Consider the following 72089-nt stretch of genomic DNA (forward strand, 5'->3'; position numbering starts at 1 on the left):
ACACGGCTCGGAAGGACTGAGATACAAGCCTCTCAGACTATACAGCCACCTGTTGCATGAAGTGTCCCTTGAAGATCCAGTTGTGCAGCTGAAGGATCCTAGGGAGAGCGTTTTGTTGTCACCTCTATTAGAATAGAAAGTGACGTGTTGCAGATAGATACGAGGTTTTAAAGGCTTTCTTTTGCAGCTATCGAAAAGTAGATCATCCAGTCAAATGACCATTATATCTTTATTTCTCCTCGGCCAGCAAATGAACAACTTTTTTTTTTTTCTTTTTAACACCGAAATTCGAAACAAACGCACCCTCTACGAGTCTGGTGTGATTTTTTCATCTGCACTCTGAAACATCAAGTATACTCCTTCCCGAGCTTCCTGAGAAGGTCCATCTAAAACAAGACCTGCCGTTTGCTCCGACGGCCCTGATTCCCACGTCCCCTTCCCTTCCCTTTCCACTAATGGCTCAGCCTCAAGGGCCACCGTCAACAGCACTGGGCAGGACATTCTCCTGAGAGCCGAGAAACCTCCTGCAGACTGCTGCCCCACTCCATCCTCCCCGGGGTGGCCCAGCGAAGGGGGGAGACCTGCCACCCCACCGGGACCTGACATTTTCCATGGCTTCTTTGCGGGAACAGCTGGGCCATAATAGAGGGCTACTCCGGGATACCCATCGGTTTGACGGGAGCCCATATTTTAAACAGGGTGGATACTAAATTCATCCAACTCCTGGAATGTTGCTACTCAGGAACCCAAGAGAAGTTTCGGATGCTGATCTATAAATCTCCTGGCCCAAAATACCCTAAATTAGTTTCTGTGCCATGGGAACATAAAAATGATGCGGCTCCCTCTCTGACATGTCCGTTAATGAAGAGTGGGAGGTGGGGCCGGATGCTGCCTGACAGGTTTCCGAAGGATTTACTCCTTAAAAATGGGAAGCACTTTAATTACCTGTTGGGTTTTTTGTTATATGTGTGTGTTATATGTTTTATTTAAAAAAAAAAAACAAAAAAAAAACACAGGACTTCAGGACACTCAGGAAATTATATCATTAATTATGCCTGTCAAAACACTATGTGGCCTAAAGTAAATGGGAATTTCTTAGGGTTTCTTTTTTCATTTGTTTTGTTTTTAGTTTTTAAAATGTTTTTAAAGTATTGTTTTCATAATGTTTCCACAGACCCGACTATAAGTACTTGATTAATGAAGAGAGTGGATTTTTTTTTTTTCCGGCAAAGTAATTGCAAAAGCGACGGATTTGACTCTGGAATTTGTTAATTGATGGCTTGCTTAAGAGAAAATTTACTTTCCCAAAGTATGTTACTTACCCTAATATTACTGCAAATTTGCATTCCTAACATGCAAGACTGGGGGGAGGGGAGGCGATGACCCCAGCACCTCAGTAGCGCAGGGAGGGGGTGCTGGGCTGGGACCGCGGATCCCAGAAGGCACCCCCCACTCAACCTTAGGGGACAGACTCCCTTTCCTGCGTGGAGCGCCATCCCACCACGGGTGTTTGCAGCAGAGAACACTGGTAACACAATCCAGGTCAGGCAGCCAGCGGTCCAGGACTGGTCAGCCTTCCTGGACAATGCAGAGGACATGGCTTTGGGCCGTACCTTTCCTAACCATCCTCCATCCCGGTTCCCATCCGGCCATGTTGGCTTGGGGAGTCAAGGGTATGGTCCTGGTGCCTTTGGGAGATGAACTCTACGACAGGCTTGGAAGAAGATGCCCAGTGCATGTATCCAACTGAGAGCCAGTTTGTAGGGACCCCCTGGGAAGCAGCTGTGCAGATTCTTAGAACAACTCAAAGAAAAAGGGGGATTATTGGACCCTTGATGAGCCGGGGGAGAAGAAAAGTTTAGCCAAGCTGCTCTCCAGCCAACAAGACCCTTTTAAATGCTCTGCAGGGCTGTCACCTTTTCCATGGCACAGGGGTTGGCATCAGTGGTCACTGTCATTCTTACTGAAGGACCCAGCCTGGCAAAGGTTCCATAAATATCCCCATCTGTGAGTCTGTGCATGAATACAGAGGGTGCCCTCAAACACTGTAATGATGCAGAGAATGCAGGAGACCCTCAAATGCAGGTGGGAGAATAAATTAATATAAACTTCCTGGAAACCTACTTGGCATAATGCATCAAAATGTATAAAAATGTTTACACGCTCCAAATCAGCAATATCCTCCCTAAGAATCTACCTTAAGGAAATAATCAGAGATGGGAACACAGATTACATACAGGAATGTTTATCTCTGTATTATCATAACAAAAAAAACTGGAAACAAACTAAGTATCGACACTAAGAGACTGGTCAAATACATTCTGAAACATCTGTACTGTGGAATTTGAAAAGGCTGTTAAAAATAATGGTTTTGAAAAATACTTAATGACATGGAAAAATGTCCATGTTAATGGTGGCTGAGTTATTGGATTATGGTGATTTTTTTCTTCTTCTGTATAGTTGTGTTTTTTCAAATTTTCTACAATTAGCAAGAAATATTTATACTTAGGGAAAAATATATTATGGTAGAACAAAAGGAAAGAATGTTGTAACTAACCTTCAAGCGAACAACGATGTGGGATCCATATTCTTCTCTAGGGTGGATGGAGGACCCTGTTGTAATTTAATGGAAGGTCATCAACCATTCACGTTGGAGAGCTGCCCTGATGCAGACATTAGTGGGGTTTTCTAGTTCCTCTTTCACCAGGCAGTCTCTTCCTGAGGAACCCAAGAAGGTATCTGTACGTGGACGGCCAGTGAACTGCAGATGAACCAAAGTTTACGCAGAGACCCGTGCCTTGGCAGCAAACGCAGAAGGGCTGGTTTTCCTCTCGAGTTCTTTAAGGGCTGCTGAGCAAAGATCACACCAATATTGATGGTGGCCTTGGACTGAGAGGGCAGGACACTAGCTATTAAAGCAGAATCCACTGTCCCACAGCACTTGTCGCCAGTATAATCGGCGTCTTTCTTTCCCATGACCTGATTCCAGGAAAAAATTATTTGGTTGGGTTTGGGGTTTTGTAAACTGCAGTGACCCTTCGGAGGGAGGTCCATATCCTCCCCTCCTTTGCTAAACTCAGCGTGTCTTGGTCAGAATGCAATTCTTCCCCGCTGCCCTCTGACCATACATTAGGGCTACGTCAATCACATCACGGCGGGCATGTGGAAGAAGATAACATTCTCAAACATGAAAACTGTCTTTATCCAAATCCCAGGCACACTTTGCCAAACACTTTCCCCTGAAATTTTCAAGGCCACATGTTTGAACGGGAAATTTAATCCACATGTTTCTGATTCATATGTATACTTAATGCATCAAAACATCATCTCTTTGAAGTCCAAATGGCCTTTTTATAGACTTCTTCCTTAGGAATGGAAAGTTGTGCTTGGCCAAGAACTAGCAAATTCAACTCTCCAAAGTCCAAGTTCCTTTCAGAGTTCCCAACTCAGGAGATTGAACCAGGCTTTGAAATACACCCTCCATCCCCACAGCCACCCCAGGGTGACTGTAAATCTTGGGATCCTTCATTCCACCACGCCTTCTCAATCTTGATCATATACGTTCATGGAGGCTTCCAATGAAAGCCAATTAAGAGCTATCTCTCAGCAAATTACCACAGTAATGCTGGGAGGGAGAGCAGATGGCGGAAGGGCTACACCTCACCCCACTCCAAGAACCTGAGAAGGGAAATCAAGTGATTGGCCAGGAGTGACAGAGCAGTTGGGGGCGAGCCAACACTTCAGTCTTACTGCAGACCGAGGGTGGGATCGCAGGCTTTCCCTGGGAACCCTGATGGTAAAGCATCACAGTTGGAAGGTTTGGATTTAGAGCTTCCACAGTTCTGCTCCCAAATATTCCAGTGCAGACACCGCTCCAAACCTCATGCTGCACAGATGAGAGAGTAAGCCCATGCAGCCTCTTCAAACCTCTGATCTGAAAATGATTTGAAACAGAAGTCGGTGCTATCAGAACTGGAAACTCGGAAGAGCATTGGGAAAGATGAGAGAGAATTATCCATTTCAGGGAATGTTTCCATTAAGCTGAGCCCTCCTTGCCAGTGGGGCGCCAAGTTGCTCATGGGTAGGGGGCCAGACAAGGGTGGTCTCGTCTGAGTTAAACAGAGAAGATCCGCCCTTTGCCTCTGAGCTCCTCTCCTGAAGTAGGTCCCTTGAGAGCAGGTCTCTGTCTAATTAATTCATGATCACATCCACCACACTGCTTGGGATAGAATGGTCAATAAACTGTTCCTGAATAAACTGAGTGTGATCATTTAAAATACAATGTAAGGGACTCTTCTATTGTTTCTTCGAACATCCCTTCTCCCTCCTCACTCACTACTGCTTCCAAAATTTGGCTGGAGAATAACCGTCAGCACCAGTGTACCCGCTATCAAGCATTATTTAGTAAAAATAAATAAGTGTATCTGAAGCAATTTGCCAGTCCTTCCTCATGAATCTTTTCAGATGGGCAGATGAATGGTCCTTTGCAACTAGGCATAAAACACAGAGAATGTGAACTGCAAATTCAGCTAAGCTTGCCTTCTTAAGATAACTGAAAATGTTTATCAACTCAGAGATAACACAGAATCTAAAAATATCCAGTCCTGTCTGCATTAGGGAGTGAGGAAAAACTGGCTTATTATTTCCACCCTTTTTAGGCTTTCTAAGGAACTTCACCAATGAAAACCACAATGGTCTACACTTATGCATGTAAAACGACACCGAGTTTATGTTATTTTACAGAATGGCAGAACCAGCTCCGTCAGCCCTGGGGTTTGACATGAAAGACGTAAGATGTTCCCCATCTTTTACCTTCCCTGGTAGGATCCACATCTGTGAAATTTTTGGAATAAATTAACCAGGCCACCATGTCTTCTTCAAATGGTGTACATTGCCGTAACTAGTATATGTTTTAGAGACACAAATTTTGTGCTACTTCTGTTATCCAGATGGAAAAACCGAAACAGGTAGACTATTCCATATTGTGCCCCCAAACTGAATTTAGAAGGTCAGCATCCTCTGTCCGTGGCATAAATTTCTGAGTAGCAGCATATCCCCAAAGTTCTAAGAGGAAGGAAGGAAAGTTCTCCCTTCCTCTTAGTCTCATGGAACAGTAAGGGACCTTGGGAATGATCTGATTCCATGACTTTTCAAAAAATGCTTAAAAGCCAGTCCTTTCTAACCATTAAAATCTTATGCAAATAACCAACATGTAAAGTCCACACTGTTGAGGGGACTCTGGGTGAAGATCAAGTTGTTGAGTCCTGGGAACCCTCATCTATTTGAGCCTAAAAGGACTTAGAATTGCTCACACTCCTCAAAGCACAGGTTGTAAAACAGTTCATTCGCCAAGGCCCAGAAAGGTAAAATGATTTGCCCAGACTCTCAAAGCTAATGGCAGAGCCAAGCCTGCACCCCACGTGTCTAACTCGCTGTTGAGTGCTTTGCCCACCAGATCGCAGTAACATTATCAACAAATGGTTGGAAACTATGACTCTAAGTGAAACAATGTATCATCAAACCAATTTTACCATAGGCATAAGTCTGGTCATAAAAACGTCACCAAACTTCTAAATAAGGACCCAAAACACTTCTAATATTAAATGCTAAAATAAATGTCAGCTATACATACATTTAAGAAAAGTTAATAGAAACAAAGGTCATTATTTTCCAACCCGCTTATTCCAGTTCACGGTCACAGGTGGCCAAAGCCTACCCGGGCGGCTCAGGGTGCAAGGCGAGAAGCCACCCTGAACAGGACTCCTTTCGATGCAGGTACAGTCACCCCACCGCCACTCACTCAGACTGGGACAGTTAGACACACCAGTTCACCTCATGCCCACATCCCGAGGATGTGCCCGGAGAAAACCCACGAAGACATGGGGGGAGCGTGTGAACCCCACCCAGACAGTGGCCCCAGCCGGGAATCCATTTTTTCTCATCAACATTATAAGAAATTGAGGACACTGAATGACACAACCTTGAAAGAAATGGCCTTGCATGAAGTGACATTATTTGAGGACCTGCTGTATACTGAGATCTCCTAGCAGGGGAAGAGTTCCTTTTCCCAATCAGCAACCCCGTGACTGTTATAACCTAAACCAGCAATTTTGCACCGTTTTCACCTCATGGCACTCATTAACTGATCACTGAAATTCTGTGACATACCAAAAAATATATGTTTGCTGATCTGACAGAAAATATAAATTATATAAATATAATTTTGATTGATTTACAAAAAATAATAATAGTAATTACCTTCCCTTTTGCTCCAAATTGACTTTTTAAAAAATCGGGTGTCTATACGTGTATATAAGGATTTCTGATACCAATAATTAACCAATCAGATGCAACTTTATTATGCAATGTGACCAATAAGATGCAACTCAATATGATCTATGTAATTATGGCTCCAGACAGGGCAGTCACACCAGATGGCTATTATTGTATTGGCTGTTGTCATTTTTTAAATTGACAAGCTAAGGAAAAAGAGGTCAGTGCCCCTGATTAAATAGTCAGGTATTGCATGTTTTAAAAATTTTTGCAGCACACCGGTTGAAAATCGCTGCCCTAAACACCAGAATCAAAAGTAAATTGGTTGCCCTGGCCTGTTTGGCTCAGCAGTTAGAGCATCGGCCCACAGACCAATGAGTCGCAGGTTTGATTCCGGTCAATGGCACATACCTTGGTTGCAGTTCATCCCGGCTCTGGTTGGGGTCGTGTGGGAGGCAACCAGTCCATGTGTTTCTCTCACATAGATGTTTCTCTTTCTCTCCCTCTCTTTCTCTCTCTCCCTCCCACCATATCTGAACAAAAATGGAAAAATATCCTTGGGTGAGGATTCAAAAAAAAAGTAAATTGGTTAATGTATGGAAAAGAGAACCTTCTTGGGTCAAGATAAAACCATAAAAGAAGGTAGCGTGATGGTTTAGATCAGAAATTGGCAAACATTTCCCCATAAAGGGCCTGACAGTAAATAGTTTAAGGTTTTGCCATAAGGTCTCTGTCAAAAGTATTCAACTTTCACTGGAGTCCTAGACAATACATAAACGAATAAGCATAGCTGTGTCCCAATAAAACTTTATTTATGGACTCTGAAGCATAAATTTCATATACTTTACATGTCACAAAGTGCTATACTTCTTTTGATTCCCCCCCTCAACTTTAAAAAATATGATAATCATTACTAGCTCAGAGGCTAGAAAAACAGGCAGAGAGTTGACTTTGGCCAATGGACCAAAGTTTGCTGACCTTGGTTTAAAAGAAATCTTGGCTCCACAAACTGCTGAAGCGAAGTTGAATAGAAAGCACAGGTTCTTTAAGTTCTCAGGACACAGTTGTTGGAAGGGCTCGGACAATGCAGCCACTCTCTGAGCATTAACACCTGGGTTGTCTTTCGGTCAAGGAGGCCTAGCAGAACCCCACTGGGGAAAAGTAATGTCCTCTTGCCTTTGCCTGGGAACCAGTGGGATTAGTGCCCTGTTAAGAGGCAGGGTGGGAGCTGGTGAGCCTAAGGGAAGGTCTGTGTCTCCGCATGAAGGGAGAAAGGTAAGGCCCGGACCCTGGTACCAAGGCCCCAGTATGTGATACTGGGACCACTTGAAGCAGATCAGTGGAAGACGGTGTCTCATTTCACGCTAGATTAGGTGCTTCTAGGAGCCGGAAGTCACTTATTTAGCTCTTATATCAAAAGCATTGGTCCGCTGGCTGGCATGCTGATAACCATCATGGTATTTATTACCTAACATGAGCGACTGAGGAGTCGATGTGCTGTATTCCATCTTTTGGGAACTGGGTGAGTTTTTTTCCCATAGAAACAATTTGAAGAATAATTAGTGGTGTCACCATTACATTAAACAAGCATAACTCATGGGACGTAGCCATAAAACAGCTTATTCCGTGGAAGTGAATTGGTGAATACCTTAGATGACAATGTGGGCCACCTCATGAACGTTCTGCTAACCTTTAAGAAATATGAATATTCTCAATCCATTCTAAAACATCCCATCCCATGTAAACTTCAGTCTTGCTATAAAGTTAAGACTTCTTTTTTAAAAAATTTATTTTCCTTATTGATTTTTAGAGAGAGGAAGGAAGAGGGAGAGAAACATCAATGAGAAAGAACATTGATTGGCCGCCTTCTCATCTCCCCCCGCCCCACGGTGGATCGGGCCCACTGCCTGGGCATGTGCCCTGACCGGGAATCGAAACTACGACCTCTTGATGCAGGGTCGATGCTCAACCACTGGGCCACACTGGCCGGGCTAAAGTGAGGACTTCTTTACACTTCCCTCAATGCAGCCAAGCAAGAGCCTTCTATACCCAGAAGCCTACAGGCAGGAAATGGGATAAAGACTCTCTCTTCCCTCTTCGATGGCCCCAGCCCTCTGCTCTCCCCCCTCAGGTTGCTAAACGTGCTTTCCGACGCCCCTGAATTAGAAGTCATGGGAGAAGGAAAGGAAAGAGGGTGCTGTGTTCTTACTTGACACCAGTGTTTGGGGGATTTTCGCACAGTCACTCTTAGGACCCAGCGGACATCTAAGATGGATCCTCTGTGGGCACTTTTCTGGGTTCTTCCGAGATTATCCAAAACGTTGGATCTGCTACCAGCAGTGTGTACTTCTGTTCCAGCTGGAAGAGCCCCAAGAAACGTCGCCGTGCCTCCCGCTTCTGTGGCTGAGGTCTGAGTGCCCTCCAGGGACCCCTGTCAGAGAGGACTCAGGGTGACCCCGCGCCGGCTCGTTCTTGCAGCAACCCCGTTATCTGCCCCCACCACCCTGACGGGCTGGTCAGTCCCCTGTACAGCAATCTCCCCTTCACTCCGAGCCCACGGTAACCACGCAGTCCATGTCTGGCCTTCTGGACTGCCCAGATGGGGTCGGACAGGAGGCCCTGTCTCCCCTGAGCTCAAAGGGACGCACGACTCCCGCTGGTCTCCTAGAAGACTCTCTATTTGGAGAGAGTGGGGAACGACTCCTTTGGGGAATTCCTTTGGTTGGAACCCAGTGTCCCCCAAAATGCTCCCCACACATCCTCTTCAAAGGCATTCCTCTCTCAACCCTTTTATACCCTCAAGGTGGACAAAGGATTCACGGCTTGACGCCTTCAGCCACCTGCTTTGCAGAAGCCCGCCTTGCACTCCAGTCTGGAGTGTTATTGCTGTCGTCACTGGGCCTCGGCAGAAACGTCCACTGGCACCTCCTGGTCTGGCCCTTATAAGGACAGCTAATCAAAGCACACCTTTGACGTAATGTCACCTGTGAAGGTTCCAGCGGCATCAGGGCCCTGCTTCTCCTGACTCTCGTTCCACTAAGGTAACTGGGTGGCAACCGATCCATCGCCCTGAGCCAACCGCGAGCTTCGTTTCTCACCGTATCTGTTCATGCTGCTCCGCCGCCACCTCAGCACCCGACTCATACGTACCTTACTGGCTTCGCTGAAATGCCACCTCTGCCGTGCAGCGCCCTCAAAGCCCCGTCTGCACTCTCTGCTCCTTCTCCTGCTCCGTGGCCCTGTGCTCATAGCTCTTCGTAGCCCCACCGTCATTTCTTTAAGGATTCTTGCAGCCGGCTGTATGCCCCTGGCTGCCTCCCTCGCCAGGCGGTGGCTCTGCAAATGGCAGAGACTTGGCCTTACTCCTCTTCGTATATCCCGTGTGCCAGGGGCAAGGTTCTGCTTATCGAGCAGAAAGAGGAGGGAGGGAGGAAAGCATTCCAGGTGCCCTCAAGAATGACAGGCCTGGCAGCCCCGGGCCCACGAGGGGCAGTGAGGGCCTGTCCTGAGCAGGCAGCCAGGCAGCCCCCCGTCACATGGGCCATGCCACAGTGCACTAGATAAACGGGGACGCTCCCCACACTGCACGGGGCCCTGCCTATGCTCTGGCCTGAACCCTCGGCCCTGGCCTGTGGGCTCTGCGTGCCCTGCCCTCCCCAGGTTCCTGGCGATGTAGTGGCTAACACGCTGCACCCCACGCCACATGTGCAGATCCTGGCCCTTAGCCAGCGGTCGGCGGGTGAGGGGGGATGGAAGCCCCGTCCCTTACTTCAAGTCAAGACAAACAGAAGGTGTGGCCACGTCTGCAGAGGTCTCTGTGAGATGGGCTGAGTGACTTACTGGGGCTCACGCGTCTAGTACGTGGCCGAGACAGGGTTCAAACTTAGGCTCTCTACCTCTACCAGGCAGGGCTCATGGTTTTCAGTGTCACAACTACCGGGTTAGGTTCTACAGATGTAGGGGGTCACTCATAGCATTTTTTTTTTTTAAAGAAAGAATAGTTTTCTGCATTAAACTATTATATGAGAAATGGGCAGTTAATCCATCTCTAAATTATTTGTTCTGCACAGATATTATTTTCCTAGTGAAAAATGAAAAATTAAGAGCTTTGAATCTGGAAAGAATGGCTTTGACTCCCAAGCCCGTGACAAGTCAGATATGGGGCCTGGGAAAGCTATTTCACTTCTCCTACCCCCAGATTCTTCATAAATAAAATGGATTTAATAACACCTAACTTGCACTGTTACAAAAAGAGTAATAATAAAGACAAAACCTCTACAGCGTGTCTAACACAGGGTCAGTATTTGATAAAAGGGCATTGGAGTGGTATTAGTGGTGACGCAGACCTGGCCTCTGTGAGTTATGTGACAGGCAGGTTCACAAGTACGAATACAGAACTCCACCGTGGATAATGATAACACTTGAATATGAGGGAGTGTTACTGGTAAAAGTTAAAACTTCGAAGACTGTGTTTGGCAAAAAGAGGATCAGTTTCCCAAGACCGTGTACACTGGCCAGCATGTCAGGGATGATCTATCTGCAGATAATCAATGTCTCTTGGGAAAGGAGAATATAAACATCACTGTGTGAGAACTAGGGAATGAGTCCTTCCCAAGACAGGTTGCGACTGCACAGTTTCAAGCTGACATTTTATTTCACCTTGAAGAAATAATTGCATTTAATAAAGTAGTTATCACTAGAGGACTGGGGTCTGGAAACCAAGCTTCTATCATCTGATGCATAGCAATTATAAGCAAGATCTGTTTGAGGTTGAGGAAATCATGGCCCCAAAACTACTTTTCAAAAATGTGTTATAACCCTAAGAAAAGAATTTAGGTACTAATACCTTAAACTCCATTGGAGTCAAATAGCAGGTTTATTCTGAGAATGGGTATATGTATTCATTACTTCCAATTTTACTCTTTTTTTTTTTATGGTTATAGATCAGGTTTGTTTTGTTTTGTTACAGAAAACAGCTCTGGATAGCCCTGACCTCTCTAGAGTAACAGAACAGTACGTAATAGATTTGGTTCATGAAGACAACCAAATATAGCCAAAACATTTACTCTACTCTATAGAATCCTTTGGCTGTCTATGAAGAAGCAAATCAGGCAAATAAAAGCTAAATTACCATTTACTTTGGGCCCAGAGACCACTGGTTCTATCTCTGGTCCCAGCTAAACTGATAGACACACTCCTCCCCCAACAGAAGACTGAAGAACTATTCCAAGTTTCTAAACAAATCTAGAAACACAGCCCTACAGAGGGCCCAGAGCCAACCAACGTTTGTTTTCCAGCCTCTCAACCCAAGCCACAGGCTCATGAGCCTCTCTGAGCCAGCCAGGTTGATGCAAAAGGCTGACTTATGGAGGAGGGTGGAGTGGGAGACACTTTAAGAATCTGCCTTCTTTTACTCCTCGGCCTTGGATTTGAATTTAATTACATTTAAGGCGGAGAAGGATATTGTCCCATCTCCGCCTTCCTTGTATTTGTTCACGTCCAGCAACCACATGTCATCACAGCAGGTACAACAGCAATAAGTAAATATTTCTGTTCCTCACTTGCTGAGCACCATGGAAGCCAAAACAATCAATCTTTTGACCAAATTAAACTTGTTTGGAGTGTTGTTATTTTATGGAATTCAGACACTCTGATCTGTGAATACTCCAAATTGTTTGGCCTAGCATAAAAAAATGCAAGTAAGAAAAATCATCTTAGTCCCTGAGTGACAGATAATTTACATAGATAATCCCCAAAAGACAGACACAGAGAAGGGTCCACCACACACAATGGATGGAATTTGAAGACCCTGGATTAGATGCCTGACTTGGCTACTAGATGAATCTTGATTCTGGACATGTTTTTTCATCCTCTTTATCCGATATGTAAACTAAGAGACAGACACACTGGACCAAATCTCAGGTTGCTTCTAGCTGTATGGTCCTGGTTTTTTGGGTGAGGAAACAGCCATGTTACACATGTAGTATAATTACAGATTCCATAAAAAACACAGCCCTGTTTGTATATAGAATTGTTATAAAATGAAAGCTAATATTTTCCCAAATTCACTATTCTCACTGCAAAACAATAAAGTCAGTAAATACAATTTACATTAAATTGATGGTGAGTCTTCGAAAATTCTATTAACTTTTAAACAAAGTTATGCCTTTGTTATTTCTAGTTTTGCTTCGTTTGTTTTTTAATTCATTTAGATCATTCAAGTAAGTAATGGTCTTTTATTAACATTATGACCCATTTGGTTTCCATCAGACAGGACCCATCAGTAATTTTTCAAAGTTTGTGCATGTAAGAAATAAGACGTGTATGTTAAAACTGTCCTATTTGTGGATTCACGTTATCACTCTCCGAGTACGGTGATAGATCCTACCTGAATGCAAACACACACCTTAGAATTTTTTAGGATCTTCATTTGAAAATGATGATTATAATTACATGGCTCTGATTTCAAATATGCAGGCATAAAATAACCTTGCAAAATTCTGAACCATTTCTTTTTCTCTCCAACACATCAAACCAAGCTCAGAATCTCAAAAATGCTGATTGTTTTTATTGTATCCACAGTTGCTGTTGCAGGTTGAATTCCCAGGAAAACACCCGAGATGAGTGTGCAGGAGGTTTACTAGGGAGTGCTCTCAAGATCAGCCCTGAGGAAGAGAAGGCGCTCAGAGCAGGACTGAGGTGGAGGAAAATCCTGGGACGTGACGTAGTCTCGGCAAACACCTCTGCCAACCCTCTGGCCTGAAGCCGGACTGGCCCTTCAGAGTCGTCCCGAGTTGAGGTACAGCCCCCGGAGGCAGAAATCCTTCACTCCCAAGGGGAGATCTGTGTAGCTCATCACAGCATCAACGCAATTCCTAGGGGAGCCCGTTCTAAGTACGCTAACAGTCTGGTTGGTGTGTTATGAACTATATTTGCTGAATGTACATCATGTGCTCACTTCTATGAAGACCATCAAGTTTTATATATATCTTTGCTATCAAGAAACAGTTTCATTGAGGAGAACAGATTGAAATACCAAAAAATAAATAAATAAATAAATCACAATAATATAAAGTGACAAGCAAAAACAATAGCAGAGAAAGGAGGGTAATCAGACAGAAAGCATTGTGAAATTTGAAGGATAGAGAGATGACTTGATTCTGGGAAGCCTGGAACGAAACTTGAGTAATGTCATCACGGTTACTAGGGTTTTAGTGGGTGGAGAGCAGGAGCAGTCATTCTGGGTAGCAAGATAGCAAGAAAAGATCGGAGGGCCAAACGCAAGGCCTCTGGATGCAATCTTCATAAAGAGGGCCACACCCTTGGAAGAAGAGCACACATGGGCTGGAGGGAGGAGGAGAGATGTGCACAGTGAGATGTGGAAGCCACTCAGGTGCGCCCAGCTTTTCCGGTGAGTGCGCAGGTAGAAGCATTTGGCTCTTTCAGGACTTGCAGCCGTGCTAACAGCTTTTGATTTATTAACGTCTGATGGGGCAGAGGCACCTGCGTGAGTCTGACCCCAGCCTCACGGTGGCGGAACTCTCTCCGCAGGCCGGTTCCGCAGCGTGCTTCTTGGAAGCCCAGCCTGGAGGCCATTCTTTCTGCACTCCCAGTGATTCTGCGAGCTAGTAGCACTTACTAAATACCTTTCTGTTTATTTTCTTAAAAAATTTTTTCCTTATTGATTTTAGAGAGAGAGGAAGGGAGAGATAGAAACATCGATGAGAGAAAACATCGATTGGCCGCCTCCTGCATGCCCCCCACTGGGGATCAGGCCCACAACCTGGGCATGTGCCCTGACCAGGAATCGAAACGGCAACCTCTTGGTGCATGGGTCGACACTCAACCACTGAGCCACACCAGTGGGCATACCTTTGTGTTTAAATTAGCAAAAGCAAATTCTATTGTCTGCAACTAAAACTTCTAATGCACACCCATTTTCTTATTTAGCATTCACAACAATGTGCCTGAGTCGATACTGTCATCCTCGTCTGACAGGTAAGAAAACTGGGAGATTGTGAGGTTAAATACATTGTCCAAGGTTTTCCAGTACGTATATGGCAGAGCCCAGATTTGAATCCAGGACTATCTCATTCCCACATCTATGCCATGCCCACAACATCAGAACTATTTCCCAAAGACAGAGACAGGCACGAGCCTCCATATTTTCCATATGAGCGTGGGTATCTGCAAACAGAATAGTTTCCACAGTGGGTCATAAAATATGACACACAGACTTGGACTACATTGTACTAACTGTGAATCATTCTAATGGGAGAGCAGCACCAGAAAGTGGGGAGTTGCCTGCCCTCCACGCCAAGGACAGGAAAGTGTGAGTCGCTGGAGCCAGCGGACCATCCCAGCTCTGCCCGCCTCAGCTGTCTGTGACTGTGCACACATCATCAGTGCAACTCAACAGTCATCGCTATCGCCTCATAAGTCAAGGCCACAGTGTAAAGCAAGTTTTTCATTACTCAACCCAGGTTGTTCCATATATTGAATTTAATGACCTCATGATGGTTAAGTTCTTGCACAGGAATGATAAAGGTGATTTAACCACCTGTCTTAGCCCTTTCAACTTCAAGGTCAATTTTATTAGGCTGACGCAGTCAACAGTGGCCAAGAGGATGCATTTCTAAGACCAGCTATCCATGGTTAAAAGTAGAGTCTACGGCAAGATAAGAAAGTAGATGATACAGTACCTCCTCCTGGGCCCAAGGAAACATGATCAGCATGGGACTCTGGCCTCTAGGCTTCGCTTTGGTAAACTAGCAAGGGGACTCGGGGTCCATGTGTTTCAGTGCAGCCATTTTGGACCCCCCACAACTAGTTTTCTGAAACCCTGCCAGAGACTAACTGAGGCTCCAGGGGAAAGAGAACTTACCCTCTGACCTCCACACTTCAGATGTGACTTCACACTCGTTTGAAACGCTCGGTGGCACCCTTCCATCTATAGCGTGTTCTGGATGTTCCTTTCTGTCCTCAATCCCGTCGTCAGCACAGCTGACAAGTGCTGCGTGGACACTCAGCTGTCTCCCGAGAGGCGCCCCACACTTTTCAAACAGCTTTGCTCTGCAACCCGACCTCCAGGCAGGCTGCGGACCCCAGCGCACTGACAGCTACGTCATGTCTTTCTCCCCGCACACGATGCAGCCGGTAGAGAAAGTGCACGTGAAATGCTCACACTTCAAAACGTAAATAAATGGCTCTCACCAGAGGCCCAGTGCACTTAAGTGTGGAAGACAAAACCTCCCAAAGCAAAAAGTGACCCGAAGGGGACTCTGCAGGAACCCCTGCGGGACCGTTGGCCACGAGGGCTGCACCTGGAGGGCTGAAGGGGCAGCTCCAGCGCCGGCAGGAGACCAGATGTCCCGCACTGGGTGGGACATGTTAACAGCCCTCCTCCCTGCTCCTTCCTGACCTGTTTTCTAAATAGCTTCCTGACGTGTTTGTTTTCTACTGAGCCCTGTTTCTTGTTCTTTCCTTTATCCCTCTCTCCTCTCTCTATTACACTTTGTACTTCTCAGTCCTCCAGCCTTTTCTCATATTTCCTGGTCTGCAGCTCCTGTTTTCCTTCTACTTGGAGCCCTTTTATTTTCTTCCAGTTTCCAAAGAACGTTCACAGCTGGTGCCATCTGTCTCTCCTAAATGCCCCTCCCCCTCCTTAATCACTCATTTCCGCTGAGTCCACCTGCCTTAAACAGGAGGCACCTCACAATCTCCACACCCCGAATCCTACTAACAAATAGGCTGGGGTTGGGGCAGCCGGGGACCTGGAATTCTGTCCCCCTTTAAATACCAGCCACAGATAACAGACTCATTAATGTGTCACCAGCCTTTATCCTTTTCCTACAGTTATCTGTTTTTTCTAAATTCATTTTTTGTTATTAAACTCATTTCAAAACTTTCACAATTTCACAACACAGGCAATACATGTTCATTGTAGAAAAATTAGTCACAACAGATAAAAAGACAAAAATAAATAAGCCAGCCCTGGCTGGTTTGGCTCAGCGGTTGGAGCATCGGCCTGTGGTCCAGAGAGACCCGGGTTCGGTTCCCGCTAAGGGCACGTACCTCGGTTGCAGTTTGTCCCCGGCCCTGGTAGGTCGTGCGGGTGGCAGCCACTCGATGTGTCCCTTCACATCGATGTCTCTCTCTCTCTCTCTCTTCCTCTCTCTCCCTCCCGCTCTATCTGAACAAAAAATGGAAAAATGTCCTCGAGTGAGGATAAAAATAAATAAATAAATAAATAAATAAATAAGCCATCTGCCACTTCCATTCTTCATAGACGACCCCTCTGTTTCATGATTGTCCTGATAAACACGTTTCAAGGATATAAACATAAATGAAGAAGACGTTGTTCTGGCTCTTACAGAGCCTGCATCCAGGAGGGCAGAAAATTTAATGAGCAAATACAATACGGCATATTTAGAAAGTAGCGGAATCAATGGGAGGAAGGGCAAATCATTCCCACTTTTGGAATCCCTCCTGGAGAAAATGTCATCTAAGGTTAGCCCTGAAAGAGAGCAGGAATTAGCCAGGAGCAAAAGAGGAAAAGGGAACCTCGCGTGGTAAGTCCTTAAAGATGCAGAGAGTTTGGCACATTCAAAGACCCAAATAGAGATCAATAGGGCTGGAAGCAAGCAGCCATGTCAGGCAACAGGCCTGGAGAGGTCAGGAGGGGCCAGAGGGCACAGGGCCTTGTGGACCTCGTGAAGAAGTTTCCCTGAAGGCAATGGGAACGTTGAGGGTATCAAGCAAGGAAATGACATGATCAGATTTCCACTTTTATTTATTCATTTTAATTTTTTAAATTAATTTATTTATTTTTGTTACAGATGTTTCTCCTTTTCCCTCCATTGACACCCCCCTCCCTGCTCCTGTCCCCCTGCACCTTCATAGTATTATTATCTATGTCCATTGGTTATGGACATAGCATATAAGTTCTTTGGTTTGTCTCTTCCCACCCACCCTTGTTTTCTTCCTCTGAGGGTTGTCAGCCTGATCCCTACTTCCATGTCTCTGGGTCTATTTTATTCATTGCTCATTTTGTTCATTATATTGCACAAATAAGTGAGATCATGTGATATTTGTGTTTCTCTGACTGGCTTATTTCACTTAGCATAATACTCTCCAGGTCCTTTCATGTCATCTCAAAAGGTAAGAGATCTTTCTTTCTTACAGCTGCATAGTACTCCATTGTGTATATGTACCACAGCTTTTTTTTTTTTTTCATTTTAGCCTCATCTGAGGACATTTTTGCATTTATCTTCAGATAGAGTGGGAGGGAGAGAGGGGGGAAGAGAGAGAGAGAAACATCGATGTGAGAGAGACACATTGACTGGCTGCCACTTACATGACGCCAACCAGGGCCAGGGACAAACAGCAACCAAAGCACATGCCCTCAGCAGGAACCAAATCCAGGACTCTCCAGTCCGCAGCCCGATGCTCTAACCACTGAGCAAAGCCGGCCAGGACTACTGTAGGAGACCATTTGCATGGTATCCATCTTGTTAAAGTCTGCTCTGCTGTCTCCGGCCCCAGGGCGGGGTCTCTCTGCGTGCAGTGCCTGCATTCCTCTAGATAATTGTTTACTCCATTCTTTGCTTATCATTTGTTCCACCTGGGGTACTTACTGGAATTGGCTTCAGGTGGGATACTCATTAACTGTTTCACCTGTTTTCCCCCTATATATAATGTGAACTCCCCCTGAATAAACGAGACTTGATCAGAATCCTGTCTTGTCTCCATTTCTTGTGTCTCTTGTCCCTCCTCATCCTCACTCCCCCTCTAGAGTCCTCGTTGATCGACCTGCGGGCCGGGTCAGACTACCACAGTTGTTTTATCCACTCATCTACTGATGGACACTTGGGCTGTTTCCAGATCCTGGCAATTGTAAACAATGCTGCTATGAACACAGGGGTGCATATATTCTTTCTGATTGGTGTTTCAGGCTTCTTAGGGTATAGTCCTAGAAGTGGGACCACTGGGTCAAATGGCAGTTCAATTTTTAATTTTTTGAGTAATCTCCATATTGTTTTCCATAGTGGCTGCACCAGTCTACTTTCCCACCAGGAGTGTACTAGATTCCCCTTTTCTCCACACTCTTGCCAGCACTTGTTGTTTGATGATTTATTTGTTGATGGCAGCCATTCTGACAGGTGTGAGGTGATACCTCATAGTCATTTTAAAAGCTTCTGCACAGCAAAAGAAACCAGCATCAAAATGGAAAGGGAACCCACTGTATGGGAGAGCGTAATTGCCAATGATGCATCAGATAAGGGGTTAATTTCAAAATTTATACAGTACTCATACAACTCAACAAAAGGAAGACAAAGAACCCAATTAAAAAATGGGCAGAGGACTTAAATAGACACCTCTCCAAACAGGACATACAAATGGCCAAGAGACAAAAAAAAATGCTCAACGTCACTAAGCATCAGAGAGACGCAGATCTGCACATTGAAAAGAACTACAAGCCTAAGGGACAGAACTGCACTGTAACAGGTGTACCCTTACCATCAGAACTTTAGCAGGAACAAAGGGAGGGCGGGAGGGGCAGATGCGGCGCAGAAGGAAGGAAAAGGAAAGGAAGGAAGAAAGAATAGGTAGTAATAGAGCCAGAATGCAATCTCAGGCAGTCAACTCTACCATATTCTCTTATGATGCCTGTTACGTTCCCTGTTGAATGTAACCTAACCATTCCGGGTGACCAATCAGGAAACTCAGGCAAATATATTTTGTATGTGAACTGTACATTTTCCTTATTATGACGGAATTAGCCCTTTGCCTTGGACTTGAGGGTGGGTTGATTTCTGCAGTTGAGAAACTGGGTAAACTGAACTATATGTGGGGAGAGCCTTTTTAAGGGACACCCCACAAGCACTCTCAGTACCCAAGACCAGAAATGATTGTGTGAAATTATCCAGGCTGCCATTTGACTGCCTCAAAATCTCAAATGATTATTTGACCTTATGCTTTCATTCTCTGTGCAGCTCCTATCACATCGTACTTCTAATATTATTATTGCTGGAATTAGGTCCAGCTCCTGAAAGAATTTATGACTTCCCTACTCTCGACAACGCCTTTTCTATTCCTCACTGACATCAAGGCAATGTCTATTGCTCATTAAAGCCATACAGTCAATATCACTGCACTTGTGCCTTAAGATTGGGGAGGTACTTAAACTTTTTATGGAAACAGGAGAAGGGGGGGGCAATCTATTTCATACTAAGATCTAGTTCAAACATAAATATCTATGTAATTGAAATGAAAGTTTGAGGAAACAGTAATTACTACCACAGCATCTGAGGCAAGCTTCTAGCTCCTTTTCCATTCCATTCAACTCTACTTTTTTTCCAAATTATTCTATTATGTTCAATTTGAAATTGGTAGAAACTCTTTGCTAGGATCCGCCAAAAAGGAAGACACCCCATGTTCGATGACTCAACAGTTCCACTCCTAGGTACTCAGGGGAATGAGTGCGCGTCCACCATGAAACTTGTTTAGAATATTCACAGATGTGATATGAACAACAGAAACGTTCATGAAGCCAAATATTGAGAACTACCCGAAGGCTCATCAACAGTACGGTAGATAAATAAGTGCTGGTATATTCACACAATGGAGTACTACAGTTATTTGCAATAATATGGATAAATTTTCTATGCACAATGTCAGATAGAGAAGAGTTCGTACTATATGATTCCAGTTATACAAAGTTCAAAAGTGGCTCAAACTAACCTATGCCATTTTAAGTCAGGACAGCATGTGACCTTTGGAGGGGCCACGACTTGAAGGAATCATACGAGGGGGGATATTGCTACAAGGGACCTGGTGCTTCTGGGTCTAGGGCCTGGTTACATGAGTGTGTTGAATTTGCAAAAATATATCAAACTGTATGTGCACTTTTCTGTATCTAAATCATATTTCAGTAAAACATTAAGGAAAAATATTGGTTGCAAACCGCTAAATTAAATTCTTCCACTCACTAATCACTTACAACCTGAAATTTGAAATAATCTCCACTAGATACCAGGAACACCAAGGGAAGACATACTATGACATATGAAAATATTTAAATTTTATTTATTATAATAAAATAGAAACCTCAAAAGTCCTATTTATGAGCCATTAGACATTACCGAAATAAAAAGAATCCAGAAAAAAATGAAACAGCTAAAAGTAAAAATATACTATCCCTTCTTACTTGACTTTTAATAACTTTACAGCTGCTTTCAATTCAATTTTTTATTAAATCCTTCATATTAATCTGTACTTGCTGCCAATCACTTTGTTAAGAAACTCGGTTTTGAATATGCTTACCCAGCTTTTTCCATAGTGTTCAAGCCACCAGTCTGTTCGTATAGAAACAGCCAAGAGCAGCTCACTGGTAAAGAAACTCTCCCTTGATGTTTCTCTTTATGACTGTGCCTTTCCCGCCGGAATCTGTTTTTCCCCGTACAGCTTCCATGCATGACAACATGTCCCCAGAATCCCCACCCTGCTCCAGCCCACTCTGGAGGTGAGAAGAGATGCCACCCAACCATGGCTGATTGTAATCAGTGTTTACACATTCGTAAGTGACTATGGTGTTTGGTATTTTAAAGAGACCCAGATGTATTTCCATTCATAACCACTATCTTTCTCAAGTAAGGTGTAGGTTGCAAGCTGCACTGCATATGATTTGTGTTTTTCCAACAGCAGATTGTTACACACATATACAGGGCAGATGTCTTCCAGGACATTTCTTGGCTGACATCTTTATTCCGTGATTCCATGAGCATTTTCTTCAAATTCTACAAAGCGGTGAGTCAGATCTCCAAATGAGGGCCGTCCAGCTATCTTGGAAAAGTGGTCTCCATTCAGCTGGCCTGTGTCAATCCATCAGGGGGTACATATGCCATTGCTTGCCATGGGTCCCCCCAATGCCTCACTGTGGAACCAGTAAAGGTCTTCAGGGCTTTACAATCTTCTTCTGAAACCTAGCTTGCATCCGTTTCCAAGGATGTCTGACTTTGCCTGGCTGTCCGTAGTATCTGCCCAAGCCCCCTTCCTCTTCACATCTGTCTACACACACGGGCAGGAGATCCACGGGGCATGACGCGAAACCAAGAGTCAGCGCAGCGCCCTGCAAGCGGTGCCAACGGTGCCAACGGCATGAAACGAGCTTGACCTGCCTTCCGCGAAGCTGAATTTAAGTTTCCTGTCTGCTGAAAACACACGCGAAAAATGAAATATTTCCATATGGCCTTATTTTCTTCTATATAAAAAGGTTAGCCTGAATTCTGCTTTATTTAAAAAAAAAAAAAAAAACAGAGATCTATGTACATAGTGCTGACATCTACACTACAGTCATCTGGAAAAAATACAGGCTACTATAACAAATGCCAAGTGACAAAGTAGCCAGTCTCATTCCACTGAGACAAATAAAGTGAAGGGGAAACGTGTTTAGTCAACAGAGTGAATAGAGGAAATTGATCTCCTATTGTCAAATATACTGTAACCGGATATGATGGTTCGGGAAGTTCTGAAACAGTGTTTTGCACACAAGATAAAAGTAAAGCCTTCAAATGAACCTGTTTCAAAAGCCTCATTAGATATTTCTCTTCAGTTCTCCAGAGAAAGAAAAACCATTCTTTAGCGAAGCAGTGTCTTTTTGCCCCAAATTTTAAATCTCAAATAGAAACAGCATCTTCCATAAAAGGCACATTTAACACCTAATGTTCAAAACACCCTCCCCCCTTTATAAGTGCACAGCTGTATCAGAGCCCAGACATTTAAGATTATGTAGCGAACTCGTAATAGAACGGCATTTCCTTTCAGAATACAATAGAGCTGCAAACAAAAAAAATGTCAGTGACTGGCTGGTGTGGCTCAGTGGATTGAGTGTCCTCCCATGGACTGAGAGTTTCTGGTTCGATTCCCAGGCAGGGCACATGCCAAGGTTGCAGGCTCCATCCCCAGTAGGGGGCGTGCAGGAAGCATCCGATTGATGTTTCTCTCTCACATCGATGTCTCTCTCTCCCTTTGTCTCTCTATAAAAAAATCAATAAAAACATATTTTTTAAATGTCAGATTTCCTCCAATCAATTGCTAAATGACCATATTTTCACACCAATGAGAGAATCTAGTTGAATCCAGACACCACCAGGAAAGGGGCAGGGATAAAATAAGGAATCAAAGCCTTGTCTTCCATTTGCCATTGAAGAAATCCACAAAGAAAGAAAAGGAGAAGCATTTCTGAGACCAAAGGTCATATTTTAAAACATAACGTTTTGTTTCTTTTTTAGTATGTCTCTTTTTTTTTGGCTAAGAAGTAGAACCTTATTTTTGCTATACCATAAGAAAGCATATCACACAGGGCCTGAATTACACATAACTTAAAACACACACATACATCATGGGCTCATTAACATAATCCCCACAGCCTCAGCTCTTTCAAAATATCAGACTAATTCCATTTCCTTCCCTTCTCCTAGAAAAGCCTGCCTCTCTCCATCGCCACCATTTCTCCTACTTTGTTTTGTCTTTCCCTTCAATAAACTCGACACTCTGGTAATTCGATCTCCTGTTCAATGTCATAGTTGAGTCAAACTGCTGTCACTCAAAATATAACCCATGGCTTGAACTAGGGTATGGTTGATTGATCAGGGCAAATATCCCCAAATCTGGAATTTCTGGGTTTTCAGCTACTGAGCTACTAAGTGGCTTTAGATAAGACCTTCCCTCCACTTCATGAAAACAGGTCGAACCCTGTTTGTACTGACCGGGACTCCACAGGGTAGGACCCTGCAGGCGAGGGGAGCTCACCGGCCACCGGGCTGTCTGGGGGCTAGTGGAGACGTGGTTGTCATGGGATTTGAGCAGCAAATTGGTGACAGCAGAACTGACCTCACCAGCTGGACGTGGGAACTAACAAATAATGGAAAAGCATAGCAAAATGTCACTTTCACACCAGGGCAGAAACCAGGAAAGGCCCAAAGAGGGCCCTGTTTAAAGATGTCTTTACTCAGATAGTCTAAATAATCAGGTTTCCCAGAGAAATCTATTTCCATTCCCACCACGAGCTCCCCTTACGCAAGTCTGAAGGCCAATAAAAACAGCGCTGGTTTACAAGGGTTGGGAGAAATGAAGGGAGATGGGGAATCTTCTCTGAGTTCAGAAGTTTAAAGAGAAAAGTCTAAGGGTGGGAAATGACAAATTGTATTGTTACGGACTTTTTTTTAAATTTTATAACTCATGACATGAACCAGGACCAAGCATATTATACAACTGTTATTAGACAAAGAGTAGAGACCAGTCTAAAGACACCTGAGGAAACAGGGCTTGACCATGAATTAGAAATGACAGCCGACCAACCCGCTGGACGTTGGCTGTGGGAGAAGAGTGTTGAAAGGGAAACAGCGGTTGGAGCCAGGTGTTGGAAAACCACCCGACAGGATCCAGAGCTAAGAACCATGCTCAGAGCAGACCTTTGACTAGCAAGCTCACTCCGAAGGAGAAAGGGGCAAGCAGATAGCTCCGAGCCGAGTCCCATCACTAAGTAGGCACTCTATAAATCTTTGTAGAATTGAATTGTTGAAATAAACCATACTCAGCCAGAAGAACTGGGGTTTTTCAAATCAGAACAGCTGCCTTTATGAGCTGTCCTGCCCAGAAGAAGGATGGTTTAGGAAGGGAGAGACACCAGGACTACATGGTCTCTTGCAACGGATGGTGAAATCTGAGGGACAGTGAATAGCAAGAGAACAATCACAATCAAATGCATGTGGACCACTTAGGTAATTGGGTTAAGGGATAGCGAATGCAGTTCAATTTAGGAAAATGTTCAATAAATTGCTTTAAGAAATGACCTAGGGAATACAGGTTAAATGGAACAACCATGTAGGAGATTGATCCGGAAGTCACAATAAAGAAAATCATTGAAAGTAGCCACCAGAGCATTACGAACATTAGTAAAAAGGCCATAGCGACCCTAAGAACAAAAATGCAAATAGACTCACTCGGGCCACAGAGCCGCTGTCCTCATTCACGCACTTCTCTCTGCTCTTCCTGTGCTCGTGAAAAGTTAGCCATTTTCCAAGCAGCTCCACAAACTTAATCTATTTCAAGATTACTGTGGGCTTCCCCTCCTTCCTCTCCAGAGTTCCTTTTTGGCTTGAAAAAATTGGCAGTTACAGTCACAGATCAAATGAACATGTTGCCAATGTTACTGCATTTGTCGGAGGACCACCAGGGTGGGACCAGGAATCCACATGTCACAGTGAGAGAGCTTTGCCCTAAGAAGACTGGATGTGGCACAATGACAGTGCCAACCCTCCAGTGAAACCAAAGATAAACCAAGCCCACACTTGCCCCAAGAACAGAGCGAGATGGAAATGACTTGACTGGCACTTGTCGATTTGAATTTAAATTGGATTCCTTTAGCTACAAACAGGAAACGTAGGGATCCTAGTTAATTTCCGTGGACACCTGCTGAGCCGGGGCCAGGCACCGTGCTGGGGTTCCCCGATGACTAAGGCGCACCCACCTATGGAGGCCACCCTCTGATCACAGCACGGGCACCCCTCCTGCTGCTTGTGAGGTGATCACACACATCCCTTGAAGACCTGGCCCGGACACACATTTGAAGCAAGTTTTCAAGACTCCAGAAATTTGAAAAAATGTAAATATTTTATTGGTATCTTTAAAGCCTAGCTGCAGGAAAGACAGGGTGATGAACGCCAGTCATTCTGCTAAATAGAAATCGTCTGTTCTTGCCGGTGAGACAGCAGCTTGAGCAACAAGATTCCAGCCCACAGCCTTTCTCAGCTCAGATGGGTCCCATTTGGCCCGGCCTTGGAGGAGTTTGCTCCCAGACAGGTGAGACTCACCTGGGTTTCTAAATGCAGCACGACTACCCCAACCAGACTAATCCGGTATCTGGATTTCACTGACTCAAAGGACAACATTTTAATGGAAGGCAGCACTGACTTGAAAGTCTGAGGGAGACTCTGTTCCTCAGCCTCAACCTACTCATCTGTATAATGGGAATAATCATGCTCCATTGTTGACTTGCTCCTTACACTAAACAAGGTAATCTATGTACCGCGGTGCCTAGCACACAACTCCATGAATGTTAAGGCCCTTCCATGCCACTATTCTGTCATATGCTGGGAGAACACACTCTCCCACGGTCGGTTCTTCCACGCAGCAAACTTCTGAAGTGTAGCAGACAATGGACAGGGCCTCGACTGGACATGGAATTTTAAGGAATACCTACGTTTCTATCTTGTGAGTGGAAATATGGTGTGCCTGTGATGGGGAAACCATTCCTCCTTCCAGCAAATACATTCAGGGTCATTCTCAAAACCATCTTCGAGTGATTATTTCGCCCTTGGCTTTGTCAAAGATGAATCATGTTCTAGCCACAATGAAAGAATCAGACATGTGGCAGAATTTTGCCAGAGGGTAAGAAAGAAGAGTGAAAGGGGGAAAAACTAATCCTATGATCATTATAGGTTTCGAATTTTATAGAAGAGAGAGGCTGAGTAACTAGCCGAAGACACACAGCATTTCAGAAGTTTCCAGCACTGTGCTCTATTTGGGCATGAACTAAGTCTGTCTTTTTCATTGCTGTAGCCTCAACACCTATCCCGTTGCAACGCCCACAGCCTGCAACATTTCACCATAGTAGGCACTCAATACATGCTTGTAAACGAGTACTCTTAAGAAAGTAAAATTAAAAGCATGCAGCAGCTCTGAACGTGCGTTTAAACCAAAACCTAATAAAACAGAGAGAGAGAAAAGGAGATATCCTGTTCCAAAGCAGGAAAAAAAATGAGACCTTTTGTTCCAAACTAGCAAATACTGTCAAGTAAGTTCCTGTTTCTACCTAATCATTATCTTGCAATATTTTTCCCTGACTTTTTTTTTTCCCTCCAGGACAATTTGCTATCTATTCTCAAAAGCAACTCTCCAAATAAAATAGATTTCATCATGAGTCAAACTTACAACATTTTTTAATAAAGAAACACCAGAAAAACACTAGGAGAGCTGATACTTCAGTGCCAGACAACCAAACAGATGTGATTCCTACCACTTCCTACCTTTCCAAAAGACGTGATTAATGGGGAATTATAGGAATATTCTAATTCTTGTTGAAAAGCTTGATCGATTTATTGTTGCTTGCAGCCAAGCTATAACCAAGTCCATGTTTCACATCAGTGCAGATGACCCAGAATCTGGGGCTCATCATGATTCTATACTTTGCTACAAGACTGGTGCCAAGAAAATTTCCTCCTAACTCAGTAATCCTTCTTCCTTTCTGGATAAATTCTACATAGCTTTCCCTTTGCGCCTGCCTTGGGTTACGATTTCTTGCAGCAGCCTTGTAAATGACTTCTGTCTTTGGAAGAGTCATTAAAGTTGCACTGTGTCTTTGATTCCCATCCTTGGAACAATTTCCACCTTCCACCCAGGACCTTGCACAGAAGTCGCAGCTCAGCATAGATCACCCCAGAAAACCATTGCTGATCCTGTCCCTAGACTAGGTTAGGTTCTTATGCTCTGTGTTTTCACAGTATTTGTATCTCCCCAAATTTAACATCTGCACATATTGTTTTCTATTTAATTGCCTATCTTTTAAACTGGACTGTATAGCCATGAGGAAAACATCATATCCTTAGGGCATGGCGGTCGTTAAGTATTAAATGAATGCCTCCCAGAATTTCATCAGCCTTTAAGTCCAAATTTCATTCCTTTTCATGAGAGATACTATGACACTTTTACTTAAGCAATGTGTCTCCTGAGATCCATCCTAATCTTTGTTCTTCGGGTAACTGAACCCCAGGATTTTTGGCAGGGAACAAGGACACAGAGCTAGACATGCTTCCAGCTTCCCTTGCAGCTAAGTTCTCTGGCCAGCTTGATGTAAGCTGAAGAGGTCTGTGCAACTTCCCGGTCATGTTATTAAAAAGAAGCAGCTTCTCCTCTATTTGCTCCTTCCCCTTTCTAAAGGCTGAAAGCAAACACAGTGGTGGTAAGACAGCTTCAGCCAGGGAGATGTGGACAATAACCTAAGAGATGGTAGAACCATAAAGCAGAAGAAATGTAGTACTTGGTGACCTTGGAGAGCAGAGCAGCTGGTCTACCCTGGACTGCTCCCCTGTCCCTAGACTGACATCAGAGAGATACAAACTTGTCCCTTATATGCCTCTAAATTTTGGTGTCTCTCTCTCTCTCTCTTTATTTATTTATTTTTGGCATCTTAAATTGAACCTTTAATAATCCACATCAGTTTTAACTTCATATAACATAATTTTGCCTACAGGAGACATTTTTGAAGTTTTCTGTTCATATATCCAAACACCTATTACCATTATCACCACAGATATAGGAAACTCACAATCATCTACTATTCATGTAGCTAATATCCAGGAGCACTACATAATTTAGTAGAGCTTAACTATGTTTACCATCTGCACTTGAATAAATGATTCGTTTACTTAACAGATGGCTGCTGTCTTAATTTGAAATTGTAAAAGAATTTGCGCTAAGTGATATAAACTGGCAAAGTGGCAAATTGTCCTTCTCAACATCATTTTGGAGCATGGACAGTCCTTTTATATAAATAGTGAATTCATTTAGGTCTAAAGCATTGTTCAATATCTGGTACCCATCCATTAGACCTCATGAGGCTACAGCTAGAATAAAATACAACTGATTTTCATAGGGTGCTCATGGAATCAGTCTTGGGTCTTCCAGCCACACCTTTTATACTTGGATGTTTTGAGAAAATCAATATTTTGCTGTTAAAAATAATAAACCCCAAGGGACATTACAACAGACTCAGTCCTTCTTTTTATTTTTGCATAACACTAAAATAAAAAAACCTTAAAGTCAGGGAGAATGTTCATAGTGGCTGGTAAGAACTGTTTCAGCTTTTAAAGCTTTTAAAGATGCATCCGGCCTGTCATGGGCTGTGAGTTGGACTCAGCCTTTCCCGTGACTAATTTCCTGCAAACGGACTCAGTGGTTGGCAGAGTTCTCTAGGTGTCCAAGATGGACCAGGTGGACATAAACCAAATTCCCTTCACAAACAAAAGCTTCTAGCTGCAATTTCCTCAAGGAATAGAGAGTTAACACAGGTAAGCTTTTCTGGCTTTTAACCCGTTGTTTATGCTTCCAGTTAGAGCCAGAACGGACCCCGTGTTTCCGATGGGATCCATCTACATGAAGAACGACATGACTTACTTTGGGTCTTTATGCAAATGTCATCCTGCTACTGAGGACTGCTCTGCCTACTCTGTCTAAAAGTCCAGGACTCTGCTACTCCCTGTTCCTGTAGTGTTAGCTAATTCACACTATGTTTTACTGATTTCTGTTGTTTATTATCTTTCTCCCCTACTAGAATATAAACTCCATGAGGGCAGGGAAGCATGTCTTTTTTTATTTAGTGCTATATTCCCAATGCTTAGAACAACACCTGGAACAGTGGGGAGGAGTGGGTTTCTGGGAACATATGTTGAACCGATGAATAATTGAAAACCCTTTCTGAAAATGTGTATTGAGGTTCTCAGCGGTGCATATTCTAATCCTAATGTTTGCTCACACATTCTGACTGTGCCAGCCACCTTGGCTGACGGACAGCAAGTCCCCCACTTGCTTTGGTAGGTGTTTTTGTTTGTATTATCCACAGAAACCAATCAAGGGATTGGTAAGTAAGCTGCCATTGTAGGCAACAGAAAGTCTCAACCCAAATACTCTTAAACCAAAACAAACATTCTTATGATAATTGAAAAAGTTTTGTTTCTGTTGTGGGTTGAATTGTGTCTCCAAAAAAAATATGTTAAAGTCCTAACCCCCCATTACCTCAAAATGTAACTTTATTTGGAAGCAGGATCTTAACAGACGTATTCAAGTTAAAATGAGGTCAGTAGGATGGGATCTAATTCACTAAACTGATGTCCTTATAACAAGGGGAAATTTGAAGGGGGAGGGGAGCTGGAAGAGATTAACCAAGAAATTTATATGCGTATATGCATAACCAATGGACACAGACAATAGTGTAGTGATGGCATTGTGGGGGCAGGAGCAAAACAGGGGATGGCAAATGTAATGCTTCCAACAATAAAGATACATTTTAAAAGGTGGGGTGGCATGTGGACACAGACCTGCAGAGAAAGAAGATGTGAGAGAAGACGACCACGTGACTAGTGAGAAGGGTCTACAGCCGAGGAACGCCAGAGATTGTCAGCAAACACCAGACGCTAAAGGAGACGAGGAAGGACTCTTCCCTGGAGCAGACAGCTTGGCCCTGCTGGCACAATGAGTTCTGACTTCTGGCTCCCAGAACTGTGGGATTATGAATTACTGTTGTTTTAAGCCACCTACTTTATTACAGCAGCCCTAGGCAATTAACACAGCTTTGTATAAACCTTAATGTTATAAACCTTAATGTAGGGTGCAATTTCTATGATCCAGACCCTGTCTCTCTCTCTCTCCCAACTTGGCTACATGTCCTCAGGCTCAGGCAGGTCTTCTCATTGCTCCTAAGATGACCATCAGCAATTTCCAAGGTTCCTCGCTTCTTGGAGAAGAGAGAGTCAGCTCTTGCAACAGCCAACCAAACTCTGGGTTTGGAGTCACATTCGTGACATAGACTGATTTGAGTCTCATGCTCAAATAGCAACTCAGTGACAGTGTCTACATAGATGAAGTGTGCATATCACTTTGAGCCGATCAAGCCCCCCCTTGAGATGGGAGAGGAGTCAAGTCCTGCAATGGTCACTGTGGTTCCCGTCTCTCCCCTTAGCCTTCAATCTACTCACCCAAATCTGCTCATTGCAAACACTTGCTACTTTCTGCTTGAGGGCTTTTCCCTTCCCAACTGCAGAAGCATGTTTGGCCCATGCACAGAGCAAATTAGAAGCTCCAGAGTTAATGCCCACCAAAGCAGCCCTCAACTAAGGATCAACAGGGAACTGACAGATAGATATCCCAGCATCTTCACTCTTCAGTTGGTAGACCTCTGATACGTGTTCTACAGAGTATCCTAGAGTGACCCAGGGTACTGAGCTCCAGTTGCCCGCAGTGGTTGGTTAACAGCCCTTCATTGACTTTCTCCCTACCTTCCACACTTCCCCAACCTTCGCCAATATTTCTCCCAAATAAACTACTTTTACTTCAATCTTAGTTCAGGTTTGCTTCTGGAAATATCCAAACCAGGAGAAGGGCCAAGACATTACAAAGGAGGAAATGCAGAGTTCTGTTAGAAAAGAGAAAGGGTAAGGATAGAAAGTGCTAGAAGATCACCCAATGAATATCCATTATACTGATTACTGTTTCCTCTTTTGCAATTAATTAATAAGCCAATCATGTTGTGGCCTACAGCTGTGCTAAACAGACAAGACCACAGCATTGCCTGGAGAGCAGGAAGCATGCACACTGGGCTGCATCTTGCTATTCCTACACCTACCTGCCGCGTTTCTATTCACAATTCAATTCCCTTCATCGTGTCTCGTTCCTACTTAATGAAGACTGAAAATGATGATCCTTGTCCATATAGAGCACAATCCCAGAAAAGCAGAGCAAAGTAAATCCATCTTAAACCTCTTCTCAAGTGTGTCTATTGCTAAAAGTGTCAGAAGGGCATATTCAACGTCATTCTCCATCACTGGGTTCAAGGACAGCATTCGACATTAGGCCTAATGAGAGAAAAGATCCAAGTCAGAAAGACCCATTATCTCCGTAGTATCCTCCACCCTCTGAATATCACCTACTTTTATTTTAATAAACTAACTTCGAAATACAATTTATCATTTATACTTTTTTCCAGCTTTATTGAGATATAATTGATATATACTATTGTGTAAGTTTAAAGTGTATAACATGTTGATATGTTACCTTTATATATTCCAAAATGATTACCACCCTATCATTAGCTAACTCCTCCACATCACCAATCCTCAGGGATATGCAAGTAAAACCTACAATGCGACATCATTTCACACCTGTTAGAATAACTATTAAGAAGACGAGCCCTGGCCGGTTTGGCTCTGCGGTTAGAGCATCGGCCTGCGGTCCAGAGAGACCCGGGTTCGGTTCCCGCTAAGGTACCTCGGTTGCAGTTTGTCCCCGGCCCTGGTTGGTCGTGCAGGTGGCAGCCACTCAATGTGTCCCTTTCACGTCGATGTTTCTCTCTTTCTCTCTCTTCCTCTCTCTCCCTTCCATTCTATCTGAACAAAAAATGGAAAAAATGTCCTCGGATGAGGATAAAAAAAAAAAAAAGATGACGGGGCGACTGGTGCTGGCGAGGATTGCAGGAAAGGAGCCTTGTGCACTGCTGGTCGGCGTGTACACTGGTGCGGCCATTGTGGAAAACAGTGGGGAGGTTCCTCAATAAATTACCATATGATCCAGCAATCCCATTTCTAAGTATATATCCAAAGGAACTGAAATTAGGATCTCATAGATATATTTGCATTCCCATGTTCACTGCAGCATTATTTATAATAGCCCAAATATGGAAACAACCTAAGAGTCCATCAACACAACACAACCCAACATGAATGGGTTAAAAAGATTGTACACACACACATACACACACACACACGGAATATTATATATATAAATGGAATAATATATATAATGGAATATTATGCAGCCATGAGAAAGAAGGAATCCTACCATTTGCAACAGCTTGGATGAACCTTAGGCATCATGCAAAGTGAAATAAGTCAGGCACAGAAAGATGAATACTGTATGATCTCACTTATATATGTGGAATCTAAGAACACCTAACTCAGAAACTGACTGTGGAACAGTGATTACCAGGGACTTGGGATGGGAAGGAATATTGGTCAAAGAGTGTAGACTTCCAGTTATATGACCAACAAGTTCTGGGGATCTAATGTACAGTGTGGCAATTACAGCTAATAACACTGTGTTACAAACTTGGATGTAGCTAAAAGAGTAAATTTTACATGTTCTCACCACCAAAAAGAAAGATAATTAAAAATACAATCTCTAATTGTTCTGAAGGAGCTCAGAAATGGTTCCCTTAATGAGGTCAGTTCTGCTGAGCCCCCAGCCTGAGGGGCCCCTCTGTGATTGGTCTACTCCAACCTCTTGCAGAACATGTTGTCATTGCCGCAGAAAACCAGTCCATGGGAGAGCTACCCTGCGTCACCAGCGAGCTCAGACAGTTCTTTGCAAGAGTTGCAGGACACATCCTTCCATTCCGCTTTGTTCTCTGAGTATAAGCAGATGTCAGACTTTCTTCTCATTATCTTGGGATACTGTATAGTATTATTATGGTGTCAGGCTATTAGATGCAGCAAATGTTATACAACAACAGCCTTAATTGAGGCTTAGAGATGAATTATAAGTATGTAACCTTACTTCGGGGTGTTTGTAAATGCTTTCTGGAAACAGTTAAAAAAGATGTTTTCAATTGTTCAAACAGCAACTTGCCCTGCCAAAATCAAGTAAAAGCTTCTTAAGATACGGGCACCATAAACATATTTCTCAAGATTTCAATTTTTTTTTTTTTTTTTTTCAGCCAGAAGCAGGGCAAATCTGTGAGCCAGAAAGCCTCGTGCCTGCCACTTCCTGGACCGTTCCAGGGGAAACTAATGAAATGCTGCAGAAGTTGCACTCAGATCTACCGCGATCTCGCGGCCACAAAAATTCCGCTCCTCCTTTGAAGTTGCTTTACTATGATAATAATTATCTGTCCAAGAGCCTGGCCTTGGCACTGGCCTATCCTGGGGCTGGAGATTTGGGTGCATACAACCACAGCCCACCTTCAGCAAGGAAGCTCCTGACAGACGCTTGGCTGACACGCATGTCGCCACGCACGTGCAGCGACCGGTTTCGCGTTCCCCGGGTGAGTTACAGCGCTCACACATTTGGTGGAAGTGCGCTATGATTCCAATGTACAGGATAAAAGACAGGAAAACCTGGGTCACTTGAGATTGGTTCCAGGCAGAAACTATTAAACGACAGCCTGGGTCTCCTTTACTGGAGAGAGTAAAGGGAAACAGAAACTGAACACTTTGAAAAGTGCACTCAAAGGAGAGAATCCAGAGTTCAGAGGCATGTGGTCCAAGCTGTGCATTATGCAGCCACTTTTTCCATAGTCTGCTCCCAAAGAATTGAGTCCAATGGTTTTTTTGTTTGTTTGGTTGGTTTTTGCTTTCAAGTTCTTATTAGCATGTGCACAAAAAAGGGACACGCGTAATATTTTGTTGCTTGTTGGTGACAATGATCAAAAGTTGTATGGAAAAATCCAGAGGAATAAGGGGTTAAAAATGTCAGTGATATAGATTCTGGAATCCACAATTTACGATCATGCTATCATCATTGTCTTTTCAAGGAAAGTATTAACGAACAAAAGACTGGAGGCTGGGTTTCAGCAACTTATTCCATTGTAATTCCGTACACTTCGGCAGGGGATGGTGAAGAGGTGAGGGCTAAATATCATTACATTCATGAAGTGCTCAGTAGGATCTATAAACAACAGCATTTGGCATGGCAATATTATTTACCTAAAGAAAACGGCATGTCTTTGAAAAATGAATCTGTAATTCAGATATTATAAGTTCAGTTAAGTTTCTTCCCCAACTTCATCCTCGAACTGGGCAATGTGTCTGGTTTCATGAAGTGTTTACTGTATTAAGTAGATAAAATTTAGCCTCTGTGGTTTTCATTTATCTTCATTTCTCATGACCAAAATTGATCTATAGGAACAGGATGTTAACATCAAGTTATCTCTGGCCAGTAAAATGGACCCCAGCATTTGGCATAGTCCGCATTTTCTCTGTTACATCCTCTCCCACCTGTAAATATTTAGGTTTCTGAGCTTATATAAAAAAGATACTACTTGAGGCACAAGACTGAAATTGGGACCAAAACACAAAAAAGAAGGCCAAAATAGCTAAGATGCTATGGCAACGTATCTATAATAATGATCATAAACATGGACAGACCTAGGTTCGTAATCTCGGCTGGGATATTATATTGTACAGGTTTCTTAACTTCTCTGAGTCTTGGTGTCGACATCTACTAAATAGGTGTAATATTATCTACTTCACAAGGGTTATTGAGAGCAGAAAACAAGATCATTTGTGCATACCCTTGTCACAGGTCTGGCCGCATACCATTTTATTCAACATGCTTAGAGTGCTTCCTCATTGCCAGGCACTATTATAAGTTTAAAAAGTTAAAAACACTGAGATTTGAACCCCAGGCATTCTGGTTCCAAAGCCAAGAGCCTAAATCACTAGGTTGAGCAGCCTCGATATGCCCTCACTTGGGGATTTATCAATAGTAGTGTTATTGCTTCAGTTAAGGTCGTGCCAGTTAGCTATTGCTATAGAATAAAATATTCCAGAACGTAGTGGCTTAAAACAATAATAATGTGTTCGTTCTCACTGGTCTATAAGTTAGCGGGGCAGTTCTGCTGATCGGCTCATGCTTGGCCGCTCTTAGCTGGGCTCACAGGAGCCTGTGGACAGCGGGCAGGTTGGCTAGAGGCTGACTGGTCTGGGAGGCCTCAGATGACCTGAATCTTTTCTCTACGTCCTTCACAACCCTTCAGTGGGCTAGCCTGGTCGTGTTCTCATGGTTATGGCAGGTTATGGCAAAGATGCCACAGCAGTGAGAAACTGAATCCAGGGTGCACACTTTGACCCATATTTGTCAACATCCTGTTGGCCCAAGCTAGTCATGTGGCTGATCACAGAGTCAAGAGTTGGGTGTCCACATGCCCCTTCCACAGTAAGAAGAGTAAGAACTTTGGGCTATCAGTGCAATTACTCCATAGCAGAAATACTCAGAATTATAGAAGGAGCAGAATTGAACCTAAAAAATAAATTCTTTCAACAAGATGGTATCTAAAACCTTCAGGAGCCCATGAGAAATTAATACACCTAAAATTGTTTTCTAAAAGCTTAATAAAATACAACATAAAGTTAAACGATTAACATTTTATCAGGGCTCTAGCATTTCTAAGTGATACCATGTGTGTTTTCACGCTCAACCCTCACAACACATCACAGAGGAGACAGGGCAGCAAGATTGTCAGGAGCCAACTGCCCTTTGGTGATTTTTACAACATGAGCTACCAGTGGAAAGTGCCAAATTCTGTAACACCCCACCTTATTCAGTGACAGCAAACTGGTTACAATGAGAATCAAGCCTGCCAACCATCATGATGGTGGTGATAGCTTCCAATGCAACTTGTAAAATATTCTATCACATTAAGAACTTAGACCTAGTATTTCTGGGTTGAAAGCCAAGATGTGGGTATTTTGGGGTACCAGGTAAAAGGATTTCCTTGTTAACATAAATACAGCTCTAAAATAGAGAGTAGAGCCTTGTTACGTAGATGGCATTTTCAGAAAAGAAGAAACATCCAGATATTTCCTTAGTACAGCAAACGGAGATAAAATATGCATTATTGTGAACAAGAGGAAGATTCTTCAACAAGAAATATTTGTATGAACACCACTTGCAAGCTGTGTAACCTCAGATGAATTAGTTATCCGCCATACACCTCAGTTTCTTCATCTGTAAAATAAGAATAATAGTGCTTATTTCATGGGGCTGTTATGAGAATCAAGTGATTTAATATATACTGTAAAGTACTCACAACAGCACCTGGAACAAACAAGCATTCAACAGCAGTTAACAGTTTTTATCATCAGCGTTACTAAAGCAAGAGCGTGTACAGCAAGGGCTAACCCTGCCCCCAACCGCTCTCTGACACATTCTCTGTGATTAGTGAGTTATATGTAGACTTTAAGCTAACCACACTGCATCTTCATTTTACAGAGTCTCAAGCCTCCAACTTGGGAAATGTTCAGGTGATAGTCTTTCATTCATCAGACAGTGACATCTTCCATGAGGGCACAATACCATAGCCCTGCGTTAGGGGGCACTGAAGAACCAAACTGAAGGAAGAGGGAAGCAGAGTTTCAGAGAACTGGGTATGAAATGAGGACATTTCTAGATACTGTGTCAATGTCCAGGGCTGTGATGGGCTAAGAAAGGATGGGGGTTGAGTGTTACCATGAGAAATGAGAAAGGCCATGCCATCGGCAAGATCATGGTTAAGAGGAGACTGCAAACTCCGGGGAGCACACCATTCCCACGGTGTCACCTCTGACATTCAGCTAGGTTCCCTTTTCAACACACGTCCTGCCAGAATTTTCCAACTCCATCTACTGGAGGATTTTCTCCAATGATGAGTAATTGGAAATGAATAAACCTGTAGCTACTAATGGAAAACGATGCTTGCTTTATAACAAAGTTTTCTAGACTGTATCTGCTGAATTGGTGTATTTGTATATCGTATTTGTAGTTTGTATTTGTCTATCGAAGGAAGCCTGCATACTTCTAGAGACATACATGAAGCGTGAAAGGGAGTGTTATAGGGAATCCCTAGCATCTTTAGGAAAAGCACTACCGAGAGGGAACTTGGTTCTAACACGTGTAATCGACTGAACGACACTGGGAAGGTTATTAGATCCCAGCAAAGCAAGGGCTCACCTGGGAGGACTGACTGCAAGAACCTTGCAGGAGGCGTGGCCTCTGCTAGTGCAGGGAGCCCCGCCCCCATACTTACTGTCCAACTCTGTGACCGTCTGAAACACAGAACATGTTGGATTGAAATGTTTCATAGGAACATAGGCTAAGACATAGCAAAATATGCTTTTCCCAGCAGTGGATCTGATATCAGCTTAAGTATAATTTGTCATTAGTCTATTGTTTATACGAAAGGCATTAAACTGGCGTTGCGGCAGGAATCCTCTGAAAGTTGTCGAGTCATCTCAACCTGCCTCCCTGGCGTCTGCTTTGCCCTGTCATTTGCGTGGAGTTCGGAGCGCTGTTATTTCGTGGGTGGACTTTCTGTTGGTATGTCTTGGTAAGAAAGCAAAAACAAACGAGCCCAGCCCGTCTGCTTTATTCTAAATTCCCTTCTAGTGGGTTCTGAATGGAACCGATGTCATGTCTGCGAAAGGTCTCTGACAGTGGCCCACAGGTGTGGCTCTGAATAAAGGCGAGACTCAGAAGCAGTGACACGCAGGGAAGGAGGTGTGCGGAAAGGACAGGGGGACGGAGGAATCCAGCAAGCCCGCACCACCTTCTTGGGGCTCTGGCTTGGAGGCGAGTCACCCATCCCTGGGAAGAGAGCAGCCAGGTGGTTGCAAGCACACAGGAACGACTTCATTTATTTCATTCATTTATATTCAGGAAGCATTTATTGAGAACATAATACTCATCAAATACTGTGCTAAGCACTGGAACAAATACCAAGAGCAGTATTTTCATGGCCCCTGTTCTCCGGGGGCCACAGTAGCGTGGGGCGTATAAACTCAGAGACCTCTAAGCACAACCTGCAGGAGGCCAGGTAATGCCAGCTGCTGCAACAAACCAAGCGGCCCCCAAATCTCAGTGACCCGATAGAATGGACGCTTCTTTCTCGCACATGTAACAATATGATGCAGGCATTTCCGACTGGTTGGCAGCTCTCCACCAAAAGGTGATTCAACGACCAAGGTTCATTTCATCTTGTGGCTTTAGCACCTTCAACATTTGGTTCGCAAAGTTACGTTAAGAACACAAATTGCCAATATCAGAAATGAAAAAAGGGTTATTACCGCAAGTCCTACAAACATCAAATGGTTAATAAATGGCCGTTATGAAAAACTTTATGGTAACAACTTCCACAACTTAAATGAAATGAACAAATTCTTGAAAAACTCACCTTCCTAATTCTGAGCAAAATAAAGTTAGAAAATGTGAAGAGCCCTGTAGCTATTAAATACACTGAGTTTGTTATTTAAAACCTTCCCACAAACAAAACTGCAAACCCAGATGGTTTTGCTGGTGAATTCTATTAAATATTTATGGAAGAAATAATTCCAGTCTTTCACAAAGGCTTTTAGAAAATAGAGAAGAAGGAAACACTTCCCAACTCATTTTACGAGGCCAACATAACCCTAATACTAAAACTAAATAAAGACATTCTAACAAAAGAAAACTACACGATTTCACTGGGCACTGTGTCCACTCCAGTCCGCTGGAAGGGGAAATGCCCATAGATGATCTCCCATGAGCAGTTTGCCTGTGGGCCGGGCCTATGCCTGGCTCACATCGCTCTAGCTGGAACTCAGAAATGTGCTATACCTAATGACAACAAAGGTGGGGAAATGTAGACTAAGCTGTGTGCCCTCAAGAAAAGAAACTAATACAATGTAATAAATGCTGTAAGAAAATACATATGGAGTGTTGGTCTAGCACAAAGAAAAGACGGTAACTAGAGAAATGAATGAATGAATGAATCAGTAGTTAGATAATGATATAAATCAGCCCCATTAAAATCGCCTCTACCTAGCTCCAGATGACATAGTAACTGTACCAAGAGGAATAATGATTACAAATCACTAATGGGCCCTGTTTCAATGTTAACTTTGGCTAAAACACTGGGTGTTTTCTGTGGGGCTTGGCAACGAGCCTGGTCTAGAATTAAATGTCACAGTTCTAGTTCTAGTTAAGCCAGAGGTACTCTTCTGCAGTCCTTCAGCTACCGCCCTCTGAATTTGCTTGCTTTTTTGTTTCTCTGAGAGGGTGGGCTACGTGGGAATAATAGGTAAGGAGTGGGGGAACTGGAGGAATATATCCTTGCTGAATTTTCCGACAAACACTGTGTGGTCTCCTTGTATACATATATGCAAAGTTGGTCCACTTGTTTTAAAAGATAGAAAGCTTGTCTCATTTAAATGTATGCCACCTGCTTCCCGCGCTTGTTAACTCTTCCAGTTTCTATAGGTCTGTTTTCTTTATTTCTATTCCCTATCCTATCTTTCTTTTCTCATTTCCTGACCAACCACAAAATATCCTGGCTCCCCCTGGGGAGCTGAAGAAAAGGTAGGCTTTCCAGAGGTTTCCGGGCATGGCTCAAATCCAGATTGCCATTCCCTGAAAACCGAGATGCTGTGTCTTCCCAACGCCAGGGCACCATTTGGAGAGGAGGTACGTGATTACCATGGTAAAGAAACCCGGCAAACCTGGCAGCTAAACCACAGTGAGCTCAGGGACTTTCCCCACATCCTCAGCCTCCTTTACAGCTTCTCCAGTCACCTGCTGGGTCTGCAGGCACAATGAGTGCGGCTTTCCAGGGCCTCCCCCACCACCACCCTCAATAGCTCAGCTTCCCTGAGGCCTGGCAACCCCTCCCACTAGGCAGCAAAATCGGGGTGGCGGACGGGGTCTCGACGAAGCACGTCTGAGGGGTCCAGCGGAGGCAGGGACATGCCCTTCCCGCTGCCTGTACACAGCTCCCTGCAGTGAGTCTACCTTCAAAGACACACTGTATTCGAAACCACAGTTTAACCCTGAACTTGTGTTTTGCTGTTTCTCATGTATATTAGGTTCCCTTCCCTGGCTAGATTTTAAGTTCCTTGGGGACAAGTCATGTCTAATGCTACTTAGACGCTTCCACAGCCCACACATGGTCTTGTATATAGTAAAGTCTCAATAAAAATACAGTGATTGGACTCGGGTCAAACAAGGGTGCAATCACCAGTTAAAAGCAAACAACGCTGAGAAAGATAATACTATGATCCTGTTGTATCATTAAACACCTGCATTTGTTTCTTGTGATGGCATTTGAATTGGAACTAGTAGTGAGAGGCCCCAGGAGAAAACATGGGACTAAGAGGGTTAGGGAAAAGGGGGAGCCCACATTAGCATTTCCCAGGTAGCATCAATGCTGAAGAAGATTACTGATCCATTTAGCTACTGCCATACTGGTGACATTCAAAAAGTATACCAGCCACTGGGATATACACATGAAAATGACACCCACACAAAAGAAAGGCCAGCTCAAAGAAGTGACATCTGGGACTTCAGAGGCTGGGCTACAAGAAGTGTACAGCTTCTGCCCAAGTCTTAGGGAACATTTGCTCTTGGACCCGACCACCATGCCATGAGGAAGCCCAAGCAACAGGATTCACATGGAGAAGAACCAAGACCCTGGTTGACAGCCCTCACTGGGCACCAACTTGCTCATTTGGAAAAGATATCTTCTACAACCTAGCTGGCACTACATGGACCACAGACAAGCCCGAGTGATCAACCTGTGAGTAAAAATAAATGAGTTTCGTAAGTATAGGGAGTGGTTTGTTATATAACAATGCATACGCATAATACATGTGTAGAAATCAACCTTGTCTGCTCACACAATTTATACACGTACCACTAATGCTACATAGGAATTTCTGCTACTGTGATTAATCTCAGCATGTGCGTGGATGTCTCTGTGAGCACTGTCCATGGGTTACCACTGTTGCTCGGATAAAATAGGCAAGCCCTCTGCAGACTTCCCTAAGGAGCCCATATAGAGGGGGTCTCAGTCCCAAGATTCTGTGTGTGCTAATGTAGATCATCAGATATGCAGTCAGTGCCTGAGTGTGGTACCTAAATGTCTTATTTATTTATTTATTTATTCATTCATTCATTCATTCATTCATTCATTCATTCATTTAGGTACATGCCCCTAACGGGAACCGAACCCGGGACTCTCTGGTCCACAGATTAATGCTCTAACCGCTGAGCCAAACCGGCCAGGGCAATGTCTTCTTCTTATTCAAAGGCTGGCTTCTTCAAAAGTCAAGCTAATGAGAACTTCAGGCATCATGGCAATTGTTAGAGAAGATATATTTAGTTGAGGAATCTCAAATTTCAGGTCATGATAAGCTTTCTGTTGGACCCATACTATGCCTAACTCTAGACCCTGGAGTGGAGGCCAGACAACCTCTTCCTAGCCCAACGCTGGCCTCCCTTCTCTCGTACGCAGGTGAAGGGAGGAGACGGGCAGGAATACGGGACCATGAGAGTAAAAGGTGCTGTAGCAATTTGTGCTCTGGAACGTGAGTGTGCGTACAAATGCCAGAGGATGTTGTTAACGTGCGGACTCGGATTCTGTTTGTCTGAGATGGAGCTCAGGCTTTTACATTTCAAACAAAAACCTGGCTTGTGGTCCCTGCCACTAGTCTATGGACCACAACTTAAATAGTAAGGATTTGGCCACCATCATTAATACTGAGCCTTAAGTGCCTCTTATATAGAACTCCTTCCAAAGACTGAACCTGGCAAGATACTCTCACCACCTTCTCCACAACCTCCACCATCACTCCACTATCACCACCATTACCGACCTCCAGTAACACCACCATATCCACTACCTCCACTAACACCACCATCTCCATCACCACCACTACCTCCACTAACACCACCATCTCCACTACCTCCACTAACACCACCATCTCCATCACCACCACCACCACCATTTCCTAAAACACCACCATGTCCATCACTACCAACAAAACATCCCCACCATCCCTAACATCACTGTCCTCTCCACCACGTCAGTATTGCCCATTACAGACCATCAGAATGACTTAAAACTGTGATCTCTAACCAAACAATAACTGTGATAATAACTGAAGGTTGGTGGCTCATCAGGCACAGTCATAACAGCAGGGAAGACCCAGTCAGCTCTTCTGAAATACAGAAACCCATCTGATCAGAAAAGCTTCAGCACAGAGGAGCGTTAGAGCAGGACAAGCCCTAATGAAAATAACACAGTTGTCATAAGACATACGCCCAAATAGCCACTTTCACGTAAGCACATTTTGGACTTGTAGAAGAGCTTGTATATTCTGAAGGGCAAAAGAGTAAGTACATGAGCTTCGCTTATAGCTGAAACAGGTAACTCCTCTTATATAAAATTAAAACCAGAAAAACGGAGGTTTTTTCCCTCTAATCGCTCTTTCTTCCCTAAGAAGATTTCTGGGATGAGCTGCCAAGTGTGCTTAACTTCTGTGTTCACCAAACTCCGGTCCCTGGTGAATATAATTTTCATTCTAGAAATGAGAAATCTGCCCAAGCAGTAGCAGCATGAAGTTCAAAAACATCTGTACTGCTAGGTAAAGACGATCTGTGTACATGATGTGGGCAGCGGGGACTTCCTCCACTCAGCTTCTGAAACGAGAGTAGCTGTGAGGCAGCAATGTGCCCAGCTGATTAGGAACCTTCTGGGGTTTCAGAAGGGATTACAATGAAGTTCTCTAATTGCTTGTGTGTTTTATTAAGTAGATCCCATTCGAGTCTGAAATCACAAGTGATGTTTAAATGCTGTTTCCACAAACTACACCAAACTATAATTTTCTAGTAGAGAAAAAAAAAAAAGAGGCTTCCAAATACGAAGAGATATGAAATGAGATCGTTCCCCTTATTTGCAAGACAGATGTTATTTTTGGCTCTTCTGTACAATGCATTCCATATCATAGTCTCTTTTTTACCAAACACTAGGAATTTCACACACAGTGCACCAAAACCATTATACAGAACACTTCTTTTATTAACATTGACAACTTTTCAGGTCCCCCACGCAGAAACCTCAAGCTGTCAGCCACAAACAGGGCCCATTATGCCAAGATAGGATTTTTTTTTATCCATCCAACACATTCCTGCAAGAGAAATAAAGCCCTACATTTCCTTCAGAACCTGCCCCCAGGGGTTGGCAAATGATTTTTTTTTCCCTCTCATCTCTTCTGTGAAGCCCTTGCCCTCTTACAGATGACAGATTTCATAAGATTTGGGTTTTCTTTTCTGTACAATCTTCTTCAGAAAAGTGTGCGAAAAGAAGACAGTAAGGAAGTCATAAACTTACACAGGAAAAACAAAAAGGACTCTTCTCACACATCCACTGGCTATGCTATTTGTATGTATCTCCAAAAAGTTGATGCTCATAAATATCAGCTGAAACTAATTAGCTCCGAGACAGAAAGCTCCCTGTTGAACTAGGATGACAAGAATTCAACCAGAAATGAATAGAATGTACTGGTTGGAAGCAGGCGGCAGTTTTGCCAACCGGATGTGTGCAGAGGGGGAAACAAATGGTTATCACTAGACTGATTTCATTTTCAGTTGGAGGTTCTTCTTCATGGTGGAGAGGCTGATGTTCACTTAAAAAATTTGACCTCAGCCAATTGCTCATTCTTTCTGGGTTTGCCAAAGTGTTTCTTTTATTTTGCAGAGGTTTTAAAGATGGTGTCTTGCCCTCCAGCAGCCTGGGGGCACCACCAACTCAGATAACAAATAAATAGTGTTTGAAGATACACGAGCCTGGATACATGAAGTTCTGCACTGAGCTGACTGTGGTGTACAGAAGGGTTTCCAAAGGCAGCATCGGGGATTTAGAGGAGACACAGGCTTCCCTGTTTCAAAAAACACGTGAGAGTTTGGGGAGATTTTTACCATCTCTAGATTGTAGCCTACGCCAACACTCAAATACTATCATGCTACTGATTGTGAACTAATTGAAAATAAGCTTCCGACATCATATCAGGGGGCTCACAAGGTAGCAGGCACCAGGCAATGCCCATCTCTCCAAGTCCTCAAACCTCAATCCTGGAAGTTCTCTGAGAAGCAATTTATCCAACACATACCTTTGGAGTAATTACCGCATGCGGGGCGCTGTGTAAAGTGCTAAGTAAATGCAAAGGTGAGAAAAGAGGAGCTCTGTCCTGGTGATGCTCCATTCCCACGAGGGACCTGTGAGTCCCATAGGAAGAGTGACCGAAAAACAAAATCACCACACAGACCTCCTTGAATTCAGCCACTGGGGACTGAGGTCTAAGAACAGGGAGTGCAGTGGGAATTGGCCTCCAAGAGAGCCCTACCCTATGGAGCCATGTGGGCAGATCCCAGTGAGCAGAGAGGAGGAGATGGTAGCCGGGGAGAAGGAGAAAGTATGGCGGGGAAGGAGCAATCTCTAGGTCAGTGGGGATTGTGAAGAGGCTTAAGAATTATACTTCTGAAGACTCAACCCTCAAGCCAAGCCAAACCCAACACAGCTTTCCCCAAGTTCTTGAAATTGCTACCTTCAAGTTAAGAAAAGCATTAGGTAGGAGGAGTAGAATTGAATGGAGTTGAGGGGGGCATCCAGATGGTTGAAGTGGGCAGACATGTTGGCCTGGGTGCCAATGGCTTGTACAAAATGCAGAGACATGTCAAATTTGGGGGACCTTGGTTAAGTCACCGAAATTGTATGAACCTCAGTTTCTCTATCTATGAAATGGGTATGTTGGATTATGCTCATTTCCACCCAGATACCTATTCTTCCCATCTTCCACACTAACAGAACTTTTATTTAGTTCAGGGAGGCAATGTACCCAGGTAGGAACTTGACTCTCTGGTGACTTTCCTGTGCAGCAGCCCCAGCCTGACTCTCTGCCTCTGGACTTCTCATTATTTGGGAATTCAGCCTTATCTGGTTCAGCCATTGCACTTATGCTTCTGTTACATACAACCAAATGCAAACCCAAACCTGGCACTAGGTATCAGTGACTGTCCCTAGGAGAAGACAGCTCCACAGGAGAAATACATCAGAATGGGGGAAGGGGCATGCTGATATTCTTATTGTGTTAATGACAAACATTACAAAAAGAAAATCTAAACAAAAAGCGTTTGGCTAGTAGAAACAGTCAAAAGATGAAAGTCAGAAAGCTCTCTGTGGGGAGCATGGGTTCAAAGTAGTTGAGGACAGTACAAGTGACGGCTTCTCGGAGTCCTTTTAGATCCAGGAATTCTAAATTCAAATCACTTTATCTAATTAGTTATCCATCTCTTAGATATATTAGAGGTATAAGGTCATAAGACCAAGGACAGATAAGTCAGATGGGGAAGGAAGTGGTGAGAATTTAGGGTCCCCTCCTAGCCCCGGGGGATCCAGAGTGGGAGCAGGGGGTACTTCGATGGTGCTGGAAAGAGCTGGAATGTGCCCACATGTGCAACAGTGACCTGCACCCATTTTCCAGGGAGCAGCTGTTCTCTAGAGCTTGAAGTGGGCTGAGAAGGAACGGACATAGATCCAAGTAAGAGCGAGGATGCCCGTCTCACCTGAACACCAGTGGCCACACGGGCTGCACAGGTTCTGAAGTGAATGCACATTCTTCCCTCGGGCCTCACTCACAAACCAAGGATATTCCTTCCTTGCAAAAAAGAAATCCATAAGTACCAGGTTTTTGACAGTATATTCAGAAAAGATCCAGACTGCTGGGGTTTGCACACAATCCCTGGTGTGTACAATTCTACAGGCTGCATTCAAATGTCCTAACAGGTCAAGGTAGACTTCAACTGATAGATGCCACCTGCCACAGTTATATTAAGTATGTGACAGTCAGCTTCCAGGGCCTCTAGCTAGAGATGAAGAGGCTCACTCGGTTTCTCTGTTAGTACCTGTGATTACTGGGGACAGAATGAAGAAGAATGGGACACAGGGGGAGGCCCGGGCAGAGAGACCAGAACACACAGAACTTTGCAAAAAAAAAATGAGCTTTTGGTTTTATAGAGCAGCACTAAATTTCGTTACTTATTTTTTATTTCTGTGTAATTAATTTCTGCTTTTATCTTTATTAATCTTTCACTGCACATTCCTTGAGTTTATTTTTCTCGTGTGCATCCAGCATCTCAAGTTCAAAGATTAGTTCCTTTGTTTTTGTCCTTCTTTTTTCTCCTAATAAGAATCATAGCAAGTATTTTTCCTAGTACTTTCTTGGCCATATTAATGGTTTTCACATGTTGTACTTTTGTACTATTGCATTTCTAAATAATTTGTATTTCCTCTTTAACCCAAGTATTACAAAGAGGTGGGCTTTTTATTTATTTCTTTTTAATTTCAAGGAGTAGTTTTTTTTGTTGTTTTTTAGTCCTCATCCGAGGATATATTTTTTCCCATTTATCTTCAGATAGAGTGGGAGGGAGGGAGAGAGAGAAAGAGAGAAACATCGATATGAGAAAGACACATTGCCCAGCCTGTGTGGCTCAGTGGTTGAGCATCGACCCATGTACCAGGAGGTCGCCAGTTTGATTCCTGGTCAGGGCACACGCCCAGGTTGTGGGCCAAATCCCCAGTGGTGGGCAAGCAGGAAGCGGCCAATCTATGTTCTCTCTCATCGATGTTTCTATCTCTCTCTCCCTCTCCCTTCCTCTTTTTCTAAAATCAATAAAGAAAAAAGAAAAGAAAGAAAGACCCATCAATTGGCTTCCTCCCTCATGAACCCAACCAGGACTGGGGACCAAACTGAAACTGAGGTATGTGCCCTTGACCGGAATCAAACCTGTGACTCTTTGGTCCCAGGGCCAACGCTCTGACCACTGAGCCAAACTGGCCAGGGCTCAAGGAGTAGAGTTTTTCATTTTGAGGAGTATAGTTTGTTTTTGTTTCCGGGGTTCTTTGTTGGTTTTTTTCTTCTCAGTTACTAATTTTAACACATCATGATAAGTCAATGTGGCTCTTGTGATTTATTTTTGTTTTACAATTTGTCAACATTTTCTAACATATAATAATTCCTTCCTGAATGTTTAACGTGCTTTTGAAAATAATGAATGCTGTTCATTGGATATAATTTATTCAAATATTTTATATCATTACTTATTTTTAGTGTACTTGATTTATTGATCTCTAAACAAAGTCTGTTCTTTGTGATTGTGACTCTATCCATTGATCCTTATATTTTAGATTTCCTTTTGCTTTATATACTTAGAAACTATGTTGTCAGGGTTATTGAGGTTTATTTGATTGATAAACCCTTTTATTACTCTGAAATATTCATCTTTGAACATTTTAATAATATCCACGTTGAATTCTCTTTTGTCTGATACTAGCCTAGCCAAATTTTCTCTGTTTTGGCCAGCATTTTCCTTTTATATTTTCCCCATTCCTTTCATGTCAACCTTTGTGTGTCTTCCGTCTGCTTGTGAGAGAGAACAGGACATGCTGTTCTGAGAAGTGTGACCTCTAGCCTGTGTCCTGTGATTTGGACGAGGAACAGAATGTACGATCCTCCTGGGCAGACCTTCGGCTATTTCCTGATGTGGGAGCTGGTTGTTTCACCTGGGTTCACAGCACCAAGGGCCCCTCCCAGCCTCTCCTCACGACTGTCCCTGCTGACATCCCTGGGGCACACACCTGGGCTGCTCACTGCCTGGAGGGAAGAGGCGGAGGAGAGAGTACAGCTGGTCAACAGCCCTGATTGCTTCTGCTGTAGAAGCCCAGCCATCACCTGGTCAGTCACCCCAGGGGACTTCTCGTCAGACCTCTGAAAGCCACCGACCACCTGGCCAGAAGCATACGTGGTGCCACATCCACCTGCACGGAATTTCTCTCCTACATGTGTTTTGGGCTGTGATTTCCTCCTTCAATCTGACCCCGACTGTCTTCCATTTTTCTGACAGTCATCTAACGTTTGGGGCCAACTAAAGACTCCTTTCTTTTTGAGCATGACTTTAAAAACAAGATTTTTGCCAGTTATAGGGATTGTGAGTAGGAGGGGACTGTTGTGAGGACTTCCATAATACCTGTTCCCTTTTCAATTATTTCTTTAGGCCAGATCACCGAAAATGGGACTCTGAGGCAAAGCATAGGAACATTTTTAGGAACTTTGATACATATTACCAAATTGCTTTCTAGAAGGATTATAATAATTTATACCCACATCAGCAATCCTCTCATTAGAAAGTATGCTTATTGTTTAGAACAAAAAGAGAATTCAGATATCAAGTAGTCTGATGGGTAAAGGTTTTTTTAAGTTTTATAAAGGTGATAATTGACATACAATAAATTGTACATATTTAAAGTGTATAATTTAATAAATTCTGACTTATGTATACACCTGTGAAACCATCATCACAATCAAGAGAGTGAACATATCCGACAATCCAAAACGTTCCTTATGACCCTTTGCAATTCCTCCCATCCTGCCTGCCTCACTCCCTCACCCCTTGGTAATCACTGAGCTAGTTTCTATCACTGTTCATTAATTTGCATTTTCTAGAATTTTAAATAAATGGAAGCATATTGTATGTATACCTTTTTCTTTGGTCTTGCAATCAGCAAAACTATTTTGAGATTCATCATACAACTCTCATTGTATATATTAATGATATACTCCTGTCTATTGCTGGATAGTATCGCTATAATGGTATACCACAATTTATTTATTCACTTTTTTTCCTGACTTAGAGTAATTATGTTTAATGATTCCATTTATTTTTATGAGCTTATTAGTATAATTATTTATTTTGCTATTTTAGTGGTTGATTTAGGATATAGTATATATCTTAATTATATCACAATCTACCTTCAGGTGACAATATACCAAATTATGTATAGTATAAGAAACTTAACAATGTCACAATTTTTTTCCTTCCTGGAATTTTTGCTTTTACATATTTTATAAAATATAATCACTATATTGCTATTATATTAACAGCCAATTATATATTTTAAAGGTTATTAATAAGGGGGAAAGTTTTATATATTTACCTATGTAGTTACCATTTCAGATGTTCTTTAAACCTTAGTGTATCTCCAGATTTCCATCTGGGATCATTTTCTTTCCATATGAAGGACTTCCTGTAACATTTCTCATAGTGACAGTCTGCTAGTGATGAATTCTTTCAGCTTTTGCATGTCTGAAAATGTCTGTCTGCCTTCATTTTCAAAGGATATTTTGGCTGGGTATAGAATTCAAGGTTGACAATTTTTATTCTTCAGTACAGCAAGTCTTCAAACATTGTTTTCTTCTGTGTGATTTCATTGTAACATTGATGAGATGCCATAGGAATTTAACTCTTGTTTATATTAACTAACCTATGGTACACTTGGTTTCATTATGTTGTTTTGGTGCAATTTCAAGAGTCTACTCATGACATAAAATGGGGACTTGCTCTATTTTAAAGACATTGTTCTTCCCTGGCCAGTTTTGCTCAGTAGTTAGAGTATCAGCCCACAGACCAAAGAATTGCAGATTCGATTCTGGTCACGGGCACGTACCTTGGTTGCAGTTCATCTCTGGCCCTGGTCGGGGTCATGCGAGAGGCAACCAGTAGATGTGACCCTCTCACATCGATGTTTTTCTCTCTTCCTTCCTCCCATTCTATCTGAAGATAAATAGAAAAACATCCTCAGGTGCGGAATAAAAAAATAAAACAAATAAAGACATTGTTCCGCTGTCTTCTTGCTTGCATTGTTTCTGGGTAGAATTACGCTAATAGCTTTATCTTTGTTCCTCTGTACTTAAGGTACCTCTTTTTCTGGCTGCTTTTAGGATTTATCTTTTTTATCAGTGATTTTTGACAATTTAATTATGATGTGCCTTGGTGTAATTTTCTTTGTGTTTCTTGGGTTTGGGGTCTCTTAAGTTTTTTTATCTGTGGTATAATTGGTAGGATAGTAGCCCCCACCAATGTCTTCATTTTAATTCCTGAAACCTACTGTGTTAGTTTGCTGGAGCTGCCACAGATATGGTGACTTGAACAACAGAAAGTCCAACGTCAAGGTGCTGGGCAGGGCCATCCTCCCTCTGAAGCTCTAGGTGAGGGTCCTTCCTTGCCTCCTCCAGCTTCTGGTTGCCTCAGTTGTTCTTTGTCTTGTGCAACATAACTCGAATCTCTACCTCTTTCTTCAGATGGCCATCTTTCCTCTGTGTCTGAGTCTTCACATTGTGTTCCCCTTTCTTTATGTATGTCTTCTCTTCTAAGGATGTAAGTCATATTGAATTAAGGACCCACACGACTCCAGGATAACTTCATTTTAATTTATATCTTAGCTACATCTGCAAAGACCCTATTTCCAAATAAGGTCACATTCACAGGTATCATGGGTTAGGATTTCAATATATCTTCTGGGGGAACCAAATTCACTCCATACTATCTATGAATCTGTTACTTTAAATTGCAAAATGGACTTTGCATATGTGATTAAATTAAAAGTCTTGAGATGGGAATATTATCCTGGACTATTCAAGTGGACTCAATATAGTCAAAGAGTCCTTATAAGAAAAGACAGAAAGGTCACAGTCAGAGGAGACGTAACAATAAAAGAAGTCGGAGTGAGGCAGACACAAGCTGCTTCTAGAAGCTGGAAGAAGCACCAGATCCTCCTGTCCAGCCTCCAGAAGGAATCCAGCTCTGCTGATACCTCTGTTTAATCCCTAAGATCCATTTCAGACTTCTGACTTCTAGAACTATAAAATAATAAACTTGTGTCATGTTAAGCTACTAAGTATGTAGTAATTTGTTATAGTAACAGTAGGAAACTGATATATGTGGGTCTACAGGTTTCATCAAATTGTTTCTTCAAATATTTTTTGCCATTCCCCCCTCTCAATACATACGTATATATTAGGTCTCTTGAAGTTTCCCTGTAGCTTACTGATGCTCTGGGGTTTTTAAATTCTTTTTTGCTGTGTATTTCATTTTTGATAGTTTCTCTTATTATGTCTTCAAATTCACTAATCTTTTCTTCTGCAATGTCGAATCTGCTATTAATCCTATCCAATGTATTTGTCACCTCAGACATTGTAGCTTTTACATCTAGAAGCTTGGTTTGAGCTTTTATTTATTGTTGAAAGTATTACAGATGTCCCCCTTTTTTCCCCATTGAGCCCCTCCTTCCTGCTCCCACCCTGCCTTCTGCCTTCCCAACCTAATGTCTATGTCAATTAGTTGTGCATAAAATAATCTTTAATGTCTCTACTTTACTTTTTGAACATGTGGAATGTAGCTTTAATAATTGTTTTAATGTCCTTGTCTGCTAATTCCAACATCTGTGTCAATTCTAGGTCGATTTTATTTCATTTTTCTCCTCATTATGGGTTGTATTTCCCCGCTTTATTGCATACTTAGTGATGCTTTATTCGATTCTAGTCACTGTGAATTTTACTTTGTTTGGTCTTAGATATTTTTTATATTCCTATAAATATTTTGAGCTTTATTTGGGGATACAATTAAATTACAAGAGAATAGTTTGGTCCTTTTTGTTCTTGTTTTCAAGACTTGTTAGTCAGGGTCAAAGCAGTGGTTAGCCTAGGGCTAATTATTTCCCACCACTGAGACAAGACTTTTCTGAGTACTCTACCCAATATTCCATCCATTGTAAGGCTCTCCAGTCTGGTTGGTGAAAACAGGCATTATTCCTGACCCAATGTGAGCTCCAGAGATTGTTCCTTACAACACTTGTGGATAATTCTTTCTCTGGTCTCATGTAGTTTCCTCATATGCATGGGCTGATACCCACTGTCTTAAAAACCACAGTTTCATATATTATATCTTTGCTTGCTTTGTGTAGAAAGGTAAATCCTATCTCTTTTGATAAATCTTGACTGAAGTATAACTAAACGTTTTTAGTTGGTGAAGCCTTTTTTCAAGTCACACCACTATTTAACACAGATAAAAAGCAAAGCCCCTATGATTAAAAATGAGGTAAAAGATGGATAGCTTGAGGAAACCTACCCATGTAGCTCTTCGATGCTTTCAGAAGCTCCTAAGGACTATCCCCTGATTGTTAAAAACTCACAAGGCACAATTTAAAAACTTCTAGATCTAGTCAAACCCCCTCCTTTTTAAACTTGATTCGACTGAGACCCAGAATGGTTAAATCACTTGCCCAACGTCGCACAGCTAAAACCTAGTATATAAGATGAAAGAGAATAATGACTACACACAGGTAATGGCCTCAAGAATGGTAGCAATTATTACTAGGTCTGCCTTTGTATGTTTAAATTTTCAAAAGTCTGTGATAGTAACAGGAGGAGATGGAAAGACTATGCGTTTACAGAAAGGCTCTGGTGCTAAATGTCCCAGTATGCCTTCCTTTGGAAGTCAAATTTATTTCCTGAAGCCCCATCTTTTGCTAAAGGTTCTCATGGCTGCAGCTCAGCTCACAGATCTCTGGCAAAGACCAGACACCTGAAGAATAGAACCCAGATCACTGAGTCACAGGCAAGCGTTCTGTCCACTGTACCCCATCACCTCCCTTCATTGGTAAAATTCTAGATCCACTGAAACCCTCAATCTTTGCTGTTCACCAAACATTTAGAAAGAGGTTGATCCAGAACAATGTGGTGTGGTTGCTGGCACAGTTTCCTGTGAGCACAGAAGTCTCAATCCCTTACGGAAACATCACAGACTCCATTTCGCCTTGAACTTCATGCGGTAGAGTGTAGTGCGATAGTGTTTAGGAAGCAAGCTGCAAGGAAGAAAGTTGATCAAATAGGAATGAAGATTCTAGGCCCCCAGTGAAAATAACAAAACAGGAAGAACAGGGGTGCCAAGACCATCTAACTCAAGCATTGACATACTGGATGAGTCTGAATTTGCCACTCAATGAATTTCAAATTTCTTGTCTTTAAACAGTATTCATAGAACCTGTCCTGGCTGGCTTCCCAGAAAATCTGGGAGCTGTAAGTGGATTTAAAAACAATTTGCAAATTGCTTGGAGCTCCTTAGAGATAGGATGACATATAAATATATGCCATTACTATTATGTTAACCATAATTAATATAGTTAGCCATACTTAACTATGCTAATAATACTTAAATATTTACAATAGTACCATTGAGAGGGATTATCTGCGAAAGTCTTGGTGTCTTCTTCGATTAATTCTCCAAATAATAGAGAATCACCCAGAGTCTTGCTATAGTATAATCTGTTATAGCCCACAACTTGAGATACATTTAGAACTCATTTCATATCAGTGAGGACTGAAGGAATATCAACACAACAGGGCCAGCCCCACACCACAGCATCACCGCATGTCCTCAGGGGCAGCACCAATCAGAAGAGTTAAGTATCTTTCTTGAGAATTCAGTCTTGTCACTTTGTCCATATTAAGTGAAAAAAAATCACCAAGTAGTTTGATTCATGTTTATGATCTAATTGTCGTGTGTGTGTGTGTGTGTGTGTGTGTTTCCCCCCAAAAAGTGTAATTATAAAGCCAGTGTTTATTAAAATACATTTTATTTTCAAAATGTAACAGAATCTACAGACACTCTGCATACATTTTGGTGGAGACATCCTGTTTGCAAATTCAGCATTCAAAAGGGAGTTTATTTCACCTAAAACTGTGTCTTCAGTTTAGGATGGCAAGGTATCAGTAGGAGTGTGGGGTGTGGTTAATTCATGATTTGAACTGTAGGGCTCCTATTTATGGCCATACATGTATAAGTGAGCCCTTGAGAACTGTGCTGTGTAACACCTTCTCCAAGATGCATGTCTTCCCTCATTCCACCTTAGTACTAGAAGAAAACAGTGAGTCAGGAACGAGAATATGGGAACTGTGGAAATAACGGAATATGAAGAAGCCAGGCAACAGAATTCCTCCAGAAGACATGCATACACAGATAATAGGTTTGTTTTGTATTTTACATCCATGGATCTTTACACAACATATATTACATTTACCTGCATAAACATAATATATTACATTTAGCAATAAAAATAAGGAACATATATACCTTATATGTACACATTTGTTGGGCCCTTTGTGGCATACATATTTCAAATAGATGAATGAAAATATACTTACTGTCATAGCTGTACACCGTGGCAATTAAGCTAAGATGAACGAATGCTCATTTTCATCATGATGAAGGCAGACAGTTGTTCATTTTCATCCAGCCAGAAATGGTGCACTGGGTTCAGAAGACCCCAGAAGAACCCAGTCACCTAGAGTCACAAGCATAACCACTATGTATACCTCAACAGCACAAATTAACTGAATTCCCTGTTACCTGTTACCAGAAACTGCTGAATTCTAAACATCCTGTTTCTGAAACTAAAGACGATCGTTTTACTTTTCCCCCATTGTCAGAGGAAAACTCCACTTTCTAAGGATGGTCAGCATGGAATTGAGGAAGGAGTACTTGTCTCAGAATCAGAGGACCTGTTTCCAGACCCAGCTCTAAAACGAATAAGCTGAGGGCACTTACTCCGGTCCCTTCTCTTCAGACCTTACCTGCTTAATGTGCAAACTGAATATTGGATGTAACAATCCGTAATGTCCCTTCAAGCTATGCATGAATTTATCTAGTGTTTGAATTTTACTTCCCCTGGACTGTCAAACCAATACATTTAATTAAAATAGAAAATTAGGACAAATAGGTAGAAGGAAAATAGAAATGTGTTCATGAGAACGGTTAACATAATTGCCAATTAAATTGTGACTCTGAACAGTCAGAAAAAAATCACAAATGTAACTTTCACAATTTGATTTTTAGAGAGGGAGAAACTTCCCTTTTTCTTGAAGTATAACCTCCTATGGTTATAATCCCTGCCCTAGCTGAGGAGATAATCGTGAAACTAGGTTCACAGGGTCTTCCCCAGCCAACAGACCCCTCTGTATATTCCCCTGGGTAAAGACTAACCATTCAGATCAGCACCCTTTCCATAGGCCGTCACCGCAGAGTCACTGGGTATCGCACAATTGAGGAAATCAGAAGCCAGAGACATTAAATAACATTTCTGAGGCCACCCCGCTAGCCAGAGCAGCAGAGATTAAACACTCCAGAGTTCCTGACCTGAGGTCAGCACCTGGTTCCAGGTGACAAGCCCCTTGTCGGCAGAGGGGCGTCGAGGATGCACGTGCGGAGAGCTGAGTGTCCGTGGATCTGACGCGAGCCGCAGGAAGCATCAGAGAAGCTGGAAGGCAGGGGCACGCTGAGCTCAGTTCAACCGGATGGATCTATTCTGAAGTTTACTTCCTCTTCTGCACCGAAGCCTCCTCCGGGCAGGGCTCCCCGGAGGCTAAAGCTTCAGCACGTGTGCAAGGTGGCACCAGGTGAGGGGACTCTGATTGGAGACGTTAAAGATTAAGGGCTGGGGAAACACCTGGTTCCAGTGGAGAGACCGATGGTCCCCCATAAACCCTCAAACACAACCCAGGTGGTCAACTCCTCTCTTAAGTCGTCCTATAGCCCAGAGGAGGTGCCTCCAGGGTCTGAAGGCGCCAAAAATAGTGCCTACAAAGAGCACCTGTAAGAAGACATCCAGACAGCAACTTGCAGGAACTGTCCCTCATTCCTGGTCTCAGAGAGGAGTCCCGAAGCTCTGCAGAAGGACATGGATACTGGCTGGCCCTGCCCTGACCTCAGTGGGGAAAGTCTGATGACGAGCAAGGGAACACAGCTTCCGGAGAACACCCGCCTGCTGCTGTTCTGGGGCACCCCCTGAAGTGATTTTTAATTTATTTTTATTTAATCCTCACCTGAGAATGTTTTTCTACTTATCTTCAGATGGAGTGGGAGGGAGGCAGAGAGAGAGGAAGAGAGAAACATCAACGTGAGGGGGACATATTGACTGGTTGCCTCCAGCACGACCCCCACCAGGGCTGGGGACGAACCGCAACCGAGGTATGTGCCCTTGACCGGAATCAAACCCTTGACTCTTTGATCCATGGGCTGATGCTCTAACCGCTGAGCCACACTGGCCAGGACTGATTTGATTTTTTTTTAAGCTCAAAATAACTCAGCTATCGGTGCTTCCCTGCCTCCCCAGGTCTTTCCCCACTTAGCCTGCAGGGGCAGCACTTCCCAAGGCCTCCAAAAATGATCATTTTACTTCTGCAGGGTCTGCACAGAAGTATGTGTGGCCACTAGAATAGCAAAATAATAGCAGCGACTCTGAGAACCGGCCTTGGCTGTCTCTCTCAACGTCTAACTGGCCTTTTCCCTTTCATTCGTCTTTTCTCAACACACGTGTATCACCTGTGTGCAAGGAGAGAGAGGCACAGACAACATGCTCTGGCTGCGGACACTTCTGTACCAGAAACAACACGTGTGCTTTCTGCTCACGTCGTTAGACAAAGACGCCACAGGCAGGTACGGGTTACCCTCCGTGGAAAAAGCACCAAGTGTCTGTGAACAGGACAGCAGCCCTCCACAGAGCTCAGGGTCCAGGACAAGCCTCAGTTTCCCCCAGATCAGTTAAGGAGCAAGGACTCCAGAAGACAAACGATCCAATAAAAGGGAGGCCAACAGAGCCCCTCTCCCTCCACCCAGACCGGAGAGGGGCTCTTTGAAGACGCGGACGCCGAGGGGCACAGGGCAGAGAGCCCTCTGAAAGCAATTTGGGGAGGAGAATGCTTTCCTCTCCCTAGGAACTCGAGGACGTAAGCACACAGATAATCAGCCAGATGGGTACAAGGCTGTGAGTGAGGATGACACGCATTGTCCCCTCCATATTCTACACCCTAGAGCCAGAACGGTCTTTTAAAACAGCAATCTGGCTGTGTTTGCCACTCTTCTTCCCTGGTCCACACACAACTTCCCATTGCTTACAACATACCAATGGCTCCCCATTGCTTTGAGTCTAAAGGTTAAACTGCTAACTAAGGGTTCTGTGCTCTCCCTGCCCCAGGCACTGGCCCTCCGTTAGCTCTTTAAGATGCTTCCATCCACAGAGCCACCTGCATGCTGCCCCTGCCGTCTGCAGAGACCCTTCCCTACCCTCCGCGTCCACGCAAGTCCTACTCTGCTTGGATCTCGGCTTGTCATTGCCTTCAGAAAGGTTTCCTTGACCCCTGACCAAGTCAATGTCTCTGGATTATTGACACAACAAATATTTTTTGAATACCTACTAAGTGCCGGCACTGTCCTCGTCACTGGAAACACAAAGGAAACAAAACAATTGATGTTGCAGGGAGGGGCAATAAACATTAAATATACAAAAGCTCTATCAGGGATGATGGGTGTGATGGCCACAAATCAGCAGGGTAAAGGGCAAAAAGACAGGAGTACCGTCGTCCCTCGCCACGTCGTGCTCCGGCTTCCGCGGCTTCACGCTGTCGCAGTTATTTCAAATACTACACTACACTATTTTTGAAAAAACCGCAATAGAGGGAAGCCGCGAAAGTCGAAGCACGACGTGGCGAGGGACGACTGTGTATAAATAAAGAATCCTACTCTGCAGAAATTCATTTATCGCGGTAGAGTCTGGAACGGATTCACCGCGATAAACGAGGGCCGACTGTACTCTTTTAGATAAGTGTCAGGGAAACCTCTCTACAAGATGCCGTGTGAATCCTTACGGAGGGAAGGACCAAGCAAAGCTGTCCGGGAGAAAGAATCTTCCAGGGAAAGGAAGTAATAAGTGCAAAGTCCTAAAGGTGGTATTAGAGGAATGACCGTAGGTTTATGATTTATTTCCATATTTCTTATCTTAGTACTTTGCATAGTAACAATTAAAAACATTCATTTGTCTTACGTGATCAATGCTCGTTGCTCTTCTAGACTTACTTCTAATAATTAAGGACAGGAATGAGGCCCCCTTTATTTTGCTTACCATTAAACACTGGATCTTCTGGGTCCTACCCGATGCCTGGCACACATTAGATCTTTGATTAACATTTGTAGAATGGATGAAGAAATCAGTAACTTTTTCATTTATTCTTTTATTTTCTCTTTCCAGTTTCATTGAGCTATAATTGACATACATCACTGTGTGTGTTTAAGGTGTAGCTTAATAGTTTGACTTCACATATATTGTGAAATGATTACCACAATAAGTTTAGTTAGCATCCATCATCTCATATGGATACAATAGAAAGAGAAAGCAAAAATAAATAAATAAATATTCTTGTGAGGAGAACTCTTAGGATTTACTCTAACAACTCTCCCACACAGTATAATCCTACAGCAGTGTTAACTACAAGCATCATGCTGCACATTACATCCCTAGTACTTAAGCATTTGTAACTGGAAGGTTGTACCTTTTGACCACCTTCCTCCAATTCCTCCTCCCCCAACCTCTACCTCCTACCTCTGATAACCACAAATCTAATATCTTTTTCTGAGTTTGGTTTTTTTTTAAAGATTCCACATATAAATAAGATCATACAGTGTTTATCTTTCTCTGACTTATTTCACTTAGCATAATTTCCTTAAAGTCCATCCATGTTGTCACAAATATCAGCATTTCCTCATTTTTCATGGTTAAATAATATTCCATTATATATATATTCCATTATGTATAATATGATATATATATATATAGCATAGTTTCTTTATCCATTCATTCATCAGCAACCACAGGTTGTTTTCAGGTCTTGGCTATTGTAAATAATGCTGCAATCTCATTCATTCTTAACTTGCTGAGCAAAGATTAACTGAACCCTGGTCTGATGCACAGATATGACTAGAATTTTTTATCCTCACCCCAAGACCTTATTTTGGAGTTATGACATCTTTGAATACTGGGTCTTTAGGAGAACTTTAGCATCAGTGTTTGAGAGAAAGGGATTCTGGGTTATTCCATTTCTTGATCTGGGTGGGGGGTTACATAGGTATATTCAGTTTGTAAAAATTCACTGAGCTCCACATTTACTATTTGTGTACTTTATGTTTGTTATACTTCAATAAAAAGTATACTTAGAAAAAATGTTTTAATGCTTCTTGAAGTCATCAATTATGAATTCCTCAAGGGAGTCTTCAACTGCCATAAAGACTTAGCTTAGAAACACTGTGTGTATTTGAAATCCACTAGGTGTTTTTTTTAGATGTAAAGAATTATTATTATCCTGGCAGGTTAATCTGAACAACTCTGTCCAATCATCTGACCTTGCGTGCACACTCCCTGTAGACACATAGAAACAGATCACTATCACTCTGGGTGTGATCATGGACCAAATGTTATTTTCACCTCCTCCGGCCTGGCGCCCTCTCCTGCTGCAGGCTGGCTATCCATCTGCGCTTCAGCCCTGGGTGCTACTTCCAGCACCCTTCCCTTCAGCTCCGCCCTTCTCCGGCAGAGTTTTCCCCACAAGGAGATGGAGAGTCAACATCCAGCTTTTTTGACCTTTAGTAGTAAATCTTCATTTAGAGGGAAATTTCTCTAATGGTGTTGGTAGAATAGCCTAGAACATAGTAAGTGCTTAGTCAATATTTGAAAATTAAATCATGTAGAGAAGATGGACAGAAATGGAAAAGAATGAAGTCTGTCGAAAGAAAGAATTAATGTATTCTTGGCAGTATGAAGAGGCAGTAAGAAAAACCATCTTTGGGGTCAAAATGATTGTCTTGCAGCACAGTTCTGGGACTCACTGTGTCACCTTAGCACTTGCTCATCAGTAAAACGAGGGTTATCGCAGCTCCTCCCTCACTGGGGTGTTCAAGGGTTAGCTGCAGTGATGCACGTGAACACGCTCCACGAGTGTTCATTCCTCCCGCTTCCTCCATCATCGTTTTCTTCGCTATCATCATCACAGAGTGAGGACACCATCTTTTCAAGTCACAATTATTTATTGATCTCAAAACGGGTTTCTTGTTCTAGAAACATCTTAACTTGGTAACAATTGAAAAATTAAGGACACTTCTGTCAGGATGGTGGCGTAGGTAATGCAGTGTCGCCTCCTCCCACGACCACATCAAAATTACAACTAAACTACAACACAGCCATCATTCAGAGCCGCCTGACACCGAGCTGAATGGCAGTCCTACAACTAAGGAATTAAAGCAGCAGCCACATCCAGACTGGTAGGAGGGCGGAGGGGACGGGCTGGGCCCACACCCACGTGTGGCGGATAAAAATCAGGAGGACACCTCGGCTGGGAAAGTCCTCCCTGAGGACTGAGGGGTCTCTGTCCCACACCAGGCGCCCCGCTCAGGGTTCCAGTGCCAGGAAGAGAGTCCCCATCACTTCTGGCTGGAAAAACCAGCGGGAACTGAGGCTCAGGGAGGCTGAGGCGGCTGGAGCCCCAGGCAGCTCCTCTTAAAGGGCCTGTGCATGGATTTATCAGACTCGCTCCTTCTGGGCTCAGAGGGGAGGCAGCTTGAGGGGCACCAGAGACAGACAGGGAATAATTGAGTTGTTTGGCACTGGAGTGAGGGCTGGAGAGTAAGCTTTCTCCTGGACAGATTTGCTGTTGGAGGCCGTTGTTCCTTTGGTGAGCCTTTCCCTGGGGCGGCAGACAGCTGCCATATCTGGGACTCCAGCAACCTGACTCACACTGGTAGCCCCGCCCTGGTGACTCCCTGAGGCCCCTCCCCACCCAACTCTCAGGCCCACCCAAGCTGTTGCCAGTGGCTTTACCATAGGATTGGCCTGTCTTGGCTCCTGCTTCAGATTTTCCTAAATTCTCTCAAACAAGCAGCATCTGGTCTCAGCGAGCCCCATACCTCTCTCTAAGTGGCTCCAGGCCTGGCACTAGAAGCAGCCAGCCTTGGCTTACAGCTTGGCTTTGCCTGGGCACTGCCAAGCCCAGCACAACAAGCAGCCGTCTGTAGATTGCTCTGTAGCTTATGCCTGGTGCCCCAGATAGAACACAGGCAGTGGGTACCAGAGCTCTGCTGAAGTAACTGTTGCTCTGTGTGGTGGGCCCTTGCACAGCTGATCCTCCAAGGTAGTCACAGGTCAGTGGTCAGTGGGCACAGCCAGTCCTTGCAGCTAATCAGCCTGAGGAAATCCCTCCCATTGACTTGCTAACAGCAATCAAGATTCAATTACAACAGAAGGGTGTACAGTCCACACGAGGGATGCACCTCAAGGGCCCAGCTGGGTGACCAGGGAGGCTGTGCCATAGGACCCAAAGGACACCTACTAAAATAGGCCACCCTAGGAAGCGTAGGAGACATAGCAACTCTACCTAATTCATAGAAACAAACACAGGGAGGCAGCCAAAATGAGGAGACAAAGAAACGTCTCCCAGATGAAAGAACAACAGAACTCCAGGAAAAGAACTAAATGAAATGGAGATAAGCAACCTAACAGATGCAGAGCTCAAAACACTGCTTATAAGGATGCTCAATGAACTTAGTGAGAATTTCAAGGAACTTAGTGAGGACCTCAAGAGCATAATAAAGGATCAGTCAGAAATGAAGGATGCACTAACTGAAATAAAAAATAATTTACAGGAAATCAATATAGACTAGGTGAAGCCTAGAAAAAAACCATTGATTTGGAATATAAGGAAGCAAAAACAACCAATCAGATCAGCAAAAAGAAGAAAGAATCCAAAAAAATGAGGATAGTATAAGGACCCTGTGGGACAACTTCAAGCCTACCAACATTTGCATCATGGGAGTGCCAGAAAGAGAAGAAAGAGGGCAAGAAATTGAAAACCTATTTGAAAAAATAATGACAGAAAACTTCCCTAACTTGGTGAAGGAAACAGACATACAAGTCCAGAAAGCACAGAGAGTCCCAAACAAGATAAACCCAAACAGGTCTGCACCAAGACACATCATCAAAATGCCAAAGGTTAAAGAAAAAGATTAAAGATTAAGAGAGAATATCAAAAGCAGCAAGAGAACCCTGGCCAGTTTGGCTCAGTGGTTATAGCGTCAGCCTGCGGTCCAGAGAGACCAGGGTTCGGTTCCCACTAAGGGCATGTACCTCGGTTGCAGTTTGTCCCTGGCTCTGGTTGGCCGTGCGGGTGGCAACCGCTCAATGTGTCCCTTTCACATCTCTCTCCTTCCCACTCTATCTGAACAAAAAAACGAAAAAATGTCCTCGGGTGAGGATAAAAAAAAAGCAGCAAGAGAAAAGCAGTTAGTTACCTACAATGGAGCTGTCAGCTGATTTCTCAAAAGAAACTTTGCAGGCCAGAAGGGAGTGGCAAGAAATATTTAAAGTGATGAAAAGCAAGGACCTACAACCAAGGTTACTCTATCTGCAAAGCTATCATTTAGAATCGATGGCCATATAAAGATTTCCCAGACAAGGAAAAGCTAAAGGAGTTCATCACCACCAAACCAGTATTATACGAAATGTTGACAGGTCTTCTTGTAGAAGAAGATAAAATATGAACAATAAAATGACAATAAATACGTATCTATCAACAATTGAATCTACAAACAAAATGAGCAAGCAGAACAGAAACAAACTCATAGATACAGAGAACTTTTTGTTGGTTGCCAGATGGGAGGGGGTTGAGTGAAACAGTGAAGGGATTAAGAAGTACAAATTGGTTGTTAAACTGAGGAACCTCAAAGGGAAGCGGGGAGGCAGGACGGGAAGAGAGAAACCCAAGAACTTCTAGGCATATCTGCATAACCAATAGACACAGACAATAGTGTGGAGAAGGCAGGAGGGGGATGGAAGTGGGGAGGAGGGAGTCAAGAAGGGGGAGAAGGAGGGACATTTGTAATACATGCAACAATAAAGATAAGTTTTAAAAAGAAAAACTAAAAAAAAAGAAAAATTGAGAAGTCTATTTTGTGGGTGCTCAATGGTTTGTTACTCAGGAGGAAATTTACCATATTCATTTCATGTTCTGACAGCGTGTGGTGGGACACATTCGGAACTTCTGGTGAATGTTGATATTTTAATCAATTAATTTAGCCTTTCTTCCAAATGTGCAAGGCATAACCTAAGAATGAGAAGCGGATGCATCTTTCATCGTGGTATTAAAAGAATCACTGTACATTTCACTCCCTGGATTTACAACAGAATGTCCCCTCACATCCCAGAATACTTCCTACAGCCAAACCTGCACATTCTTGGCAGGGACCCAGGACTCACAGGTCTCACTCACCTGAATGAGAAGTGGGATTTAGCAATCACTTCATTTGCAACAAGGAGGGAGTCCCTTTCTGATGACAGATGTTCTTCAGGAACACACGCTGGGCTGGGCGCTGTCTCATAACCACTCAGGGGGCTGACCTGCTGAGCTGTGCTCACCAGCAGGTAAACACCAGTCCCCGTCCATTCATCCACACCCTCCAGTGAGCGAACGTAGACACATCAGGGAGTTTTCTAGGGAAGGCAGAGGAGGAAAGACTAGAAGGAGCATCAGGACCTGAGTCTTCGTTCCACATCTATCCGCTGTTTGTTCTCTTCCGCTCGCCGACTCATCCACCCAACGGTAAGATATAGACTTACTGGAAAAAAGGAAAAAAGAGACTGGTGCTGAATCACCACCTAGTCACACCTTATTTCCAAAATTACTACCCTAAAGTCACAATTTCTTACAGGTCGTTGGTCATCCTCTTCCCTCACTCATCCTATGATGCTGGTCTAATCATAGAACCTTTCACCCAGATCAGAATTATGGTCCTAAGAATCAAGATTCTTTTTTTAAGTGAGAGAAAAAATAATGACCACCTATGTCATGGTACCCAAAGTTCACAGATGACAGAAAACACATTGCTGTTAGTGTTTGATTTTCACAAACCTTCCTCCAAATCTGTGATTGTCGTCCCTCCAACAGCCCCTTCCTTTGAAACCCCAGGAATAAGCTGTGAGCTACAGAGGTTCATTTCAGTTGCACATAATAATTATAATGATAGCATTTATATTTGACAAGTTGAATTCACAAGCAAGAAACTCTATTTCCACTTACAAGATTTTTTTAAAATGCTACCCAATAAAGAGTAGCATAACAAGAGAGAATTTTCCTTTGACATAGACTGACAGGAAGAAAGCGTGAAAAGAAGTCACTACCTCCAGAGGGTAACCTGCACACCTGAGGCTAAGACCTGGCCAGTCACCCTGGAATCCCAGCTGTGAGTCCCCTAGAAATGCCTGTCCTTCATCACAGAGCTGGACGTGCTCAGACTTGGAGTCACAGTTTGAGGGACTATTTCAATGCATTGAGGCTGTTATACAAAAATCCCATAGACAGGGACAAAAATCTCAAACAATGGACATTTATTTCTCACGGTTCTGGAAGCTGAAAGTCCAAGATCAAGGCCTTGGCAGACCCGGTGTCTGGTGAGAGCCCACCTCCCGGCTCATCAACAGTCATCTCTTACTGTGTCCTCACGTGGCCAATACTTTCAAGGGTGTCTTCTCTAAAGCCACTAATTTCATTCATGAGGACCATGCTCATGACCTAATCATCTCCCAAAGGCTCCACCTCCAAATACCATCATATTGCAGGGTGGGTTTGCACATAGAAATTCAGGGTAAGGGGCACAGATATTTAGTTCATTGACAAAATGGGTCCCCAGACCTTCGAGTGCTGGATGAACTTGAGCAGTTCACTAACACTTGCTGTTGCCTTGTTCTGCCCATCAGCAAAATGGAAGTACAACCCACGTCATAACACTGTTATGGAGAAAAAATGATTTTGTGTGTGAGGACATCTAGTAATCTAGCAAGACAACATTCAGCTAGAGCTATTGGAGAAGGTGGCATGGCAGAGGGCACCAAGCTGAGTCTTAAAAAGGAGAGGATCCGGGTCTCACTGGGTAAAGAAAAGGGAACAGCTTGGCAGGTAATGATCACCACAGCAACACGGTTACACGTGCCGGTGCAGGGAGTAAATTAGACTAGTGGAGGCTAGGCGGGGTGCTGCAGTCATGGGAAATAAGCCTTGGTTTGATCCTTCTGTTTGAATGTTCACAAGGATATTGGGACTAATGCTTTAGAAAGTAGTCTTTTGTATAAAAGTTTGATAGAATCTTAAAATATGCAAAATGGGAATTTTCCATAAGACGTGCATGATTCTGCCCAATTTTATTGACAAGCCATCCTCCTCGTCACCATGCAGCTTGTAATTGGTCCCTCGAGTTACTAAACCAGAGGTTCTCAAAGTATGGTCCCCAGGCCAGCAGCAGCAGCAGCAGCTGGTATGGTGTAGGCAGAATAATAACCCCGCAAAGATGTCCACATCCTAATCCGTGGGACCTGTGGATATAACATGTTACATGGCAGGGAGGAATTAAGTTTGACATGAAATAAGGCTGCTAATCGGCTACTTTAAAATAAGATCATTCAGTTGAGCCCAGTGTACTCACAAATATCCTTAAACAGGGAAGAGAAGCAGAAGAGTTAAACACAGAAACGGCATCATGAGAAAGACGCAACCAGTCATTGCTGGCTTTGAAGATGACAGGGGGGCATGGACCCAGGAATGCAGGCAGCCTCTGGACGCTGGAAACTGCAAGGAAATGGAGTCTCCCCTAAAGTCTCCACACAACCTGCCAACACCTTGATTTTAGCCCAATGGAACCCGTGTTGGACTTCTTTCCTCCAGACTTGTAAGAGAATAAATTCGTGTTCTTTTGAGCCACCAAGTTGTGGTGATTTGTTACAGCAGCATTCGAAAACTAATACACCTGGAGAGTTGTTTTAAAAAAGCAAATTCTCTGGCCATCTCTCAGACGTAGTGAATCAGAAGATGAAAGGGTGGGGCCCGGCCATCTGTCTTTATCCCGGCCCCGGGGTAACTCTGAGGCACGCTGAGGTCTGAGAGCCACTCACTGCGCTGAGCAACCCCAGCTATTTCCCTGACACAAACTCATCCTGACACAGATCCCCATCAAAACTCAGCCCTGGCAATTAATGACTTGATTAATCATGATAAAATCTACCAGTGCGTGTCCTGCCTGGACAAGCACGGAATAGGAAACCCAACCAAATCCCTGGTGATTCAGATCCCTTCCGGGCTCAGGGTCCTCATCGGGAACACCAGGGGGGCATGTGCTTGGGTCCCAAAACCTGTCCTGGAAGCTCCTTTTTTAAGTCGCTTCTGATTCCAGCTGCACTTTTGTTAGGGGCGAAGTCATTTGCTTCATTCACTAAACTTAACCAACAGGGAGGAAATGTGGGTGGATGAGGGTGCAAGTAACGGCAGGAGAGGAAGGAAGGAGGGGCAGACGTGACTTCACAGGCTCATAGACGTGGAAGGGTAGGAGTTCCTACAGACCATGAAGCTCGTTCTTCCACCTTGAGCATAGGTCCTGCCCGGCCCACCCCACCACAGCATTGCCACCAAGTGGTCAGTCTGCCTCACTTTGAATATCTCCAACGACAAGGACCTCACTACCTCCTGGGGCAAACTATCCCATTTGAAGACAGCTCTAATGGTGAGACCTAAGGTCCCTTCATCTGGCAGCTGGTTTTCTTTGGACCTCATGCTTGATTTGATGCTGGCCTACACTGACTCTTTGAAGTCTCAGGTGCACGCTCATGAAAACTGAAATACGTCGGCTGCAGCCGCCACTACACACGTTGGCTTGTTTTCTCACCACTATTTGCCTCCACTGACCTCAAAGGGAGCTATGTGTGTAAGCTGGGCAGGAGGTAGACATGGACCCTGTTAAAGGCAAAGTGCTTTAAAAGCCTTTGATGAAAGGCATTAAGGCTTGAAAGGGTTGTTTCTGAAATACTATCCCTCCCTTTTAAGAACTCTTAAGATCTGGAGGGTGATACTCTCTCACCCTAGAAGAATTCAAGCATGAATGTTCTTAGAGCCTCCAATTAGGAACCCAATCCCATCTCCCCAGATGCTCATTTCCACCAAAATTACCTAGTGGGATCTTTATTTTCATTTGTTTTTTGTTTTTTTTTTCTTTAAGGAACAAACTAAACTATGCTGCATTATATCTCAGAATTAAATAATCATTAGGTAGGTGCTGACAAATTAAACCCAATAGCTCCACTAATGTATGCAACTATAAATAGAAGAAAAACCCCACACCATTCTTGCATTACTTATGAGTTTATTGATTTGATTGTTTTGTGCCTCTATTATGGACCAGTCACTAATCTAGATACCAGAACATGACAATGAACTAGACAGACATAGTACCTGGCTCCATTTAAACAACTCATCTATATCAATGTGGTCCACGGCACTGAAGTGTGGGTGCTTCTGTCATTTATAAAATAATATAAAGAAATGTGCTTGTTGGATTAAAATGTACCGGATTCTTTCATTGAATGGCTAAACGATGTTATGTGTTATTTTTAGAGAAGAAAGTTAAAAACCCAAGATCAAATACTCCCTGGATTTTCTGGGTGCTGCATGTTAAATACATAAGAGAATCTCATTCTTATCATTGCCACATCGGTCTCTTTATGGGAATGACTGGTGACCAAGAGAGGTTTGCTGGGTCAGGGTGTCGGTGATGACAGAGGCTCCGAGAAGTATCTCACGGAAGGAGACAGTTGTTGGTCCTCTTTGATGTGAACTCAAAAGGTCAAATAAGACCTCAATAAAATAAAAATCTGTTCCCTCTACAGTCAGCTCGATCCACTGTAAACACATAATCCTCGTGAATGTTCAGAGCTTGCCTCAATTCTTGAGTAATGAGAAACATCACCCACTCTGTGAGGTGGGACTTCCTGACATCACGTTAAGTTTACCTTTCAACAAATACTTCTTTAGAAATTCAGAACTTGTGAACTCTTGATGACTGCATCCTCTCCGCCTTTACTTCTCTAAGATGAAAAATACGGACCTTTCTACTTCTTTTTCATAAAGACAGTCCCTGCCTCTCCCTACCTGTTCCATCTCCTCGCCCCCCTGTATTCATAGTTAGGTTTTCTATATCTTCCCATATTCTTTTTTTCCGAAGTCATCTTTTCTTGCTTGTGACACAGTGCTAGGGCACAAGCCCAGCACACATTCTTCCAGGGTGAGCCCATGTTTCTCTGCAACAATGGTAAGACAATGAGGATCAGTTTTCAGTGCCCTTAAATGATGGCCAGAATGTGTTGGCTTTCTGCAGCCCATGTCTTCGTGGGCTCACATGCCCTTTTTTAGGTTGCATCTACTAGTCCAGAGCCTAATATTCCACTTGAACAATTTAAATTATTTCCCCACAAATTCAAGACCTTTATTTGCCCTGGCCGCTATGGCTCAGTGGTCAGAGTGCCGGCCCATGCACCAAAGTGTCATGGGTTTGATTCCTGATCATTGGCATTTGCAAATAGGTTGCAGGTTGATTCCCAGCTCTGATCAGGGAGTGTGCAGGAGGCAGCAAATCAATGTGTCTCTCTCACATTGATGTTTCTCTCTCTCCCTCCCTCTCTCCCTTCTACTCTCTCTAAAAATTAATTAAAAAAAATATATCCTTGGATGAGAATTAACAAAAAAAAAAAAGGAAAAGGAAAAGGAAAGACCTTTATTTATTTTGAACAAATAATGGAGAAATGTGATGATTTTCATTATGTTACTCCTTGAGATGGCATCTGGACTAAAAGAAAAATGGCTGATACCCTCCCCCAAACAAGCTGCCATGAGGACGCTCAGCGGCCCTGCGGGGAAGCCCGCACGGGGAGAGGCCACGCGGAGAAGAACACACTTGCCAGCCCACCTGGCCAGCCACGTGAGTGGGCCACCTGGGATCCTCCAGCCCCAGCCTCCAAATGATTCCAACCTCCCAGGTTTTGAATCTTTCAACTGACATCATGGAGCAGCGACAGGCCACCATGCTGTGCCCTCTCTGAATTCCTGATCCACATTAAATGTAAGATAATAAATAACAATTTTGTTTTAAGACATTGGCATTTGCAGATAGGTGCTTTGTAAATTATATAGTGGTCTAACCGCTATACTGTACACCTGAAACTAATATAAAATAATATTGAATGTCAACTACAAGTGAAAAATAAAATTTTTCAAATGACTGGTATTTGGGGTAATTTGCTGCATTATAATCGATAACTATCATAGCATATATGTATGTAAAAATAACTCCCTTAAAAAGCCAAAATAATTATACAAAATTTAGAATAGTGGTTACCTCTGCAGGGGAGGCATAGGGTACGATAGGACAATAGGACACAGACGGTTCCTAAATAATTGGCAAAGACCTACTTCATTCTATGGTACATTCTTTAATAGGTAAATGGGTGGATGGGCGAATGGATGGATGGATAGACAGAGAGAGAGAGAGAGAGAGAGAGAGAGAGAGAGAGAGAGAGAAGACCTTACATGGTCCAATGATGATTGTGAGCCAGGGCTTATGTTTAATCCAATTTTAAGTACCTGAGGTCCAACAATAAGGAAAGAAGAGAAGGGAGGGAGAGAGAAGGGGAAGAGAAGAAGGAAGGGAGGAAGGAAAGTAGGGAGGAAGGAAAGAACAGAGAGAGTAAGAGGAAGATGGGGAGTTATTAGTTATTACCTGGTAAAATGTGACCGTGTTCCATTTTTTACCTAACATGTCTAATCCTGGGTGAATACCATAGAGCAACTCTAACACAGGAAGGCAGGTACAACATTCACAGAAGCATTTCACAGAAGCAAAATCTAGGAATATATCAAATATTCAGCAATTGTGAAATAAATAGATGCATGGTGGTTATTCAGATAGTATACTACTACCACAGTGAATAATGACCAACATTACAGATGACGCTCTGCCCAACATCATGGATAAATATCTAGAGGTGTGTAGTCCAGTTGGACTGTCTGCAGTGATAGAGATATTCTAGAGCATGATGTTGAGCAGAAGCAGCAAGACAACAAGTGATTCATCTCTATGAAGTTACACACAGACAAACCCAAACAATATATTGATTAGAGATGCATATATGGTGGTAAAACTACAATGAAAAGCAAGAAATTATGCAAAATTCAGGCTGGTTGCTGGAGGAGGCGGGGATTCCAGACACAGGACGCAGGAGGCTCACGTACTGGAGGTACTGGAGGTACTGGAGATACTGTCGCTCGTAAGCCGTGCAGGAGGGAGATCCATGGGCGTTCATACTGTTATTCTTAAACTGTCCACAGACATTGCACATGTTTTACATGTGCCATCAATTTAAAATATAAAGATATGAGTACAAAGTAACAAAATCAGGAATCACCATCATACCAAAGGTCTTAAGCAGAACTTCATTCTAGCACAATGGAACTCCTCCTTACCTGTCCAGTGTCCCCAGAATCGGTTCTACACAAAACTCACTGTCCCAGCTTTCAACCCCCTCCTCTGAATATGAAAACCCCACACGTTTACTGACTAAAATCCAATTTACAATAGTATCGCCACAGCCCGCGTTCATGCCCACAGTTCCCCAGCTCAGCTCTGTGGACTGTCAGTTCAGTATTTAATACCACGTGGCAAAGGGAACAGAGAACTGGGTTGAGTATCAGAGACCAGGGCTCTGGGTCCTGCTGAACCACTCCCCAGCTTCCATGCCTTTGGGCAAACGATTCCTCGTCTCTGCCCAGCTGCTTCAGAAGTGTTGCTGGGGGTTAACCAGAGCTGCTCCGTTTTGAAATGATTTTATGTTGAACTGCTTGGCTTGGTTTCTTTTAAAGAGAAGATTACCCTGCTTTAAAAAGAGGAAAAAAATTGAAAGCCTCCAAATGAGCAGTTCTCAACCTGTGGGTCGCGACCCCTTTGGGGGTCGAATGACCCTTTCACAAGGGTCGCCTAAGATGTAACAGTAGCAACATTACAGTTATGAAGTAGCAACGAAAATAATTTTATGCTTGGGGGTCACCACAACACAAGGACCTATATTAAAGGGTCGCGGCGTTAGGAAGGTTAAGAACCACTGGTCTAGACCAAACGATCACTCCACGTTTTCTTGCTCTCATGTTTTAGAATTCCGTGTCTTGTAAAAATCACATTGCTGAGCCAGGCCTGTTGTTAGATGGGTTGGTAAAAGGGGACTTAAAACTAGATCGCAAACTTGGCATCTTCTGGGAAAAGCATAAATGTTTATTGCCAAGAATAATGGATTATTCCAGGAGTCCTCTAGCAAGGTGACTCAGACTTTCCTTCCTTGCTCCCACTTCAGAACCCACTAACCCTTATCTTACTACCTTACTTCTCTGAGCCAGACAGCAAATCTGGCGAACTCATTTCACCACTGTTAAAGAGCAATGATGGGAGGGGGCTGTGGATTTGGCATCTTCTGCAAGGGGAAGAATTTCACGAGAACTCTCACCAGTGTGCCTGGCAGCTTGCTGCTCTCTCCTCTGACCTTGTTCACTCTAGTGTCTCTGGACTCGGGCGAGGGTTGCTCAGGGCCCTCAGCCATGCTGTCCTCAGGGATGTCCTCCTCCATCCACCACCCCTTCTTCTTGGGTTTCTCTTACTCTCTGCTTGGTCAATTATGTGTCAAGGGTTCCCGATCAACACAGTCATTTAAACCCGCATCTTGTGAACATGATCAATTTCAGGCACCAGGTAGAGCTACCTACATGGCACATCTTCTGTCCATCTGTACAAAGTCAAATCTGCCTGTGGCCATTTAGCCCTTAAAACCACGACTATCTGACAGGACAGCATGGGAGATTTGTCCTCTGGCCAAGACCTCAACCTTATTATCTTAATAAAAGATCAGCCAAGCCCTGGCCAGGTAGCTCAGTTGGTTAGAGTGTCATCCCTGCTTCAACTCATTCTAATTTTCAAATAAAACATGCCGGTTGTTGCTCTGAAGAATAATAGAAGGGCCCAGCTGGTGTGGCTCAGTGGTTGAGCATTGACCCATGCACCAAGAGGTCACCAGTTCAATTCCCGGTCAGGGCACATGCCCAGGTTGAGGGCTAAATCCTCAGTGGGGGACATGCAGGAGGCGGCCAATCGATGTTCTCTCTCATCGATGCTTCTCTCTCTCTCTCCCTTTCCCTCCCTCTCTTTCTAAAATCAATAAAGAAAAAAAAATTGTTTTAAGAATAATAGAAGGAAATAGTAAGTTTTAAAGTACATGAGCCTTGATAGTCTGTAGTTCCTCAAACTGATCATATTAATGAGAAACTTAAGATTCACTATCACAAAGATTTCTTTGAAGGGCAATTCCAATCTGCAGTCACTGTGCGTGCGGCGGAGAGAGGAAGCTGTCATTCCTGCTCATTCCTGCTCATCTGTTCCCTTTCACACTTCGCCGGAGGGAAGCCGAGCTCCCAGGGGAACCCACAACCTCACCACGTCAATTTCTAGACATTCGCATTGAGTTTGAAAGGAGACGATTTTAAGTGTTGCCAGTAAAAATAAGTAATATTCTCCTTGGGAGAGAAAGTCAGCATAGGAAGACACAAACTGTTTCTGCCTCAGCCATCCCAGAAATCAGCAGTTTCCTCCAATCACAAAAATAATCTCGCTCAGTCTCCTGCTATTGAAAAAAAATACGCGTCTTCATCTGTTTATAGGATCACTACTAAACATAGTGGCTTTCCCCACCCACGGTCTGGAAAAGAATTCTCCGGGGTTTTTATAAACAAGCTGAGTGGCGGAGGCTCAGCGCGATCCTTTCTCTGTAAAGGAAGTGACAGCGGGGCCCCAGGATCCGCGCCCAT

Source organism: Molossus molossus, unplaced genomic scaffold (genome assembly GCF_014108415.1).
Source record: "Molossus molossus isolate mMolMol1 unplaced genomic scaffold, mMolMol1.p scaffold_m16_p_3, whole genome shotgun sequence".
NCBI lineage: Eukaryota > Metazoa > Chordata > Mammalia > Chiroptera > Molossidae > Molossus > Molossus molossus.